Genomic DNA, 71,907 nt, shown 5'->3' on the forward strand with positions numbered 1-71,907 from the left:
CATGGATGCAGGGTGTCCCCATCTCTGTGGGTCACGGGGCCTGGCACGGGATCAGAATGGATACCCTCTATCTATATAGCTACGTATGTCCACGCGGGCAGAGGTTCTGCAGCCTTAAGAAGACGAAGCCACCTCTCTGCATCTCCCAGCAAGGTGTCTGGTGATGGGTGCTTAAATTAACCTAGCAACAGCATCGATCCACCCCTGTGCAGTTTGGGGGAGAGGGTCCCAGAGCTGTGCTGGCTGCTGTGGAGCCATTGGCACCAAGGAAGGGAGCAGTCAGAGAAGGACGGACTGTGGCTTCCCCACAGGCAAAGCTGAGGCCGGCAGTGGTGCTCTGGGCAGGCAGCAGAGCCGTGCTTACAGCCTGCGAGTGCCTGGAAGAGCAAAGCAGCATTTTCCCTCTTTTCTCTAAGAAAACATCCCACTGACCAAGCCTGGTCAGAAGAGAAATTGCCCAGCTCCACCAGAATTCCCACTTCTCTACAGAAAATAGATTTTTTTGGCCAATTTTAAATAATAATTTAAAAAAAAAAAATCATCCTGGCAGGTTAGCCCCTGCTTTTTGACAAACCAGCTCCATCCCCATCCCTGCAAAGAGGTGTTGCAGGCAGGTGTTTGCTCCCCAGGGTGGCATCATCCAGGAGCAGGATGCAGCAGAGGGGCTGGGTGCCCCTCTCCCACCCCCCATACCCCCAGCCTGGCATCGGGGTGACCACCTGGTCTCCCTGAAAAGCCTTTCCAGCTTCCATGAGAGCTCTTGCTCCTCTCCTGCGGCAAGCAGAGCTCAGAGCCGGGCTCAGCAGAGGGAGCCACAGACTGTGTGTCCCCGGGCAGCGGCCGCAGAGGCTGGGACCCAGCCCGGCCCCTTTCCCCTCTCCCCGCATCACTGACCTTGAGCATCACCCAGCCGCAGCCTGGCCACTTCCAAAGCCCCTGCCAGATCCCCCTCCTGCTGCTGCTGCCTCCCTACAAAAACCTTTCCCCTCACAGGACCCCAGCCTGGTGGGGCTGGAAGGGACCTCTGGAGCTCACCCAGCCCAACCCCCTGCTCAAGCAGGGTCTCCTAGAGCGGGCTGCACAGCCCAGGCGGGTTTGGATGTCTCCAGAGAAGGAGACCCCACCGCCTCTCTGGGCGGCCCGGCCCAGCGCTCCGGCACCCTCACGGTAAAGACGTTTTTCCTCACATTCAGGTGGAACTCCCCGTGTTGCAGCGTGTGCCCGTTGCCCCTTGTCCTGTCACTGGGCACCACTGAGAAGAGCCTGGCTCCGTCCCTAAGATATTTGTAGGCATTGATGAGATCCCCTCTCAGTCTTCTCAAGGTTCAACAGGTCCTTCTCATTCTCTCTTCCAGCTGCACCCATTTCCCTCCCAGTTTATCTCCCCAGGTGACGAGCAATGGAGATAAGCCCAGACCTGAGGGGCACCCGCTCGCAGCTATGCTGATTTGGGTCCTGGTAGGAAGCATTTACACAGTGCTGAGGGCTGTCACCCTACACAACTTTAAAAACAAACAGAGATCCTAAATGTACCCTGGGAGTATATTATGAAGGGGAAACCAATGGGAATGATGTTTACGTATTCCAATAACCTATCTATAAGCCACACAACCTGCAATAATGCTGGCTAGAGTGGAAAATGCATGCAAAGGATGAGCCCTTGCTCTCTGCAGGAGATAAAAATAATAGGTAAAAACAAATTTACCATTTGTTTTACCTTCAAGATACCCCCCTTGGCTAATCTGCTCATAACAATGTTGCTAATGTTGGATGCTGATAACGTTAATTATACAGGAAAAAAATTTTGCTTTCTTCCTATGCATCAATGCGCTACAGCATGTCCTGGCTGGAGTGGCGGCCGTCACCTCCTCCACCCACCCCCACAGCTCTCCATCAGCTTGGTGCACGGCTGCTGCAGGTGTTACAGGACAAGGGAGCTAAAGAAATGCTGTATGGTGAGATACAGCTTCTCCGGGGGAACAGCAGGATGCCGAGAGGGTGTATGAGCACTGATGGCCAGGGCAGGACGGAGTGGAGCCATGAACATCCCCCATAGCACCCGGTAAGGGGTTCCCCAGGTCACACGTGAAGGTTGGGTGGTGGGCACCCACCCCAGCAATGCTCCTTTGGTGGCATTCATCCATCTCAGGGAAAAGAAGTACCACTGTTGTTTGCCTTAGCACTTCTAGAATAGTTTACAGGCCTGTGTAGCTCAGCCACCCGCTCTTAGGTGGATTTTTAACCTTTGCTTTACTGTTGCAATCTCAGTATGGAGCAGCAAAGCAAACAGGTAACGTGGCACCGTCCACTCTGCCCGAACTGCCCCTGCAAAGCTCCAACACCAAAACAACAATGCAAAGTTGTTCAAAAAAGATCAATTCCTCAGGATTGTGTTTTTGGGGTTATTTTAGCAACATTTCTTCGAATACTTGTGATACATTTCCTGTCCCTTTTAACAGCCCAGCCCAAGACTTTTTAATTAAAAAGAGCTTTAATGTTGTATATCCTCCCACCTACTGAATCACAACTGCAACTTTAAACACAACTGGAAGGCAAAGCTTTTCATAAAGGTTATTTCCCCAAGTTCAGCAGAAGGTCTCAGCCAAAGCTCAAAGGGCACGGCTGACGGGGGGCTCTTTCCCAACACCCACAGCTCACTCGAGAGCGCAGGGGCAGAAACCAGAGGCCAGGTAATGAGCAATTTGAGCTCGTTAAGCAACTAAGAGCTGCTGGAAGGTTACGATGGCTGCATAAAGCCTCCAGGATGATTAGAGCCCTTGACTGCAGCCGCTGAAGTCAGTCAGAAGGTGGACTTTTGGCTGGAAAAAGCCTATTTTGAGTAAATGCCCAAAGGCAGGCATGAGCTCCAGTCACAAGCAATGCAGGTGGGCAGGAGATATCTGCCCAGGGTTTCCAGAAGCATTCCCACCTCCAGCAAGCTCCCAGACCAGGGCCAGCTGGGACATGCTGGCAGGGCAAGCAACCCACCAGCCAGGTCTCAGTAGGGAATTCAATCCACAGCATAAAAGGAACCAAGGCCACTTCTTCACACCACGAGATAAACAGGACTAACCACCTCTCAGGGCTCCTAGCTGAGAAAAGTTGCACGAACCAAAGGATAAACCTGCACCTAGAGGTAGAACACAAGGAGAGGACCACAGAACCTGTGCCAAGGACTCTGGATGGGCATAGCACAGGGCCTTGTTGACCGGTCACTCTGCAGCACATGTGCAGGAGATGATGGGAGACACCCAAAAGTAAACCACAGTGATAGGAAAAATGCAAAGAAGCTGCTTATACAGGGGACTCTTGAGGAAAAAAAACCTGAGAAGCAACACATACCACCAGAGGGTATCAGAAATGAATAGAGCACGTGATGAAGCACGTGGGAATCATGGTAGGCTGTGGATGGTAGGATGTCACCTTAATAACAGATTTTGGTTCTTTCACAATTTGATTTTTGCTTTCTTCTGGTTTTCCGTTTTGAGCTGTAAACACTTTCAAGCTGTAAACACTTTCAAGCTGAATATTTTTTCAGTCCAATGAAAGCAGATTTTCCCATGATCACAAAGCCAGGGAAGTTCCTTCCCAATCCCACACCTCAAAAAAAAAAAAAAAAAGCAGGGAATGGCACATTTCTTGCAGAAATGCCTGTTTTGACAAACAGGCCATTTTCCACCACAATCACCAGTTTTAATATACAACCGTGAGAAAGACAGAAGTAACTCAGCTTCATGACAAAGACTATTCTTGACAATGCTCCTGGGGCTTCCCAGGAGGGTTATTTCCCAATAGGATGGACCATTTGGAAAAAAAAACGCATGAAGGGCTGGAGGGGACTTTCATTCATTATTCCTTCTCCACTGCAGACTGCCACAGCGTTCACCCACAAAGCCACACTGTACCAGCGGATTCCCCATCGCCGCCTGCAGCCCAAAAACTTCTCTGGTTGCTTGGTTTATCATGTGCTTCAGCATAGCGAAGTAGGTAAGAGATTAAAGAAGCTGTGCTGGATTTGGCTGTGATAGAGTTAATTTTCATATAGGCGTTTAACGTTATCTTTTTTCTCTCCTTTTCTCATCCGGGCAGCAGAAAAGCCAGGGCCAACACAGGCTGATGAGGGCTCCTGCCAGAGGTTGGCAGCTTGCAGGTGGTCACACTCACCTGTTGGTGCAGTTATAGAATCATAGACTGGGTTGGGTTGGAAGGGACCTTAAAGATCACCTAGTTCCAACCCCCAGCCACGGGCAGGGACACCTTCCACCAGACCAGGTTGCTCCAAGCTCCATCCAGCCTGGCCCCGAGCACTTGGAAGTCACAGCTCCAACCACAGCACAGACACCGCCTGCCCCTTCAAACCGCCTGGCAACACTGGAGAGCAAACATTAAGTGTAAAAGGGCTACAAAGGGACTTCCCCAGCACACACAGGCAGAGCCTGCTTTGCTTCTGGTGACTCGGGGTGATGAGACCCAACAGGGTGGCTGAATGCTGTCCCTGGGTGTACAAGCACAGCCACACACAGCCCACACAGCCCCTCTTCCCTCTACACTACCTGTCGGCTACAATGCTCCCCAGGAGTCTGGGATCTGTAGAGTTTAATTTTTTTCCCTGAATCTCAGCAATACCTGCATCCTGCGAGGCCAGCAGAGAGGCTGGACGGCAGCAGGAGCCTTGAAGACAGCCTCGCTCCCTGAAAGAGCAGTGCAGCTTCTGCCAGCACAGGCTGAGCTCATTGCTATGCGTGGTACACCGTGGGGAGACCCAACCAAGACTTCAGCTTTGAGGTCTCTTGTTGCACCTGCATCACACCTGCTGTTAGGATATATCTGTTCAGGCAATTTGAACATTTGGCCACAAACCAGGTATTTCCTCAGTGAAGTGTGATGAGGCATCCAGAAGTGCCCAAGAGGGCTACAAGCCCACGCGAGGCTCGATAAATTCAGCAGCCACTCCACAGCAGTCACTGCCTCCCACCTTCCCTGCCCCAACAGATTTGCCAATGATTCCTCTGGCAACAAGGTAAGTAGTGACAGAAGAAGGTGACACCGTACCTCATGGGTTTTTTGCTGCCCAGTCAAACAACTCATCTGGGGACAACAGCAATCCAACATCTCATCATAGGCTTGGAGCACCTGCTAGCATAGAAACAACCCCCACCCAAGGAGACGGAGCTTGTGCCACCTCCTTGTGCGATGCCATCACCTACAAGTCACCAAGGATGCTACCATTCCAAAGGATAATACTGTGCTTTAATATTTTAGAGACAATGGACTTTTGTGGTACAACAGCAGGCTGTACGTACTATACATATATACACACTGGGTGTAGTTAAAGCTCATGTATTTGAACAATACTAATGTTCAAAAAAATGCACCAAGTCTTACAACGACAAAAAAAAAGGCGAACAAAATCCAAGGCCACAAGTATAGAGAGGTATGTTTTAAGGACTACAGGTCGCATGGAAATAAAAAAAAACAGTGGTGGTGCAATGTGAACTTTATCCTGAACAGAGATAAGTGGTTAAAACACAACCTTTTCATTACCTCAGGAGCAAGACAGTCTTTTACAGAGACTTTTTACTTTCCAAACTAAATAGGCAAAGAGAAACAAATGTACTAGTGCAGTCACCAAATTCTCCTTCCAGTTGTTGAGCTAAAAAGAGAAAGAGTTTTACTCTTTTTTTTTTTTTCAGGCAAGAAAGATTTAAGGCTTTTCAGCTGGATATTTGAAACATATACTGAACTGAAAAGGTCTGCTCTCAATCATTTAAGGAAAACAAATGCCATAGAGTTAGTGTATTTTATAAATGTGTACCACACAGCTTGTTTACACTAGCAGACAAACACTGCTATAGCACCTAAACTCTACAGAATCCAGAACGGAGGATAAAAGATTTTTCCAATAATGCTGTTAAGGTCAAGGTAAAATGAGTATTATTAAACACATGAGGTGGTTGTTCTTGGAAGTCCTTTAGGCCCAATGGAAATTTGCCAGAACTTAATTTTCATTTCATTTCCAACATGGGTTGAGGCAAGAGACAGGAATGTTGGTAAGATCCAGCTTGCCAGACCAGGAACTGCCTTTTAGGTTAGCATACAGAACATCTTGGATTCATATTCGCCAAAGCAGATACGACTGTGGGAACATGCATTGTGGGCATCTGACACCCTGGCTGACATTTTATTTTTTAAGTTTTGCCTCCTGTGCTTAGTTTGAGAAGGGTGGTTTTCATTTGTATCTCATGTTTTCCCAATTAAGAGTTACAAAACACCCATTAAAATTGTAACAAAGTATAAGAAGTTCAGTCAAGTCCAGCCGACTGAAACTTTTTGTACCAATACTGCCACATACAGAGGTTGCTACATAAACAGAAAAATGTGGTTTAATTAATTTTGATGGCCCTGGAAATGCTTTTCTCAATTGCTCTTATGAAATAAGTTGTTGTCATTTCAGGTTACTTTGCCCTGAAACGACCTGCCATCAGGCAGGAGGGGTACAATGTGCTGTGTTCAGGATTTCAGTGCTCACCCCTTTGGTCCAAAATTTATGAGACAAGTCTTTAAATGCTTGAAGAGAAGTCTTCCATTTTCAGATTATGACTAGTTTTAGCTTCTCTGTCTAACCCATGGAAATCCAAGGGAAGCTCAAAATAATAAATACCATTAAAAACCTCTTTGGATATTTTAGCACTTTGCAGACAGAATCTGGGGTTTTTCTCCTCCCCCCGTAAGTTTGCTTAAAAATAGCAAGAAATTGACAGTGAAAGTGGTCAGACATTCTGAGGCACAGCAAAAAAGGTGCATAAACCCCTTTACATTGAGATAAAACAGTGTCCCAAATAATTTAGAAGCTAATTCCTTGCATGTTAGGAGGCTAGGAAAAATGTGTTTTAAATTTCTCAAACAAAAAAAACCCACCCACAATCAAAAAAAGGAGCATTAATACTAGCAAGAATATAAAACACCACCAGAGGTAACATCTCAAAGAGGTATAACATATATATCTAGATACTTAAACAGCCACTGTAGGACTTGTAATAAAATACAGTCAGAGAGAATTCAGGACCATCCTTTTCAGCAGCAGTACAGTATCTGCAGCGTAAGTGGTCCTACAAAGGATCCACAGACTTGCAGGTGTTTCTTGTGCTGCTCCATATTTATTCTAATAAACATAATTATTTCCATAAATATCCATTTCACTCCCAAGCCCCACTTCTCTCTCAACACCAGCATATTCTGCATTGTGGGTTGAAAAACATTTCCAAAACCCTACTTGTAGCTTGTAATCCTGTGACATCAGCATCATTGGAAATCCAGGAGGAGCCTACCTCATCATTACATTTTTCATTTGCCATCAGAAGTCTCTTACTTCACAAAGACTATGACAACAATTCACAACAATTTAGTTTAAAAGTGAGATGTAGGAACAAGTAAGAACAGACAGCGACACTGGACAGAACAATCTCCAGAGTGCATTTAGAGAATAACACAGTTTCAGCTCCTGATGAGTGTCAAGAATTCTTCACGGGTCTTTGGATCTTCCCGGAATACCCCCAACATTGTGCTGGTTACTGTTTTACTGTTCATTTTCTGTACCCCACGCATTACCATACACATATGCCTAGAAGAAATGGGAGGGGAATCAGTAAGTCAGGCATACTCAAAAGAAAAAAGTAATCCCACAAGGAGAGACCTTTCTTACACGGTCATGTTAAATTCTGGGGAAATAACAAAACCTCCATATCCAGAATGCACAACTATCAGCAGTACCTCAGCTGTCCTCTACAGAAAATAAAGTCAAATTCCCAGCCCCTGAGCACTGTCTTCTCTCCTGTGATCCTAGGAAAATCCCACCTTTCCAATGTGCACTCTGATCACAGGGACATGCCTGTTGCTAGTCCCAAGCTTTGCTCTACTTGAGCAAGTAGAAGGTGCCCTGAGGCACAGACCCAGCGCAACTGGGACGGCTGACCGCACAGCCAGTTGCCACATCTCTGCAGCGGTTCAGGTATGTCCTCAACTTTCACATGGCTCCAACCCCCAGGCCATTTCGCTTCACACTCTGCCTCAAACAAGCATGACAGCCACCACAGCCAAAGAGGCAACACACAACAGCTCTGTAGCACACAGCTGGAGTTACACCCAGCCTATACACTACCTCAGAACAGCTCAGAGTAACTTACGTAGCTTCAATAACCACTCCAACTCCAGCAGGCTGTAAGGCTTCTGTGATAGCTATTGCAATTTGTTTGGTAAGGCGCTCCTGGACTGAAAGAACAACAGAGTTCAGTCAGGATTAAATCTGACTAGCATCAATGCACCACCACTATCTGGATAGCGATATATTACATCCTCACTTCCAAGTGTGCCTGTTCCCCACCACCCACACAAGTACTGCTCTTCCTAAGTAAATTTTATTAGTACCAAATCACATCTTATGTTTTGTACCCTGGAACAGACCTTTTATTTACTTGTTTATATTGGGAGTCACTTTGCATTACCCCTTTGCAGGAATTGCATTACCATGATTTGTTGTAACAGCTCTTACATTTCCTATTATGCAGTTACATTTTCTTCCTTCTCTATTTTCTTTCAGTTTTTATGTATTTGTTCACTGGCTTTACTGCTGCATTATTCATTCCCTACACACAGTTTCTCTTTTTAAGGAAAGGAAATGGAGATTAAAAAAAAAAAAATGAGCAAATTTAGAGACTCTATTGTCCTGCAAAGCTTTACTTCCTGCAGCTCTAGCACCCTGTCTTCACCAATCTGACACCTAAAGGTCGCCAAGATTTTTGTCGCCAAGAACAGGCGAAATTTAACTGCAGGACAATGAGAGCAGACTGAGCCAAACCCAAGGCTTCAGGTCGTGCAACTTCCTCCACTTCTCAGGGGCTGCAGGCAGGCAGCTCTCGCTTTGTTTCTTCAGATAAGAAATCTTGAAGGTATCTCTCAAATTATCTGCAGGAGACTTCATCTCCAGCAGCATCCAACTGGTTTAGTTATTCCTGGCAGCTGTATCTTGTAGCACATTTATCCTCCGAATCCGTTACTGCCTACATCTATTTTCATAGGCTGATGTTACCCTTCACTTGTAAGGCAGAGGCTAAGTAAGATGACAGACGAGAAACATCTCTTCAAGAAGAGTGGTTTTCTTCACACTAAACTTTGCATAGCTACAGTCCACCCACAATTAATTATCAGTACCCTGAGCTGGCTAGCAAAGAAGTGCATGCAACAAACCCAGAAATTCATCTGTTCACCTTGTAATCTTCTACTGTATATTTCCACGATCCTAAAGGAGAAAGAAAAAAAGACAATGCTTAGTTATTCCCATCTGACCATTGTCTGATCTTCACCATTGACTCGACACTATCAAATATGCTGGTGTTAAGGGTGTCATTTGATCACCCTGTACTGATCTGCAGCCTTCCTGGAAATCCATGCAACATCACGCTGCTCCTCTGCCCCTGGCTGGCAGTGCTCAAAGAATTCCCCTACCACATCACTGCGTTTAGGGACCGGTTTCCCCTACCTGCAAGCCCAGAGACTATTTCAGGGGCAAACCCAGCAATTCTCCCTAAAGCTGCTTCTGTGGGCTGTTACTTCTGAATTACTTGTACCACCACCCACCTGCATCCCATGGTTGCAAGGGAATCCATGCCCAAAGACTCCCTGAAAACTAATCCTCAAACAGAGGTCAGACTACCTCCTTTTGCTTCAACCTAAACCAAATGCTGTTTAAGGACAGTTCAGATACTGAGATTCCCAGAAGGTTACTGAAATTGAGCAAGAGATGTTTTGAATTCTTGCATTTTAACCACAAATCCAACTAAGAACAATGAGACTGAATTGTCTTTATTTAAAACAGACACCCTCCACCCATATATCACACCATCCTTCACATTTCAATGCGGGGATCACCTTAATGCTCTCCTCAAATATTACTTCAAATTTAAGCCACTTGTGGGGCAACGCAAGTGATACTACCATCATTTATCACCATAATACTATAATCCACACGTTTAAGAAAAGTCTTACAACTGCTCTGACTCAATCGGTTATTCATGCCAACCTCAAATGCTTAATTACACGTCAAGTGGTCACGTAAAGAAGCTGCTATAGAAAGCTTCAATATCCGTCTGGTCAGACTAGACAAAAAACAGACACCGGCTGGCAGCCTGAGGCATTAGTTACAAGGAACATTTCTAACAACGAGACTTGTCTGCTGTTTCGGGAAGAGAATTATATGCAGAAAGTGCCCTTCAGAAATGAAATGGTTGTGTTACAGCTATTCTAAACAAAGCAACATAATTTTTAGATTAAATATATAGATTGGAAACAAGCTGATGCTGAGGTACTGCTACACCGGTGTTGCACATAAGTAGTCCTATAAGGATGTTTACATAAACACAGTTATTTGCCTTATCATTTTCGAGCCTGAGCTTGAAGTCCAAAGAAAGATCTTTGTTTACAGAATACAGGTCATCCACAACTACAGAAACTCACCACATTAGACTAATCCTATTATGAAAGATTAGGCCTACAGTACCAACAGCCTCATAAATCTTTGTTTGAACACTGGTTGCATTATATAGGGCACAAAAGGGAAGCACTATTTGGCCCACCAATCTCTTTATAGTAAGCACTCAAAAGCGAGTGAGAATCCAGAACATTTTGTTACACACGAATCTAAGCTTTTCATTATTGCAATATATGGGAGTTTTACCCTGACTTGAAAAAAGAGGCAAGATACAGCCTTTCAAGCACAACACAGGAAACCTTGCATATATTCATGCATATTCCTACATGGAGAATAAAGAGTAGGGAAACTGTACACTTTTAGCACCATGTTGCCACTTGCATTAAAAAAAAAAAAAAATATCACTGGATAGTTTTGAGCTCCTTTTTACATCTGCAATTCAGAGGTAACTAGAAACCAGAGCAAACACAAATCAACTGATGAGTATTTCCAATGTGATGCTCAATTCTGCATTCAAGCCCTGCAGAAATGAAAGCAAGTGCTAAAGACAGTCTCTTCAGGAAGGATGTTCGCCTTCAGAAATCCAACTTACGAAAAACAAAACAAACCACACCACTTAAAAAGATCCAGCCACACCAGCCAACACAAGACAAGCCCCTGAACTGCCACACAGACATCCCCAAGCATAAGCAGCTACAGAAGGCAGTGTCTTTCACCCAGCAACTGCAGTGCTGGCATCTCAGAACCTCATCCTACAATTTCAAGCAGTTAGGTGCAGCCACAGAAAACACGTAGGAAAAGTTAAACGTTGAACTGCCTGTTTCAGCCTTCTAATCAGAGCAAAGTCCACTCCTATAAGCACTGCTAAAAGACATGAAGATGGCCTCCCTGTAATATGAGGTTAACGTTAATAAAGATGTGACCTCCAAGGGCCCTTCCACTTCCAAATGAAATTCACTGTTGTGCAAGCAGAGCACAGAACAGAGCTGACTTTAAAAGCATTGTAGTGCTGTATCCTACACATTTCTTACCTGCTAAGAAAACCCAGCAGGCATGCAGATTTACAAGGCTAATTCTCATTCGTATTATTGGAACTACAGCAAGATTAACAGACATATCAGGGAAAGCGTAAGAAAAACCTATGTGGTCTTTCTGTACTGCAGCCAATTTTTCAGATTCATTTCTCAAGAGAGACCCTTCCCAATAAGCCATAAGCTGCTTATTGAAGGGATCTACCATCCCCTTCCTCACCAGAACTAGAAAGCGTCACTTCCTAACAAGATTCAGTGCAACAACTGATCCAAGAGCACTTGGTGAGGAAAAAGCTGTTTTACATAACAAATGGATTTCTCAAGTGTATCATAATTGCTTTGTTTCTTAGGCTGAACCTTATCTATAAAATCTGCCCCACAGCTCTCAGCAGGTCTCAAGCGAAAGAAAGAAATGCCAAATTTATCTGAAGAGTCAGCTCACAGATGAAAGCTTTAGATTCTGTTTCTCTCCATAGACTGTGTTCATCTACAGTTTGGAAGTTGCAGATTTTTGTTCTTGTCGGTCAAAATACACACAAGTGAGAAACAGCTAGAGATCCCCGTGGGTTTTTGTGGCCAGCCTGCCATAGACCATGCCTCTTGCTTCAGTGCTCCCTGGAGACACTAATGCTTTGAATGAACATACAGAAGCGTTACAGCTCTACTACAGTGAACTGGTGTCAGTTCATACAGAGCTCTAAGACTTATCTGTCCTCTCCACAGAAAGCATAATGCCAAGGATTGGTCTAAATCCAAATCTAGGACACAAAGTGGACTGAGCTTTAGAGGGGGACCAGATTAGAAAGATTAGCACAGTTAGCACAGCTTGGAATCCTTTTTACAAATTAGTATCACTTTCATTACGTTAACACTTACCTAGCAAGCTTGCTGAGGCCAAGTACTTGTTTGTTAGGAAGATAGCCAATATGTACCTAGACAGAGGAGAACAAACCATTAACAGAATCAAACCCACACTTCCAAATGCATATGAAACTCATGCATAGAGAATGAGATGTGCGTTTGCCCCAGAACTAAGTCTGGAACAGTCCAGAAGTCTTAGCATGTGGGAGGAACATGCCACCATGCAAGCCTGAAAAATTGTGGAGCTAAGAGACTGTAAACGCCTGGTGAGGTCAGTGTCCTGGTGAAGAACAGGTAAGTTTTCTGAGGGGGAGAAAAATCACAACTCTTCAAGTCAAGGCTTATGTTCCAAGTCTCAGGAATGCTACAGAGTACTACTACATTTGGGTACAAAAAGCAGTCTATTACTCAGCACAGCACTATTTGTCTAAAATAAACACGCTTTTCCTTCACGACCTAAAATGGATTTAGGGAGTAGGAAGGAGAAGGGACAGTACTTCCAGGGAAAGTTCTGATGGCAAGAAGTACTTAGCCACTAAAATCAGGCTGCACTTATTGATTTTTTTTTTCTGCTTTGGTAATACCATAGATCACTGTATGATTAAGTCAACTTCCATCCTGCTCGAATATGGATTTGTTAGTGAACACATATTTGCACTAAGTTGGAGTAATTCTTTAGTAGAAAAGTGCTCAGATACGAAGGTGGGGGAAAGGCATTCAGCTTCTTGTTTCAGAAAGCAACACAGGCTACCGAACTCAAGTGGGTTTACAGTTATAATATGTTATAAACCAGCATCTGTGTCACTGTACCGGAGACTTGAAAAATTAGCCAAGATACAGTAGGGGAGTGTCAGTGTAGGATTCTGTCTTAGCACTTTGCCTAGAGGCCCCCTCTCAGAATCCTGTATTGCTGTACCTGCAGTTAGAGGTACCACAGTACACCTAATTATTGGCTAACTTGCTCATTCCTATCACTTCTGTTGGGTAATCAACCCCACTGACACTTTTCAGACACAAAACATTTCAAAGTGAGAGATATAACTTAGAAATAAGCGTTGAATCCTGTTCCCCACAGAGTACTTTTGCAAATTTCTTTATTTCATTTAAGATAGTACTGCAAATACAAGACCTACTGGTCAGTATTTGCAGCCTGTTTGATATACCCAACAGAAGAATGGTTAGTCTGAGAATATTTAGAGGCATACCAAGTCATTTACCAGACCATTATACGAGCAGGACCAATTCGGTGTTTGCGAGGAGATTTCTCCAAACCACACAGGCTAAACAGCTAGATGTAAAAAGAATGCATACATTGCCACAGGAGTAATGAAGAGAATATAAACAGTACATGTAACCAAGAATAACAGGCAAAATAGAAAGCTTGCACAGAAAAGTTACCTTGTCTTCCAATATAAAATACTAACAGTAAGAAAAGAAAGCAGATGAAATTGAGTTGACTCAAGTAAATAAACAGCTAGTTTCTGTTTGGATATTTTATTTTGAGGAGACAGTTTACTTGGAACATACGTGGTACTGATCAAGTTTTACAGACAACAAAATCACTTGCTACTCTCTGGCCTGTGAATACTTTACAGTAGAACAGATGGGTCAGAATAAGCTCCATCCTTCTATGCTGGTAGGGGAGCAAAGAGGCTGAGATGTGCCGAAAGGACTACCCACTCTGAACTCTTCACCATATTTACAGTGGTTAACTTGAGAATTTTTATTTTCTTTTCAAAGTTGTTGAAATTGTGATGCCAACACCCTCCGAAACACCAGCCCCTTTCATGGGAGTCCCAACGTAAGCAGCCCCCTGCTAGTCAGTTCTGACCACCCTCTCCCTGACAGGGTTTGCTTATTTCAGACAGGGCCATTAATCAAAAGTTTGTTCCACTCACGGGGGGTTCCCGAGATGAATGTGCACTAGATAGCTCCGAGCCAGAAGCTAAATCCATGACAGAGCCGGCGTGCAGGGTGAGCTGGTTTAATATCAAGATGTCTGCCCTCAAGGCTTGCTGCTGCTTCACAAAGAAGAGCTTTGATATGAAATGTCAGAAACCATTAGATTACTTAGACTACGAAAGGTTTAGTGTTGTATTTTAGGAGCTTAAATCCAAACAAAACTCACATTAAGGAGGTCTTCCTTATTTGTATTCTGAAAATTAACTTCTAGAATCACAGCCGTAAGCAGCAAATACTTATAGCTTTAAAAGCTTTGTTGCTACTGCTACAAAGTCTTTTACATGTACTTTAGGTCTTTTATCGTGTATTCCCACATTTGTTTTGTGAAGAAGAGTTACCTTTCCAACAAATGGAACGAGGTGATGCTCACACAATGAGAACATGTCTATGTCCTTCACAATTACCATCTCATCATGGTCTTCATCAAAGATGGCGTCATTCAAAACATCTGAAATTAAACATTTGCATTAAAAAAAATAATAAATGCACAAGCATGGGAGGTTCTTCCAGCCAGTATTTGAGAAAGTTTATAGCAAGAGCATAGCCCTCTCAGAACTACAGAGTTTAGGGTTAAGATATGGGAGGCAAGTAAGGAATAACACAACAAGTATGCTTTGGTTTGCATACAATCATACAGTTGCCACAATACTATGTCAGACTACCTACGTGCTACACCAGGAGTCAGCCTAGAACATTTTATCTAAATAATAGTTCGAGCCCAGGTTAGAATGAGTCTAGTCTTTGCAGAATTAACATGACGTCTTAAGAACAGTTAAAAGTACAGCTGATAAAGCAAGTGCTGAGGAGGAGAGCACATCTCATAGTGGGCTTCCATTAGCATTTCCACATACCACAAGTGAAGCTGAGCCTGAGGTTTTAGAAAAGCTAAGCAGTCACAGTGGTTTCTTCAAACACTTCAGCGCCAGCCTCACTATCCTCAAGAAGGCTTTGCACACAAATAAGATACTGTTATTTCACCCTGAAGCACACCAGCCAGCAGCTGTTCAGGTGTGTACAAAAGTTGAAGAGACAGCTCTGTATCCACAGATCAAGGAGAGATTTGCTGTCCTGAACTGAAAGCAGGTATGTATATGCATACTCTGGTCTAACTCTGCACCTCAGAGTTAACAGAGGGTTGAGGTGAAGAAACCCTCAAAGATAGAAGGAAGAGACAGCTCAGTAAGAAAAGGAACATGGATTGTGACACTTTGCTATCCTCAGAGCTCAGCAGAACAGATCCTCAGTCGATTTTCCAGATTTAGCGGTCCCCCAATGAGTGCCCAAGCAATCCTGGCATAGTTTACAGCAGATCACTATAGTCTCCATCCAGATTGCAGGCAGCTGGACCATGCCCGGAGAGGTTAAATGTAGAACAATCTCAAATTAAGAGACCAAAGCTTCTGAAGGACAAGAGAGAAGAGCTGTATAACAGGGTAGGGGAAGAGAACAGCAAGAGAGAACTAGCTCTACACAGAAAGCCTGATAATCAAAACATGGAACTCCGCAAAAAAAGTTAACTTGAAGCCACAATGACTTCCAGTTACTTTCAGGAACCGGAGTCACATACACCATAGCTAGAAGGGGAACAAGGGTGTTGAGGCACTGCCCTGCTTCATCCACTGTGGAGCTTAGCACCTGCAGTGGTGATTACACAAATCTAATAGTTGTGTCTGCTCTTCTTGCCTTTATGCCTTCCCCTGACATGCACGTACACCTAATGGCCACCATCTGTTGTCGATAACGTATCATCATCATGGAGCATTTTAATTTCCTGCTTGCTATCAGCACTACACAGGTAACCCTGGAAACTGTGTGCAAGATGTTCTGCCTGCGACGCATGTTCTTTCCTGAGAATAGCTGGCAACCTGCAAGACAGCAAGGCTGAACCCCAGAGGCTTTTGATCAGGTCAGAGAGCAGGAGCAGGGGCCATGAAAGAGGCCAGGAAACAACTCTGTAAAGGCACGTGATTTTGTTCCTTGTATTTTAGAGTCTAGTTTACACCAAACACTGCTGGAGAGGATTTTGATTACATGGGAAGCATCACACAGTTGTATAACTACAGATCCAGTCAGGAATAGCCAGAGCAGGCTCAGAGGCGAGGGAAGGGGAGACAGAGCAGCCACCTGGGTCCATAGCTCCCTCTCGGTGCACTCTGCAGACTCTGTGCCATTTCTTCAGCGGAAAGGCAAACAGTGGTTTCACAAAACCTGCTACTATGCCCAGTGTTATTAAAGCAGAATCCAAACAGATCCACGAAGCATCTCCAGAGTGACTATTGCTGTTATTAGACCACCAGCTTGGCTCACGCCAGCCTTGCCAGGAGCGTATCAGAGCCCGATGTTAGATATAGATTTACGTCAGCACACTCGCAAAGCAGACTGCTCAGAACAGTCAAAAACAGCCATATTCTCATTAAGAGTCACGGCAACATGCGACACGGCGTAAGGCCAAAGCTACAACAAAAGATGCTTCAGCCACAAAGTCTCATATACATGTACATATATATGCACATACACACTTGTAAATCCATAAAATATATACTAACAGACCCTTAGAAACTTCATCTAAGGAACCTAATTATTTGGAATGCTAAAGAGCCACACTGTATTGTGCAGACGGACGTTAAGCCCTATTTTAAAGTTGGGAGAAAAAGAAGGTTAAGTGACCTGTGAAGGCACAGGCAACTTCAGGAATAATAAAATTATTTTTATATTTATTTAGAATATTTAATATTCAGGAATAATAAAATTATCCTTCTTGCATATCTCCTCTTAGCCTAGAGCCCAGCATCACAGGAGTCTGGGCAATGCCCCTCACAGCCAAGAGAGCTTTAGAGGTGTGTGAGCAAATAGACCCATGCATCAAGAATACAACCACAGCTGTGGGATTGCTTCCCACTTCTCATTTATACAGGTCCTGCCAATTTTGCACCTTAGATTTATTTACTATCAGCAGCAACTTGCAGCCAGATCACAGATGATACCTGCTCAGCCGCATAACCTCTGCAGCTGTGCCTGTAGCAAGGTGTGCTGATTTTAAGTCAGCACCAGTTACTCCTTGAGAAGGAAGGCCAGAGCCCATAAAGGAAGAAACCAGATTAGTGTTAGCCCCTCCAGTAACCCCTTCACAAGTGCCAAATGATACAGGGGGATAAAGGTAAAACAAAACATGAGATTGAAGGGTGCTACCCAAGTAAATGGCCACAGTGTTGAGAGCCCCAGTCACCCCATCATGCTCCAGTCCCACTTGCTCTGCTGAAAATAGGCATAGCTTGAAGCCTGCCTATCCCTACACCTCCCGCTTTGAAATCCAAGCGTTATGCTGACAAAACAGTTAGGTAAAAGTAGCTGTAAGATGCTGTGCTATGTCCCACTGCAGCAATTGTTTTCGGTAATTACACAGGAGGGACTTGTTTGGCAAAGACTCAAACACTTTGTGCAGGGAGGCAGTACCATTTTATCTAACTTTGTCTGCCTTCCATTATTATTCTTTTTCAGTCATTCAGTTTGCAACGGCATCAAATAGGGCTCCAACAAGTCCAGCCTGCATCCTGGAGACACAGCGGAGCTGGGAGGACAGAAGGGGAAACGGGGCCTCCGACTAACCAGGCCAGAGGCAAAGCAGGCGAAAAACTCATGCCTCTTTTCCTGTTCTTTCATCCTACCCGCTAGGGCATGCTGCCTGCTTTGCTAGCTTAATTTCAGTTTCCTCATTTGGAGGCCCCAAAACTTTTACTCTTGCCACCCAGGGCAAGGTCTAGAAGTCATGTTGTCCCTGCCCAGGCACGTCCCAGTTCACAGAGCAACATGGCTGTTACACTGGCTGTATCTCTCAGCTGTAAATTCCTCACCTGCCCTTCTAATACAACAGCATCTTTTCCATTCCCTCCTGTGACACCAAGATCTTCAAAGCAAAGGCATAGAAGTCAACAGGGCTTTCAGAGGGAAAGAGAGCTAGAAGTAGTAAATATTACTAGCTTGGTTTCCTGACAAAGGCAGGCCCCTTCAGCTCAGATGGGCTCCTCCTCAACAGGCTACTTTTTCTTAATACAAAAAAGAAATTCTTCCTCTCAAAGGAGGTAACACTTTTACTCCCTCCAAGTACCATCTACATGCTAGTAGAACAGGACTAGCATCTCCTCCACTAGCAAGATGGGCATATTCATTACATCACCCCTTGGCCTGCCAGAGCCATACCTCCCCTCACTCTGCTTTTATTAGGCACAGCTGTGCCCAAGTGCTGCCACCCAGCCCTGTCTATATGCTAAAGGAGACTGCAAATAACACCATTTTCATTCTCCGCTACCCCAGAAAAGTCAAGAGAATTTACTGCTTAAGTCCTTAAGCCTAGACACATCACGTTAATGAAAACCTAAGATTTGAATTAAAATACATGGCTGAGGAGGAAAGGAACAAGAACAAACATTTCATGTACAACTGGGGTGCTCTCCAGATTATTCCAGCGGATTTTTCCTTCAGCCCAGGGTTCAAGTCCTGCTGTAGAAGCTTCAGTGGGCTCTAAAACTGAACAGTCGCTTCCCACGGCAAGTTAACTCCTGAAAGAACAGAATTAAATTTTCCCCCCTTTATCTTCAGAAAGAGTTGATAAAAGCAAAAATCAGAATTAGATGTAGACAAAATGAGAAAGACCTTTCAGGATTTTGCGTCAGAGCTAAGCAAAAAGACCTGTTGCTATAGAAACTATTTGCATGGCTTTAATGTGACACAAGAAAGCAAAAGCACCTCTGGCAACCAAAGAAGCTAAAGCCCACCCAGCATATGGTGAAGGGAATGAAGGGTGGCAGCACTGTGCAGAGCAGCAATGCATCAGCTTCACAGCACTTCAGATGTCCCATTTTTAGTATGCCTGGGACAAAGGAGACTGAAGTGATATAGATTGTTCTCACTATGAGTTAAAGTACTTCCCCATGGTGCTAATTTACCTCACTGCTCCACTTCAGAGAGCAATCAGACTGAGGATTCCTCAGTGTCAACAGGGTGACAGCAGCCTCAGAGATTCCACAATACTGTTCCTTGAGCTCATCCATCCTGGTAGAGACAATGCATATCCTGCCACCCATTACAGAGCTCCAGACCATCTTCATGACAGCCCATCTCTCTCCATAGTGACCCATAAGTCCCAGCAGACAGCCGAGGCCATTGCAGCATGGGTTCAGGCCAAGGAAGGAGGCAGACATCCTATCAGGGTGGCAGGGCAAGTCACACCACACTGATACCCATTAGTTTGAACAAACTGAAGTACGGGTTAAGGTCAGGTACTTCCCAGGAACACAGAGTTACACCAAAACCAACGGCAGGGGAGCTTGCATGAGCCAGGAACAGGTAATGGTTTGGCAGCTACTCCAGAACAGCACTGCCACAAGCCAGAGATGAAAGGCCAACCCTTCACTAAGGCAGAATCAACTGGGATATGCTGGCAGATACCTTTAACCGTCTTTCTAAAGAAGTTCCTCTGAAGACAGAGGTAACTGATAGCAGGAGACATGACCTAACAACTGAACGCGTGGCAGGGAAACCACGAGACTACAGGGTCAGAATTAAATCTGGAAGGAAATTTCTGTAAAAACCTTTCAGTTGCTACTGGGTAAGCAGTAAGAATCAAAACCAATTTTTTTTATTTATTTATCCATGTGATGACACCATGTGTAACTGCAGTTAGAGAAAATATTCCGGACAAGAAACAAGAAAATGATTGCAGCCTTACAGTATTAAAAAGGTACCAGGAATTTATTATTTATATAGAGAAGAGAATCAGGCTATAAAAACACTCAATCATACAGAGTTTGTACTGCTGCAGAAAAGTTAATTGCTTCAGGTTGCTAAGTCCAGGTACACCATTTGCTTCAAGAACTCTTGAAGTGCTCTAGAAAGAGACACAGCCTAAGATACCAGATTATTATTTAAATGGGCAATAGATTTCAAAAGCTGCAGGGAAAATTAAACATGCACTATGTGGCTTCCTTGCCACAACGTACCTTCCTAACAGGAAACAAGAGAAATACCAGGCACAGAAGAATTTACAAGTTTGGCTAATATTTCAGATTTCACCACTGCCACACCAAAGCACTGAAAACAGACATTCAACTTCAGATAGGAACAGTTGTTTCCAAAGCAAAGCTTAATTCCTCAGTTACCTGAGGAGAGGTGAACCAGAGGTGTAATTTAAGGCACTTTCCATAGAAGCAAAGATGGAAGGAAAGTATTATTGCTATTCAACTAACTCTGGCCATCATTTGTACAGATCCATTTAGTTTCCTGTAAGACACTTTTCATGCTGCAGTGAGACTCGAGTCTATTCATAAAAGATCAGTTATTGAAGACTCTCAGATGAAGCTAAGATTAGGTTCTAGAAGTTGTCCTCTGCCAGGAGGTTTATTAATGTGAGGGAAAACACGGTTATGGAGATGCTCATTAAAATGCATCAGGATTGCAATAACCATTTCAATGCCTTATGTCATAGAAGGTGCTGAAAGTCCCCTCCTCCACCCTTCTTTCTGAAATTGAAACAAAGGAAAAAAAAATCAGAAGATGAAACAACACTTTGGAAAAGCAACATGAAAAGAGCAGAAGCCTTTGATATTCAAGATCCAAGAGGTTAAGATATTTAATAAATTCCCAGCAAAACCCCAAACTAACTCAGTGTTACCTGAACATTAGTGGGCAGGGGAGATCATCCTGGGAAGTCCTACAGTCCTGCTTCCCAGCAGAAATTTCACTGCACCAAGTACCTGTTTCAGCATGGTAGGCTTCACTCGTGGGGATACAGGTTGAAAAAAGAAAACCCCAAGAACCTGACTCTGAACAACCCTGTATCTCCCACTCACGGGTTCACAAGAAACAAGCCACAGCCCTACCACAATAATGGTGATGCTTAAGTTAATAGGTTAGGCTGTTGCATCTACAAGAAGCAAGAGAACCAGCAGTACCCTGTTTCCAGGAAAGAATGGAGTAACTCACCAGCTCTTGGCAAAGTGCAGTGCTGCTGATCGAACAGCCTTGTTTAAGGCACTGCCTCTCTATTTTTACATAGCAATGCTTAACACCTCTCATCCACAGCAAAGTAAGTAGGACTGGAAAAAAATATGAGGTTACACCACCACTGTCACCTGTCAAAATACCAAATCCACACAGACAAGAAGATGAAGAAAAAGAGTACTAAGGTTGCATTTTTTTTTTCACCTTTCACCGTAGGAAGAGCAACATACACAGTTCAGCAGGTGTTAATCTACAGTACGAGACCTAACTAGTTATTGGCAAAATAAAAGCTGCATCGTAGAGTCACTTAGCTTCCAGGCAAATAAAGCATACATGCAGCCTTTCAAACAGCAAATTTATCTCCTGCTCTTATTTCTAATTTTCATTTCCGTATTAAACATGGTGAAAGGACATCTGAACCTGCCAATATGTTTGAAAGTTAACACACCTACCATGAATTCTCCCAGCCTTTGTTCATCTAACAGCTACCACCATTACCAGCAAGTACACCGTTTAGTGAACATGCTGTTCCACTTAAGAGTGCTTATGTATGATAAAAACAAGTTAACTTCCTACTGCAAATGCAGGCAGCTTGTTCAGCCCTGTGCCCAGTGTTTCCTACAGGATTACACAACCTGAACCAACTCCTTTATGATTTACCTTTTGAAGCTAGCGTCCTTGGCATCCACTGTAACTGACACAGTTTCTGTAACTTACCCATTAGCTCTGCTTAGCAGGTGATTCTGAAGTCTTCAGCTTCAGTTACAAGTTAAAAAATCGCAGATGGTACTATTTCCGTTTTTTCACTTGTTTACTTGTGCTTTGTAGTATTTATGTATAGATTCACAGACAGCACCTCCGAGTATGACATCAAGCCTTTTAAGGACAGACAGATCTCTCAAGATTTAGTCTTTTGTGGCAAGCAATTGCCTGAACCAACTATAAGCATGCTAAAGGCAACTGGCTATCAACAGTCCTGCTGCGAACCTGTATTACCCAAGGGGACAGGGTACCATTTCGTAATATAATTTACTCCCAGAAGTATGAAGCTGATAGATCTGACCCTGGAAAAGAAAACACGTTCTTGGATGCTCATGCAGAAGCACTGCACAAAACTGAACAGTAAAACCCTGCTCTGCCATCCTTACAACAGAAATCTCTTAATGTATTGTAACAGCTGTTAGCCTGCACAGCTGCCCAAGTGTGAACTGCTAGCATTTTTTAATCTGGTCCCCAGGTGGATTTTATTTGAAGTCACTGGAGGCATTCTTGCTACTCCAATGTAAGTTTGATGACTAGTACTATAGAAGTAAGACAAATACATTTTGTTAAAGACAGTGGTTGGGACCTTCAGTAAAGCCAAGATTAATGAGAGGAGGCATAATCTAGAAAGAACAGAAGGAGCCAGATTTAGACATTTAGCAGGTAAACTCTACTAATGGCTCTGAAATACAATACTGACCAGCTGCAGAACACAGATAGCAAAGATGATTAACAGGTAAAGCAGGAACACTTACTTCCCACAATCAAAAACAAGCTCAGAAATACATACACAGTGGAAGCTGGAAAGCAGAATCACCTGCTACTCGCATAAATCTGAATGGAGAGAAGGGACAGAATTTAGATGTCACCTTCCCTACAACACTACAAAGTCAAGCCATGGAAAGTACAAAAATACAACCACAATCAGGTGTCATGGAAGCAAAGTGACAACACCCAGGAAAGAAGATCAAATGTCCAGCATATTTAACCATGTCCCAAATGTGTTATGTTCTCAGAGATGTGGTAACTAAAAAGATCACAGAATGGTTCAGGTTGGAAGGGACCTTTACAGGCCATCTAGTCCCAACACCCCTGCAGTGAGCAGGGACATCTGCAACTTGATCAGGTTGCTCAGAGCCCCATCCAACCTGACCTTGAATGTTTCCAGGGATGGGTCATCTACCATCTCTCCAGGCAACCTGTGCCAGTGTCTCACCACACTCAGTGTAAAAAATTTCTTCCCAATATCTAATCTATACCTGCCCTCCTTCAGTTTAAAGCCTTTCCTCCTTGTCCTGTCACTACAGACCCTACTAAAAAGTCTGTCTCCACCTTTCTTGTAAGCCCCTTTAAGTATTGAAAGGCTACGATAACATTTGCCCAGAGCCTTCTCTTCTCCAGGCCAGACAACTGCAATTCCCTCAGCCCATCTCCACAGCAGAGGGGCTCCAGCCCTCTGAGCAACTCCGTGGCCTCCTCTGGACTCGCTCCAGCAGGTCCTTGTGTTTCCTCTGCTGAGGACCCCAGACCTGGATGCAGTGCTGCAGGTGGGGTCTCCGAGTGGAATCCCTTCCCTTGACCTGCTCGTCACACCACTTTTGATGCAGCCCAGGATGTAGTTGGCTTTCTGGGCTGGCAAGCACACATTGCTGAGTCACGTCCAGCTTTTCATCCACCAACACCCCCAGGTCCTTCTCAACAAGGCTGCTCAATCCTTTCATCCCCCAGACCGTACTGATACCAGGGGTTGCTTTGACCCAGTGTGCAGAAGCTTGCACTTGGCCTCGTTGAACTTCATGAGCTTCACATGGGCCCACTTCTTGAGCCTGTCCAGGACCCTCTGGATGGCATCCCATCCTTCAGGCATGTCAACTGCACCACTCATCTCTGTGTCATCCACAAGCTTGCTGAGGGTGTTTGTTCTTTAAGTGTGAATTATCAATCAAGGCTCCAAAAGAAAAACAATACCCATCAGCTGACCCTGCGGAACCACCCATCAGCTCAGCAGCTTCCAAAAGCTTTACAGGTTCCTTAAGCCAAACTCCCCCACACTCACACCACTTGGTCTTCTCCAACGCCGCCACAGAGAACAGATTGCTGCAGGGCAGGTAAGACCATCATCCCTCACTGTACCCAAAAGCTTCCAGCAACCTGACTGCACTCAAAAGTATTTAGTGACAGGTAAATACAAGGCATCACTCAAACCACTAACCTCTGAGGGCAGTGGGCAGCATTCCAGGTAGTCAGGTAGCTTAGTTGTGCTACCAACCACGGAACCCCCACATTTTCACAGTAAGTGAGGCTCAAGTCAAGCACATTAAACACTGAAGACCTCCTGCCACTAGTGTATTTGCAAGTTTACACCCTCCAACCTTCGCTATATTTCATAATTCAGGATTTATATATTATATCATTTTTGTGTTTGTGTATGGCATTTTAATATTCCATCAAAAATGAACTGCTTTTCTCCTGCCTACCCAAGGCAGATACTCAAGCACACAAACCCAGAAGGCTGATTTTAAAGCCTGCAACTGTACTAACACTCACTACCTTGGCTCATCTTTGCCACTCTTTTCTGGTTGTACAGCCTGGCAACACTTCCACATACTAGCACAGGTTGTGAGCTTAACTAGGGCCAGCTGAGAACAAGTGCTTATTGCCACACACACTGCTTCCAGCTTTGTGTTTCTACAGTCACCACCACAGCGCTTTTAGTTAAGAAACCTTTTATGAAAAAATGGGACTTACAGCTATTGTAACTATCTGTTGTCCTCTGCCTGTTGAGGGGTAAACTTGAACACCCCAACATACACCATGTAAATCACTGCTTCGACCTCTGCCTATCCAGACAGTTCCACATAAGGAGCTGAATAAGCTGCAAAATAAAACTGCAAAAACAAGAGGTGAAGGCTGCTTTTTGTTGAGGTGGGGGGGGGTTTAGTTTTTTTGTAAAATTATTTCTTTTACAAGATAATTTATTCCTGTCTAGTTCACAGCCTGGCTAGGCAGGCAGTTGTACTAGTATAACCAAGTTAACAGCACAAGGGGAACTACAGCAGAGACAAGTAGCAGAAGCCACAGTCCCACCGCTAGCCTTGTTCCCAAAGCCTTTAGGTTTCAAGATGGATTGAAAACTCTCCCCAGAAGTTATTTCCATACCAACTTTCCCAGCCAATTCCTCATCCACTAGTTGTTTTCCTAGCTGCTGCAGACCTGCCCTTCAGCTACAGCTCTGTCTTCTGTTTGGCTAGTAAGAGTGGGAAGCCTGGAAGCTGGGCATTGTACAGGCAGCAGTGAGCAGGTAGAAAGTAAAAGGATTCCGCACCTGGCACAGGAAAGAATGTTAGTATCACAGCTTCGTTCTATTTCTCAGAAAGAAAACAAAAAAAGCAGCCCAATAGTACAGCAGCTAGCAGTGATGCTTTCTACTCTTGAATATAATTGGTATGGATATTCAGGAAGGGACAATCCAGAACTACTCTGCTTAATCCCAGAGAATCCACATTGAAGCAGAAAAAAACTATTAAAAAAACCTTAAGGGAACATGCCGCTCCACACCAAAACTGGCAGCAAGATGAGAGAGGACTAAGAGGGGCAGCAGCCTCATCCAGGTTCAGCACAGAAATCTGTGTTCAGGAACTATCACTAAAAGAAAATCCTTCTGCTAGAGACTGGCAGGATGACTGAGAGACATCCTGTGTTTTACAGCAGTAGAGACACATGCAATCCCCAAGTAAGTTATTCCCAGTAGACAAAGGCTAATTCTGTGAGACCCTGATGAAACCAACTCAAACACAGCATGCAGCGGGACTAAAAGAAGAGAGGTACAAGAACGGCCATTGCAGCCCAGAGCCCATTTCCAGATCTGAACCCGAAAACCTAGTTTGATCTGAAAGGCAAAAGAAATGCCACTCCTCTAGGGAGAAGCTAGGACACAATGCTGGCACACAACTATGAGCTGGTCACGAATAAGTTAATGCTGGAAGTTACACTCAATCTGATTTCAGAAGAGCCAACAGCTGGGAAGTGAAACAGAAACTAAACACAAAGCCAACCTTGAAGCTGAAGCACAGTGCATTCCGAAGAGGCTCTGATGCGTATGCAGGAGCTCCCTGATGCCAGCCATCGGCACAGTTCAGCCTCTTCATTCAACCGCAACACACCAGCGCGGTTCTGGGGCAGGCTCAACACACCAGCGCTGTACTCCGGAGAGCGGAACATGATCGGCTCCTTCTGAGTCACATTTGAAGATCTTGGCCGACAGCATTTGCATCCCTCATGCACTGACAGGAACTTGCCTTTTACTGGGGAATTCCTCAGCTTACCAAGCCCTTTTTTACTGTTTGTACTGGGTACAGCCTTTAGTGGAAAGGCTAAGAGGAAAAATGGATGGAAAACCTAAATTTTCAAGTAGGATTCACCCTGCACTGGAAGGGAAAACTCCGGAGTTGCTGGCGGTGAGAACAAATCCCACCCAGTCCCTCCCCTCCTGCCCGCAGCCAGCAAGGGGAGAAGACCCGAGGCGCCCCCCCGCACCCACTCTGGCTCCTGGGGCCCTGAGGCGCGGCAGGGGTCTCCCTAACCTCCTCATCTCGCTTCCCCAAGTTTCATTCCTACCTTTGAAGAAGCTCACCCCAACAAAAGCACCGGCGGGGCAGGCCCTTGGCCGGGCACACGCAACCGGCCCGGCGCCGCTCACGGCCCGCGGGGGCTGAGGGAGCCGCGCACCGCCCCGGGGGGAAGCGACGCCGCCGCCCCAGCCGGGAGCGCTGAAGTTTATGACAGAATGCGAACGCTACCGGCGCGGACTTGAAACAAAAAGAAATGGGGGGAAGGAGGGTGCGAAGAGACCCCAGGTGCCGCCAGGCCACCCCGCTGGGGACTCACTGGCGGGGGGCACCGGAGGGGCGGCGCGGCGGCAGGGCAGGGGCGGTGGCCGTTTAAGCTAGCAGCGAAGCCCCCCCGGCCCGGAGCCCCCCCGGGCAGCGCTCCCTACCCGAGATGGTCTCCTGGTAGCCCTTGGTGAAGAACTGCATGGCGGTGGCGGCCCTCCAGGGCGTCTTCAGCAGCCCCTGCCGCTCGGGGTCCTCGCCCAGCGAGCGCAGGATGGTGGTGTAGGCGGCCGCCAGGCTGGGCAGGCTCAGCTCGTTGTCCTCCTCGCTGCGGGGCCGCTCGCCCCGCCAGCCGTTCCCGCTGCCGCCGGGGGGGACGCGCGGCGTCTCGGCGCCCGCGGAGGGCGGCGGCCTCTCGGGCCGCGCGTACCCGTTACAGCTCCGCGCCGCCTCCATCGGGCGCCGGCAGGGCCCGGCCGGGCCGCCGCCGTGCGGGCAGCACGCTGTGCCGGAGCCCGTCGCCCTCCGCCCCGCCCCCTCACCCCTCAGCCCGCCGCCTCTGCGCTCCCGCCCGCTGCCCCGGCCGCCCGCTTTATACCGCCCGCGCCGCTCCCATTGGCCGCCGCCGCCGCGACGTCACCCACCCTGTCACGAGCCGGCCGGTCTCAGCCGGAGCGCGGGTGCGGAGCGGGGGGTGCGGGGTGCGGGTGCGCAGTGCGAGAGCGGGGTGCGGAGGGGGGGGTGAAAGGTGCGGAGTGCGGATGCGGAGTGAGGGGTGCGGGATGAAAGGTGCGGAGTAGGGGAGCGGGGTGCGGATGCGGGTGAGCGGTGCAGAGTGCCGGATGAGGGGTGCGGAGTGCGGGTGCGGCGTGCAGAGTGCCGGCCCCGGGCCGCCGCGGGGCTCCCCCTGCCCGCCCTCCGGTGCGGGGCGCGGCAGTGGAGAGCCCCGGGGCAGCGGCGGGGCAGCTGCGGCAGGGGATGGGCGTGGGGAGGGTCCCGCCGGCGTGCGCGGCAGTGCCCTGGGCAGCAGTCCCGACACCGTTCTCCATGTTCTCCTCCTCCTCCTCTCAGGCTTGGGGAGCCGGCCGTTTTGTCCCGGGGTGCTGCTGGCGCATCCCACTGGGTCCCCCCCGCCTCTGGCTGCATCCTTCGGGGCGATGCTGGGTGCGACGTACCCCATCGCGACAGTCCCTACCGCTTCGGCTCAGTGCCCAGGGCCAGGCTGGATGGGGCTGGGAGCAACCTGGGCTGGTGGGAGGTGTCCCTGCCCGTGGCAGTTGGGCTGGAACTGGATGGTCTTTAAGGTCCCTCCCAAACCAAACCATTCCATGATTCTCCGAGACCTCAGGGCTGGGTTTCAGTCCCTTCAAACCTATGAGCTCTGCAGACACCTTCCTGCCACAGGGCTCATGCACCCTGGTGTTTTCATATTCCCACCTGCAACACTGGAAACGCACCGTCTCTGATGACCTGAAACCAAATATTTTGGGGGTTCCCTGGGGATCTGGCTGGGATATCGCCCTGACAGTGGTTTGAGCATCCCGCATCCTCCAGGCAATTGGGGGGCAAATACAGCAGACATCAACAGCTCATTTTTGCCAACAGCCCTTTCTGCCCCGGCCCCATGTAGGGTTCAGGTGTTAACAAAGAAAGAAATGCTGGGTTGGGTGGTTTGGAAGGGAGATCCCCTCCAACCAAAGCTCTGCCAGGATTTTATGAGAGAGAAACTGAGTCCTAAGGTTCTGCTGAGCACAGGGTGTGCACTCCACCACCCCAACCCCAAAAGCCATCATTTCCTGGGTTGCCACCAAAATAAATGGCTGAGATGCTACGGGACACAGCAAAGTCTTCTCTTTTCACACCCGATCCATCCGTAAGGCAACAAGGGAGAAATTCTCCCGCCTTGTGCCTAAGGAATGGTAAATCACTGGGATAAGGAGGGGAAGGAACTGTCGGAAGAATGAGGCGCAGAGCATGACTCACTGGCTTTCTTCTGTCCCCTGTTGGCACAAGAGCTACATTTAACCAAGACAGGGGGTGGGGGTAGAAAAATTAAAAAAAAAAAAAAACCACCACAAACCAAAAAAACCGGCAGCAATAACAAACTCCACATTTATCATTTGCTTTCTGGTCACAGGTTTTACCAGCAGAGAGGCAGGATGACTCAGGTGAAATCAAGGGGCCGGCGCTGGCCCGCAGCCAGCCAGGCTTTACTGCCATGTTACTGCCCAGGGCTCCGATCCACCACAGAAACTGCTGTGCTGGAGCATCTGAAGTTCTGAACTCCACCCCCGCTCCTCCCCAGTCACCCACTGGGTGCAGCCGGGGACCTCACATGATGTCACAGCCCTCTGCGGATGTCCAAATGCTCCACAGAAACTAGATGGGTTGTCTTACTAGAAATGTGCTGAAAAAAAATATGCAATGGGAGTCAGCAGAATGACTACCGCTTTCATTCGGATCTGGAGCAAGCTGACACTGTTCAAAGGGTTGAGTAGCATTTCTCAGAAACTATAAACCGCTGGGACCTAATAGTCCATATGAGAAAGGGGTTAGTAAAGGGCATCTAAGTGTTTTGGCACTCCTAAGTCTTTACTACCTTTATTTTCTTGGAAAAGAAGACCATATGCTCTCTCCAGAGTCCTCCCCAGGCTTTATAACAGTCTGAAGTCAGAAGTTGTTGGAGTTGGTTGTAGTTTTTCTCCTGTTTACGGGGAGATGAGGGCAGTTGCTGGTGTGAGCACTGAAAACCACTTTGGGTACGTTTGAGCAGCGGTTGCACACACGGGAGCCAATGCTGGCCGTTCTGCTAACAACATTTGCAAGCATGGGATTATTAGGTTTGGGTAATTTAGGTATGTGCCAGGCCATGATTTCCAGCCGTGGTGAAGTCCTCTCCCTCTAAAACACAAGCCCACATCAGACGGGTAAGCAGAAGCACTAATGCTTGGCCCTTTTTTCTTTACAGTATCTTGCAATAAGATTTTATTGCTAGTACCCTGTTAATTACACCCCATGTTCTCATTGAGCCTTCCTGAAGAAATTTTTCTTGCTGTTTCCAAATATATCCAAAAAATGTGAAACGCAGGCTGTAAACCAGAAGAGCAGCAGACAGTACTGCGCAATGTTGTTAAAAGATACTCTGGATTTCCTAGAGGGAATGTGCCCTCTTTCTCTTTCCTGTGCTCACTCAGAGCTTGGAGGTTATTTTTGCTGTTCGAAGACTGATGAAAGATTCTTAAAAAGCAACAAAACAGGGAGAGCAAAAAGCCCTGAGGCTGTAACTTAAATTATTTGCAAATCTAGAATAAGGTTTAAAGCAGGTAGAAGCTCAGCACACCTGCTGGTGGGTACCTGGGGGGGCCCTGCAAGAGCAAAGGGATGCTGCTGTGCACCAGGGTGGTGCATGGCCTATGGTAAAGCCCATCAGAGACCGCCTTCATCTTCAGAAGTAGGGAAAATATAAAATAGGGATGGGACGGAATGGGTTTGTATTCAGGCTCCGACTCCTTGACCCATTTTAGTCAGTTGAGCTTCCTTGCTGTTTCAATGGCATTGAGTGGGACCCGGCAGGAAAAGTCTGGAGCATCATTCCCTGCATGCCTGAGATGCTCCTCAGGGTTTGAAGAGCAGGCTGTCAAAGGAAATCTCTCCACACCAAGCTGGCTAAGGGTGAAGAGACCCTGGGCATTCCTCACTGGGTCAGATGAGGCCATCTAAAAGGTATTTCAAGAGCAATTTATACTCCAAAAGCTGCCAAAAGGCTGAGAAGTCACGCACAAAAGACAACTATTTTTCCTCTGTTGACTATAAAGCGGGAGCATTTAGGACTGGGCTCGGAGCTTAAGGTTAGAAGTGATAAATTCCACCTTCTCAGAGCGTCTGTGTCAACTCAGTGTATCATTAACAGCTCAAGCAGGAGAAGAGCGATGCAGATCGATCCTGCTATTAACATCAAGCCAGAGCGTGGCCCGAACATGATCCTCAAATAATAGCTGAGCCCACAGCAGCGATGGATGGCAACGTCGCAGCCTGCTGACATCCTTCCTGAGCCCTGAAAATACAGCTTGAGACCTATCAGCCCCTGGAATCACAGTGTATTAGCATAAAGAGTGAATCACAAGCAGTTTAATTCTGTTACCCAGAATAACAAGCAAAATTGATTACAGGCTCCTAAAATACTAATCTCTTAGAGGGATTTGTCACTCTGTAAGGACAGAGGATCCCCAAGGTCTGAGGGGTCTCCTGCAGATGCAATCTGCATTTTAACTTCCCTGGTGAGGTCTCACATTTTAGAGGTGAAACTAGAAGTGAAGGCAGCTGGTTTGCCCTGCCCAGGGTTTCCTTTTGTGCCTTCACAGAGCAAGGACACAGGATTTCGAGAACACCAATGGACTCCTCCAGCCTTTGCTCCCCAAAAATCCTGAAAATTTTCAGAGGGATGGCCCAGCCAGGCTGTAGGAAGTAAATTCATATTTGCACTTTTAGGAATGTGAAAACAGATGTATAACACAAGTCCCCAGGCTCCCATGGACCCGTACTGTGTTTCCGAGGGGAGCTATCTGACAGTGACCAGGGCGATCTCTAGGTGCCTCCACTCCTAAACCAAGAGCAGCTCTTGATTCACGCCCTGGGCAGCCGGGAATAGCAGCCGTGTCCCTGCATCACTCCCCTTGGTCGCCTCTCACCTTTATTACCCCGAGGTCGATAATGCGATTTGTAGGCTGGACTGTTCCCTGGCAACACACTGCTTCAAACTCTTCCTGCAAAATTTCTCTGCCATTCATGTCCAATCGAGTTCAACATCAAGTGGCTCTTTTTGCAGCCTGAGTAGGTATTTGTGTATTGCCTGCCTTTAAGTAAATGCGTTCCTATTAAACATGTACTGCAGCATTCAGCCGAGTACATGTAGTGCATCAACTGAGAGGAGGGAGGAGCAGCCAGGTCTGCTGTTCTTCATCAAAAAGCTCTGCTGCATGAGACACCCGGCCCCCTCACAGGCAGTTCTCACCGCTGTTGTCTTCTCCTTGAACTAGCCAGCCAGGACTACCAAGCTGAGTCACTCCACAACCAACACAGTTACATTCTTTGGAAAGACATTGAGGTGCGTTTCATAGCCAGATGTTTGAGAGGGGAAAGCTCATCCGAACATGTCACAGCACTCTCAAAACTATCAAGCTGCAACAAGGCTTCTACCACCCCATACCAGGTTAACTTCAGTAAGTAGTTCCCCACACCTCGTCCCAGCACAGTCACCAATCCCCCACAAGCTTTCAAAAGTTCATCTACTGTCCATGCTGTTTCTTCATCCTCTTCAGGCCAGTCCACCCTGCTTCTTGCCTCTGCTGCATCCTTCTCCTTGTCTCTTCTATCTCCAGGGCACTCTCTCTTCTGCTTCTTCTATGTCTCTCCTCATTCACTGCTCCTCTTCCCTACCCCTTAGAGCTATTTAACTACTCAGCAGGAACCAGCCACAGCTGCACATCATCCACCTCAGCCAGCCCACCGCCCCTGAAGCAAGCCCACAGCTGTATATTATCAATGTTAATTAACCTGCCTTCATTCCTCTACATGAACATAGGCTCTCCTTTGCCCAGCTCTACCCCAAGCTTCATAGCTGGTTGAGTTTTTTTGACCTTCCCACCATTCATCATTTGTATCAACTTTTTTTAACCATCTACAAGGTAAGAAACTTGCTCGGCTGGAGCAGCCAAGCTGTGCCAGCTGCATGCACTGTCAGGGCAGGTGACAACTGCAGAGGCCAGGGGCAGGGTGCAACTTGCACCAGCTTTGTAAAGCAAATCTCCATTTGAGTCTGATGGCATCACCCCTGCAGCAGCCAAGGGAGAAGTTAAAACCAACAGTTAGTTAGTTTTCTTATGAGGAAACAGAATTCCAAACAAGCCACAGGAACTTTGCTTTAGATGGATGAAAATCCTGAGGGAGGGACACAGCAGAAGCCCTGAGGAACCAACAGCTCCCCAGCCAACATCAGTGGCGCTAACCCCAGGAAGGACCAGGTTTGCTGTGGGAACTGGAGATACAGGACACCCTCAGGAGCCAAGAGGAGAAATCTTTCTTCCCTGACAGAGATAAGCATCTTACCTAGCGTTGTATTGCCACAAACCATTTGCTGTCGCACTCCAGTACCAAGTACTTGCAACAAAGTTGTCGCATGTTGTGCTGCAAACAGATCTAATGTGATCCCTACCTATGCTGAAAACCACAAAAAAAGTTCCAGCTCCTGCTATGAAAGGCAGCAATTGGCCTTACACCGATTTGAAAACAGCTACTGCTCTGTGCTGTGTACCATGTGAACTGGCATCCTCGCCAGAGGCTGCTCATCGTGGGATTTAAAGCACAGCCAAAGAAAGCTCTCCAAATCCAAAATAATGGAAGTTGACGTGGATTCATGACATGCAAAGGGCAGAGAGGTTTCTCTGTCAGGATTTGGCATTACACACCATTAAAAAAAATAATAGAAGTCGGGTGTGCAAAAGACTCATTCGGGAGCCCAGCCACAGTGTCACCTGCCTGTTGGCTGCTGGCCCCGCGTGTCTAAGCCCGGCAGCAGTAAGCATCTCGGGTAGAAAATGAAATGCCATGGGAAGAGTGCTTTCCTCCCCTGGCGTACCTGCCATCCTCCTCTGAGCTCATGCCCTGTCGTACTGCAGCGCGATGCTCCCACAGCAGATGAGGCTTTTCACGTTGGTTTTATGGACTGGGCTGTGTTGTGGTGTTGGTTTCTTTTGTAGCAAAATTATGTTATGGAGCAAGTGCTGGGAAAGCCAAAGAAAACATTTTTTATGAGCTGAGCAAATATTTTGTTTATTTGTAGTACAAATGTTCTTTCTCTGAATAAATGCTGAGCTTCCTGCAGGTCCAGTGCCTTCCTCTGAAGTCCAACAGGTTAGCAATGCTCCAGCACACCTAGTAGGTAATTTATAGATCTTTCTAGAACATAAAGGGCTTGAAACACTCTGTCAGCTACGGAACAAGTGCAGGGGGTGTTTGCTACTTTGGATTATACACACACACACACCCCCCCCGAAAAGCTGACAGACTGAACCCACCAGAGTGGAACTATTTTTGGGTAGTAGCTGCAGCATTCCAGCAAGGAGCAGCTCTAAGTTAGACATGGAGCAACAACAGTAACTGAACAAAATGCCACACACACAAATATTCAGCAATACTCTCTTTTGCAAATTCCATCACCTGCTGTTTTCATTACACCACTTCTTTAACATGACTTTCTTCTTAAGTAAAAATGCATGAGAGAGGGATTTATTTTTCTAAGGTCAAATAATGCAACACAACAGGAGAGGACGGCAGGCACAAAGACAGAGCAAGAAAGAGAAGGTGCTTTGTGTTTCTGGGGTTTGAAGAGGAATGGCAGTAATTAGGCGGGGGAGTTGGGGTTGGGGTTAGGCACAGCAAAGCTTTTCGGCGCCACAACGTGGGGACAGAAAACAGCAGAGCCCTGGCAGTCGGTCAGTAGCTGGAGCCTTTCAAATCTCATCCAAAGATCAGCTGTTCCCACAGGGCAATCCCCCCTCGCTGGATTTCTGAGCATGGTCAGAGTAATCGACATCAGGCAGGTTCTTTGACACAGTTTCCAGGTTGGCTTTTCTAAAAGACCTGGTTTTCCAACAGAAAGGTGGCAAATTCTGGACAAAAAAGCCTTTCTGAAGACTCCAGTGGAATTCTATTAAATTATTCAGGGCGCATCTTTAAAAACAAACAAACAAAAAAAACCAACCAAAAAAACCCAAAACCCAGCTAGTAGAGATTTAACTGTTTTTACTTGAAAACCCATTCCATGTTTTCTGCTCATTTTTGGTTTGGCATTTCACTTCCACCTGAATTGAAAGTTATAGATAGCACTGTCCTGCCAGTGCTTTTCGCTGGATGAGCGCGCCCCGTGCCCAGCTGGCTCAGTACAGCTCCACAGAAGGCTCCAGGTGATGGAGCATCTATTTGTAGCTCTGCCCAGAGCTGTGTAATAGAGCAAAACCCATCTTTGATGAAAGAAACATAAGAGCAGCCTAGTGGGAGATGATCCTCCCAGCATAAAAGCAGCCAGGTACTTGCTTCCATGATCTTAATGGCCCCTGTTGGTTGGTTATTTCATTGCCATAGGCAGCAGCAGCTGCCGTAATTAAAAATCACTGCTGCAATCACCATTGCAGCCACTGACACAGCTGTGCGATTTCACAGCTCCAATGCAAAATTTCAAGTCTGATGTCAGAAACAGTTTTGCCACTTCTAGCCAGCCAGGGGAGCAGCAGCGAGACCCAGACCGGGAGCCCAAGGCTGTGGACATTGGGCCTGATGAAGGCCACAAATATCCATGAAAAATTAAGCAGGAGGAAAGCAAACAGGAACAAGCCACACACAGGATGATACCAAACATCCCCAGGGATTTCCATGAAACCAGCCACTAAATGCAGGAGCCTCCCTTTAAACAGACCTTTGCCGTGTTTGTTCAGAAGAGCTACACGACTGCAAAGCCCAGCGCTCACGGAAGGAACCAGGAAACATCCCAAATAAGCTACAGGAGCCAAAAGGACTTTGGCTGCATTGCAGGACCAGCTGTTTGCAGCAGTGGATGCCCACCCGCCTCTGCCGTAGGACGGGAACCATACCGGATTTGTGCCTGCAGTTTGAAGCAAAGCACAGCCTGCACAGCAGGAACGGTGTGCCAACATGGCCCCAACATCGGGAAGCACAACTAGCTTCTACATAAATATCTTGCTCTAGAAATTTTATGCAGCTTTTAGATAGAAGCCCTGAAGAGTCACTCAAAGAGCTCGTTACTGCAGGTGACTTGACTTCTTGTATTGGGCCTGCAGAAAGGGCGCCTGGCGGGCAGCTCAGGGGAATATGGATTATGTGTATGTAGTTGAAAAGGAAGAGCATCCACTCACACCCAGCTCATCTCTCAGCACCATGGCCACGATGCTCCAGTCATCACCAGAACCACCTAGCCTAGCAGAGAGAAAACATTATGCAGCTGACCAAGCCCATGGTGTTTTTTCTATCAGGATGTTTTTCTTACCAATCCAATTCCATTTTTCTCCAGCACACCCGAATGTGGAAATATGCTTTACTGCCTAAAAATGAATTCCAGTCTCTGATACAATCATTTCTTTCCAATACAGAAAAATCACTACAGTATGCCACTATTCTCCTGAACATCCTGCATGATGTCAATAAAAAAAATTATTACTTATATTCATTATTACTTGCTGTCTACTATCAGCATGAAACAAATAATACCTGCAAGAAAAGAACCATGGATGAGAAAAAACATTCAAAGTGACAGGTCCTCAGGTTCTTCTCCATTTGTATTTACCACCCCTGGCTGACATATGACCCCCAGTTTTTGTTTGAGGTTTTGGTGGTGGTGGTGTGGGATTTGTTTTCTTTTCTTCACACAGTGAAAACAAGAGCTCTTTTCTCCAAAACGACCTGCAACAATTGCTCAACAAAGTCTAGCGGAATGCCTTTTGGACTGAGATGTAGTAGCTTTTATAGAAATCTCACTGAATATTCAGTCTACAAAATTCAATTTTAAGAATACATTTTAAATGAAGAGTCATTGGCCTTTTCAGTAATAATACAAAGAGGAATAAAAAAGGCAAACAATGAAAGGATGTGCAAACCCTCCCCACTCCCCCCCAAAAAAGAGAACTCTTCAGTCTCAGTTGTTATGCTAAAGAGTTAAAATATTTTGCCTTTTCTTAAAAAAAGAATTCAAAATTTGTTTCAAATACATTTATTAGACATACTGCCTTTTCTCCAGAGAAGGGTAAATACAACTGCCTTATGACTTGTAGGTAAAAGTCAGTTTAATTACAAAAAACGGCAAAGGAGACCACCCTTAAACAAAGAAACATTCACATTTTATTTAAAAAAAATATTACATGAAACAATACAGATATTTTCAAGTTCTGAGCACTTTCTGGACCCTGCTGAGGCACAGACTGGGAAAGTACATTTGCACAGCCTGGAAGGACTCATTTTTGCACACCTGACCTTCCTAATTCAGCTTCTGCCCTGGTTTTCTCTCCCTGCCTGTATCAGGCTGATCTCTGCCCTCATCACAGCCACAAGTGTTGAAAATGCAGCTGAACACCAGCAACATGTTAAGCTATCCTCCCCTCGCCCCCACTTCCTTGAGCACCTTTCTCTTACAAGTGTTTGCAGCCGGCAGGAGGAAAGGCATAGAAGCCATTACTTCGCCTCTTTAAAACCACAGAACAGCTCTGGGACGTAGTTCATCCTCCTCAGAATAATTAATCTGTATTTAGCATCAAATATTACAAGTATGAGGCACACAGCTACACAACACTGTGTGGAACTGTGCTTCTAGGTAACAGGGTTCCTCGGTATTAGTTTTGCTATCAAGCTTCATACTAGTAATTTGCAGAAGATTGGGGAAAGTGGATTCAACATTTCCCTCAAGAACTGATAATGAAATACTTTCTAAAAGACTATTTGGAGCAAGGCACTTTTTTTCTTTTGCTAGTGCTCTGAGCACAGTAGCAAATTTCTCGATACAGAGCTACCTAATATTTTCAGAAAACAGACACTGAGAAGGTACCACATTGTTTAGCTCTGCTTGAATGCAAAAGCTGACAATCTGACATTGGTAGATCGATCTAAAGGCTTTGTTTTTTTAGATATATTTGAGTCCTCCAATTTCTGTTCCTGGTCCTTTTTCATTTCATCTTCATCAGTTGTGGGACGCTTTCGCTTTTTATCTTCTGCCAAATCACTAACTGATCCTCTTTTTGCCTTCTCAGTCCACACCTTTGAAGAAAGCACATAATTAAACAGAAAACTACAGATTAGGCCACAAAACTCACCACTTCATTTCATACACCTTATTTCTCTGATTCTAGGGAGGCACTGAAATAATTCCTGTTAAGAACTTACAAGGATCAAGGTAGAAACAATTTCCTCGCTTACCTTCTTTCTAACAACATTCTCCTTCAAAACTATACTTCTATATATTTCAGCCTGTATATGAAATTGAAGCTCTTAATTGTATTTCTGGACAAATAAGAAACACAAAAAAAATCTTAGAACAAATTTAAGTCTCAATGAATTCAGTTTGGCTACATCACTTTTAACTCCTTCCCTTCTCTTTTGTTATTTCTTCATTGGTTACATTTTTCTCACATGCCTCACTTCAGAAAAGCTGCTTTCTGCTATTACTTATTATTCAGACAGTTATATTTTCATAAAGTGTATGTTGTAGAGCCTGGCCCAACTCAAAATCGAAGCCCATGAAGATGGAGAACAGTGGAATTTAAAGAAAAAAAATTCCTAATCGAAAATAACCAAGGGTTACCATTCTTTCCTCTGACGACAGTATTCTAAATCGACTCATGCCTTCTTTTATTACTTCTGCTTCATTCAGATCAGGATTATCTGTCAAAATGTTTGCTCTGTTCTCTTCTAGCCACATCTGGAATCCTGTCTTTGGCCTAAAACAAGCACACAGAGATTGTCTGTTTAAGAAGGTCATAGGAAAACCATATCCCCCAAACCAACATTTCTAAACACCACCTAACTGGATTTTTTTGTTCTTGAAATAAAAAGACATATATAGTCAGCGGTCAGCTCTCTTCTGCTGCAGTATGCTCAGAGAAGATGCTGACAAGGCAAGACTAAGTCAGGCATTTTTATTAAAACTGATATATATGGAGATTAACATTTCAGTTTTAGAATGACAAAGCATAATGGTTTTCTTCCTTTCTGACAGGGTCCCATCACCCTGAAAATACAGCATGTATTAGCATATTTCAGCTAATCCTTTTCACAGTTCTCCTTGCCACTTGTTTTAGAACACTATCTGTAAATGTTAATGAAAAGAACGCTAGTCCAAATGAATAATAATTACCTTCATCTTCCTCAGTTAAAAGAAGTCTAAATGTAACACTATTATAATAATGCAAGTTTCATAAGGACTTGGATTGTTAGAAAATACATCTACTCCAGAGGAACAAGACAGATGAGAGTCTTAGCTGGGAAGAGATGTGCTCCTAAGGTCATATAAGTTTTTTGTTGTTTTTTTTTTTTTTAAAAACACACTAAAATAAAGCTTTTACACTTTCACATAAAACCCTTAGCTTTCAGGCTTCCTTTGAGATTTGCTAGAGATGTTTAAACTTCAAGTGTTTCCTACACCTGGAACTGGCACAGCAGCATGGTTTCATTTATCATTCAAAGGTCATTATTATCAAATGCATAACAGGTATCAAAGCAAAAATCATTGCTTAGAGCCCCAAAAATCACATTTTGCATTGTTCATTTATTATTCACTTATACATTTGACTCAGTCTGATGCAAAACTTCTACTTTGAATAACACTGCCACGTACACTGGGAAAGATTTAACGGACAGAATGCTTTTCCCTGTGTTTGTAATGAGGCAATCTGGAAATTCAACCAATGCATTTTATGCAGGTTTGCTTGATAATATGTGTGGTATAAGTAGCAGTCTACTAGATTTCTGAAGTGGGTTCACAGATGTGACAACTTGCAAGCTAACACTTCAATGTTGATGTTCTGCTACTTTGGCCAGTCCAATGTTGTCAGAAATGAAGTAGGTTTTGGACTTGTTATTCTATCAAAACTGAAATACAGCACTGAGATGCAAGCGTCTGCTCACCTTCCATTCTCAGTGTTCTGCTGTGCAGTGACTTTGACTTGATGGGACTCGTTTCCTGTTTTTTCTTCTCTTTCTTCCACTGTTTTTTCACTAGATGTAGGTGTACGAGCTTGGAAGAAGGAAGCTGCTAAAGCCTATAGAAATTAAGGTGGTTTTTTTTAAAAAAAAAAAAACAAACAAAAACATAAGAACACCTCACTCTCAGACACCATGCACCCTAAAAAACCCCAAGCCTTTCCTAAAGACATAATAATCACTTGCATTAATACAGCATCTAATCCATTCAATTTCAGCATAGCAGATGTTTTGTTAACACTACTTAAAGTAAAAGCACACAATTTAGTGCAGAATGTAGTTTCCACAACTGGTTTTCTTTTTTTTTTGTTGCTCTTTTATGTACCTTTATAGTTTTGGCGGTATGTTTAAATGCATTTTGCCATCTAAGATGCTTTACTCAATCATCAGGGTTTCATACTTGACAAAAGCTTGTAAAATTCAATTTACTGTTCTTTGCTCACCGAAACAATGTAAAGAGACCAGAAATATTACCTGCTTGGACTTAGGTTTGGGAATCAGAGGCTTTATAACTGGAGGGTTCTGCTTGTTTACAGCTCGACTGCTAGACAAAGAAGTTTTCTTTGGGTATTTACTCATAGTGTCTAGAACATTTGCTGAGGGGACCACTGGGTCCTTTCTGTTAGGTGACACCTAGGAAAACAAATAAATAAACACTTCATTTCTTTTGCGTCATGTTCTCCTCTCCTCTGTCCCTCCAAGATATCAGTCATAGTTATAATGTAAACTTCAGCTATAGTAATCTGTCGTAATTTTAAGAACACCGCGATCAAACCAGCTGCAAAATTCTTACCTTAAAGGGATTCACTCGTCCTTGGCTGCTTGACACAATTACAGCTATTTAATAGGAAATAAAAAAAAACCACAAACGTAAAAATGCATGCATGTGTACACACACACTCCCATAAATCTATGAAGCAATGTGCACATTTTAGATGAGTAGATGAAACATTAGCCTAATTTCCAAAGAACAAGGCTAATGCTCATTGTGCGTGTTTCATTGAAGAGGACAACTACATCAAAGGCATCAAGTATTCCACCCCAAAGAAGAGAAGTTCCCACCAGGCTTGAAAGTGGTCGGACAAAGAGAAAGCACTTAAATAGCCCTGTGAAGGTTATACTGTACATGCTCAGCTACTATTAGTCATCAGAAATGCCACACAGAACCAACAGCTTAAAATACAAATCTACAGGAAGACACAGCACTTCCTCCACTCCCAAATCCGTTTCCACTCCTATTATTCTTGCTAGAGGGCTGGCAGGAGGGAAGAAGCAAGAAGCAGTAAGAGGTCGCATTCTGCCCCTGCCTGCTCAAACTCACAGTTCGAAGACAGTTACCCACTCTGCCTTGTAAGTGCAACCAGTAAATGTGCCTGCAGTTAGTAAAACAAATCAACTGATGATTTGTCTCATTTCTCTCCTCTCCTAAAGAATGCCTTCATGACGCAGCCAGGCAGACAGCCAATTCATCATTTGGCACAGCTAAGGCAATCAGAACAGTGTTATGCCACATCATAAAGGTAATGAAGACATCAGCAGGAATAGGGAACCTCTTAAAAACATCCAAACAACAGTCAGTGCAAGCTACCACTTGACAACAGTGTTATGCACCAGTTTTTAGTAATAACAGGAGAACAGAGCATAAAAACAGGAGCAGATGTCATGAAGCACAAAGTTCTCCTCCTGGAATAAACAGAGATTTACTCACCAGACTTCGGAGTAGTCACCTCTGCTGAAGTGACACCTTTGGAGAAAGGATTTGGCCCTTCAGAAAAAAGAAAGGGGTACATATTTAAGTGCATAAAATCTAACAGCATAACTTATTTAAAAACAAAACCCCAAAGAGACAAGTAAGTTATAGTAAAGCAATCTATATTTTAAAGCATGTGTTTTCATTTTCAAATTGTACATAATTTTACAAAACCATCTGTTCTCTACCTAGACTTAACTTGAGTTGTATACTTATTCCTTAAAGTGTGCCCAGCAAATTACTTGTCTATCCATTCAACTCCTGCAAGATCTGAGCTGAAAAAGTAACCATTTCATAAGGTAACCCAGTCCATTATAAATAGTAACAGACAACAGGAAAAACTCCCCAAGGGTCCCTCAAACAGTTACTAAGTACAACGCATAAGCAAACTGCAACAGAGCAGATGACACACATTAAACTTGTATCTCTGCAGCAAATGCAGGCACAACCTGGAATATGAACCCCCTCTCTCAGGTAGGCACTGCCACTCATCTCCCACAGGGAATTCCAGGTAACAGGAAGCTCAGAGGCAGGATTACTGCATGTCACTCCATTATTCCTGTGCATTTGTTCATGTCAACACCAAGACAGACAGATCAGAAACTACCATACCTGTTCTAACTAGGTAACAGAAAACCTAGTCCCTGCTACAGCTGCAGTTTCAAAATTCAGTGAAATAAATAGGATTATTTACCTAAATGGCTTCTAAACCAAACCTCCTGTAGCTCACTTGCCATGCCTTGTGACAGGTGCGGCGCCTGTCTTGCCTAAATTTTAAGTCAATGGAACAAAACCAAAACCAGAGACAGAAAACCCTTTGTCTGCATAGCCAAGTTATCCAAACGACAAGTTATCTGAGAGTTTTCCAGAATTCCTTATTAAGTCTGTGAAAGAGACATCTAGATAGCTTCCAGCCTATTCTAAGAACACATTTTTCTTACTCTGTTCCTGTACTTCTGGTGTTTCTTCTGCTTCCTCATAGGCACCAGTTTCCCCAGCATCTTCCATTTCTTGGTCCTGCTGAACATTTCTGACTGGCAGCTGACTCCACTCTGTGGCAGAGCTCCTGTAACTAAATGGAAGGAATTCATCAGAAAGTGGTCAACACATTGAGAAAGAAAACTGGAACAATGGAAAGCTAACTTACCTAATTTAGGAAATAAGAACAACAACATTTGTCATCTATTTGCATTATACCCCTGATTAAACTGCGATGATTACAAAAAGAAAATTAAGATTAATTAACCACTTCACTCTGAAACACCAACTGCAGTCACCTGAAGTGGTACTGATGTAGTTTTAAGACAGACTGCACACGGCTATGAAACCGCCTGAAATTCACACTCAGCTAAAAGTATCTGCACTGGCCTTCCAACAGCTCCACACACAAAAGCCAGCACCTGAACAGAAGCAGCAGCCTTCAGAGCGCATTGCTATTGTTGCCAGAACACTTTGCTGCAAATACAAACGCAAGCATAAAACAACTCCTGTAATTTCCATTTAAACCTCCAACATCATAAGTGATGCTAGATTACTTTTCTGCATACATGAATACACACACAGGTGGTATCATGGATACGTATTTTCAGTCTGGGCAGCAAGTTTTAATGTTTAATCTGATTATTTGCTAAATTCCCAGTATAGTAGCATCTACATTTCTTGCATTCTCCTCCTAATCTTTGCTGATCACTAAAATCTGTGTATACGTAAACAAAAGGTTAATTTCTTTCAACCAGAACATCAGTATTCGATTACTCTGGCATCAAGAACAATATAGCCATTGTGATGAATTTTAACCCTCAGAGTGGCCGAAGTTGCAGCCACAGGATTACAGCTTTCGTGTGTGATCCAGAAGAACAAGTTAGAGCATTTAGAAATGAGTTTTGAATGTGCCATTTCATACAGAAGAATAAGGGAAAGGCTAGAGAAGTTCAGGGACTTATCACTTCCTCTTGCTTAAAGAAGTTCCAAACTTCATACAGGAAATTGTTATAGGAAGACATTTCTGCACTATCAGACTGGTGGCTGGCATCTATTTTCTTTATAGCTGTACCACCTAGAGGCCAAGTGAGAACACAGCTCTTCTGCATGGTCTATATTAAAAAAAATACACAAAACCAAAACCAAACAAAAAGCAGCATAAAAAACCCCAAAACACCATCAAACACCCCACACACACACATCTTTTGCCTCATCATGCTTTACAAAGCAGATGCAAGTAGGAGAGGAAAGTTAGATAGCACAGATACAGAGGAGAAAAAACGCAAAGCAAACCTGTAATATTTTCTTAGCTTTGAAGAGCTGGGATTAGTTAGGAGGGAGTAAGACTAAATAGGATACACTGTGATGGGACACTGAAAGAGAGGAGGGCTGGAGAAAGATAAAAGGATTTTTAGATGGTTTTGGAATGAAGTGAGATAGAGACTGAGACAAAGAGGAAAAAAAACAGGCCAGAGTCAGAGTCAAATAACCTAACCAGCACAAGGGGCAGGGGGGCATGACATGAAAAAAATTCCAATCAGAGCAACTTGGTTTGACTGGAGTTTGCTTTGGCTCGGTAGCCATTAAACACAGATATACAGTAAGCAAAAAGTGGAGATATTTCCCTTTGTGTTTGTATCCTGGTATGTAAGTGTCTCACAGGATATCAGCAGGGATGTACTATTTTATATGTACAATTTATAAGCAGAGCAACACAGACTGTCACCTCATAACAAATACAAATTACAAACTGTGGTCCAGAAAAGTGCATCAACTGGACCAAAATATTAATAGATCTGTAAAAATGTTCCCAGTTTTTTAATCATAGAAGTTTGTGTTACCCAGCATTCAAGTGCTTTCGGAAATCCTCTTCATCTTCTGGTGCTGTTGCCAACTCACTCACTTTTTCTGCAGCCATTTCATTAAGTCGCTGAGCTAAATTTAGTTTTCGAGAGCGAGAAGCATACTTGATAGCTAAATTCACAACGTTTTGTGTCATGAGGTCAGCAAGTTCCACACAACGAAATTCACGCTCCAGCTTACAAGAAAGCTGAAAGAAAAGAAGCCTTGGGATTTACACACTTCAGTTACATGGCTTTCTCCAGACTCTAGGACCTAAATATTATGGTCTTGGTGGAGTGAATGAATAAAGACAAGCCACCAACAAGCACAAGCTTCATAGCAAGAGAAAAACTTTTTTTTTCTTCCTTCTTCCTCCCACCCTTTATACTGATAAGCAATATTAACTGCAGTCCACTTCATCATAGTCTGTGAACTAGCCAGATTGCCAGTCACTACCCAGACTTCTAATATGAGGAATCACTTCAAAATTTACATCAAAATAATGTCTCAGAAATTCTTTCTAGTTTTTGTTTATTTGTACTTACGGCAAAGAGCTTCATTAGAAGTTCCTGCTGTTCTTTCACTGACTGACTTTTAGCATTTTCATCAATTTCATAGCCGTTTTTCAATAAGTAATCCACATGGTTAAGGAATACAACAGAACGCCAGTACTGTTCCTGAAAGAGGGAGAAAGATGTGCGCTGGAGATCAGAGGGGACAAGACAGCCCACAACATAATGCCCAACAATTTACAACATATTTTATCCACTTATTCTTAAATGTTTCTTCCATGTTACAATGAGGGTGAGGGGTAAACAATTCTCTTTAAAAGCCAATGCCTGCTGAGGAAAAAACAGACCACACTAATGACTGTTTGGATCAGTTTGTATACGGATGGTCACCATATATGTCAAATTCCATTTATATTACAGCTTTTTAGCAGGATGAGACCTACATGTTCACTAGTACGCTAGCAGGGCAGACAATTCTAGAACAAGTTGATTATTTTATCTTATAACTTCTGTCCCACAGCAAATTAGAAGTATTCCAGAATAACTCAGTGACTGCAGGAGTACACATTATCTGTGAGACAGGCAAACAGAAAATATAACTCTTGTTCAGCAAAATGCTGGTATGGCTCTTAGACCAGGTTAGCCTTGTTACAAAAAAATTATAAACCTACTCAAAACCAGTACGTTTACATCAGATGTACTGGAATAATCTGCTGCTTTACCTACACAGAAATACATATTCCCTCAAGCTAAAATTAATAGTTCTTGGCATTTTCCTCTTTTTTTTTGGGGGGTGGTGGTGGTGGTGGTGGGGAGGGTAGTGGGCAGGGCTGGAAGGCATACTCCATCAGATAAAGCACAAAGACTTGAACTGAATTCACGAGAATTAATTAAAAATTACAAAGTATTATTATTGAAATTTTTTATCTACACTTCAACCAAAAGAGAATTAATTTCAAACACCATTAAACCATCTCTAAGGTTGAGGTTAGAATTTTGTGTTCATTTCTATTTTGTGCAATACACCCGAACACCACAAGACTGAAATCTTTAAATCTATTAAAAAAACCCTGAAGAATACATACAGATATTCTTTTAGAAGTTCTCTGCAGGTACGTCTTGCTTCAGCCAGCCTCTACCTTAAGAAAATAAGCCAAGCCAGAAGGCCTGTGTTTTCAGAGTGATTACATGAATTTGAGTACTTAGTATATAATTCAAAAATAGATCTTCCAGAAACTTTGTTATGCCTAAAAAACAGGCACATTCAAGGTGGTCTTGATCTGGATCCCAAAATCTGGTGCTTACTAGAACATTAACCGCTACCCACAAAAAAAAAAAAAAAAATAAAAAAGGGTGAGAAAGACTTCATTGGTCAGAAACAGACTATGGAAATACGACCTTGCATCAGCTCTAGCAGCTTTATCTTGTATTCTTCTAGAAACAGTTGTGAACTGAACCAAATCAAACAAGCTACAGAAAACACTGAACCCAAATAACCTCCTTAACCACATTGTCTTACTCAGAGTTTGTACTATCCTCACAGTAGATATGATCAACAGGAATCTTGTATAAACCCTACTATGGGGACATCTGAGACTATCAGCTGTGGACTCAACACTATTCCATACCTCCATCTGTCCCTTTTCTGTCATAACTTGACAATAAGGAAGTTTAAAAGGTAATATTGCTACAGCAGGCCGTGGTAGCGTAGGAGGGAATCTGGCTCCTTTACAGGGAATACACCTGTGCAAGGAAACAAAACCCACATACAATCAAAACACAGTCACCAGTTGTTCTACATCTAAATCATGTCTCCTAAGCAGCAAGACACTTGAAGAGGATTTGTTCTTTAAAAAAGTAGCAATTAAATTACTGACTTAAATATAGCAATATCTAAGATTGTAAAAATAACCTTTTATAATGCATTGCAACCAAAAAAATATTTTAAAACCAGCAAAGCACATGCTGCTCGTGTTCACACTAGAAACTGCAAATGTGGCACATAACAGACACAGCTCTCCATCTCATGCAATACAGGACTTAATAGCTACTACAAAATGTAAATGCAATTTATTAAAATCAGAAACTACCGAACAACTTAAGACCACTGGAATAAGTGCAGTCATGTCTACCATTTTTTCTGATGAGGGGTTGTACACTTCATAAGGAGAGCGCTGTGCTCAGACACGCAGTGGGGCCAAAAAAAAAAGGGGGGAGGGAGGGGTGAAACAGATAAGCATATACTAAAAGAACAGGCTTATTGTTTCTTTATATTTAGACTAGCACTTTCTGGTAACAAACACTTAAGCAAAACATTGATTGGGGAAGAGCTGTATTTCCAGCAGCACCAATGCAGCATTGACAAAAATGTCTGGTTTTATAAGCTACTGTTTCAGACACTAGGGGGGAAAAAAAAAAAAAAAAAAAAAAAAAAAAAGGAAAAAACCCACCACGAACAGGAAGCGTTAGTGTTCTGGCTATCTGTATTAAGGCATAATGTGTTTCTACAACAACCCTCCCCCTTCTTATTTTTAATATGCTAGTGGCTTGGAATAAAATGCTCTTTGCAACTCAGAGTAGCACCCTCTTTCTAGGAGTAGAAGGAAAAAAAAACCCATGATGACAGGCTCACAATGTCACATGTACTGCACATTTTTGGTGAATTTTCTGGAGGCCAACATTATTTAATGATTTGGAGGAAGAAACAGACAGGAAATTGACATTTACCAGTGACATCAAATTATTTCCCTTATTACAAAAAAACCAGAGGATTAAAAAGGCTGTCACATAAATTTAAATAAAATGCCATCTCCCACCAGCCTCCACAATTGCATATGACTAGCAAAGTAGAAAAGTATAAATTTCAGTAAAACATGGGAGCTCCTGGATTCTGTCCTGTAGGAAAAGGACAGAGATCACTGAATAAAGAGGACTACAAAAAAAGCTCAGCAACTAAACAACCAGGAGGTGTGTTACCATAAAGAGAAACAGAACATCACTAGTATCACATTTTATACAATAATGGCTAACTCTCAGCTAAATATTTCAGCAATTTTACACACAAAATCCTTCTTCATGGCAACAGTTTAAATATTAAAATAATGACAGTTTTGATTTATCTGTGCCTAATGCTGAAGATCAGTTACAGGATTGCATTCTTCTCAAAGGGACAAAAGGGGAAAACATTGCAAAAAATAATAAAAAACTAACCAAACCCGACCACCCCAAACCCATCAACAGCAGAAGCAGATTCTTGACAGCAGCCATAACTTTTTAGTAGGTTTCTCTAGCAAAATGCAGTCTTATGAATGTGTCTGCATCTGAAACGTGTGATTTCATAATAAAGTGTTCATGCCTGTTAGCCACACCAAAAAGCCACAATTAGTCAGTTGAAAATTATAAAACTCATTAATGAGTTTATTCAAAACCAATTTAGTAATGAAACATCCATGCAGAATTACATTTATGAACTAGATCATTCACTGTGCATATTTACTTGCCACCTGTTTTAGTAAAAGTTGTTTCTAGCTTGTGTTAGTAGGAAGTCCTCTGTAATTTAAAACCAAGACAAGCAAAGTACTTCCTTGTGAAATATCTGACCTGAGTTGCTGGGGATTTTCATGGATCCCAACTACCCAATAATGATCAGATCTTCCTTTGCAATGCTCTCTCGTGTTACACACTGGAATCCAAGTATTCCCAACTCCTCGGTTCAACATCCGTACAATTCCCTCAGAATCCACATAACAAGGGGTACCTGTTTGTTACAAATGAAAACAATTATTCCGACAAGCAACTAATAACAACACGAGTAAGTCTGAACTGTTGGATACAGCTTGGAAACGACGGTTTTGAGCTCAAATAGGACATACTCTCACCCAAGCTGTACTACCTAGCTGGGAAAAACTAGTTTCCTTAGAAAGATGCGCCACCTTCTGACAGTCAGCACACCTGCTAGTCAACTGACAAGTTCAAATTTCAAACTTTTTATGAAGAAATCAAGTTCCTATTACTTCAGTAGATTCCCAAAGAAAATAAGCTATTTTACAATTACTTTTTCTGGCTATCATAAAACCCCCTCCCGAGCTACTAACTTTGATGAGGGAGATTTTGCCAAGATATTTGAACATGACTATTACAGTGTACTAGTGCAGCTTATTTCTTTTTGCAGTGCAGGGCAACCAATCAGGAAAAAAAGTTCTGATAATATCCAAGTGTATTCTATTCATAGTGGAAAAATTAAAAAAGTTTTAGTAAATATATTAAAAGAACAGAAAAGCAGACTTTTGCTTGCCATTGAGGAGACTGGGAAAAAAAAAGAAAAAGGTCTAGACCCCAAGATCACCATTATTAAAAGGACATTAATTAGCCACACTGTCCTCCAGAATTCCTCCTATAGCATCAAGATTTCTCAGTATCATTCATGCTGGTATTTCATACCTTCTGCGGAGAATCCAACCCACGTCAAATAGGATTTCTTTGTAAGAGAAAGAGGGTCTCCATGCAAAATTTGTTCTTTCTTTTTTCCTAGCTCCATCAGCTGTACTCCAAGGCACTGGTCCCCATCAAACCCAGTACCTAGGAAGAAGTTGTTCAACGACTGTGTTAGAAAACAGAAGAATTATCTTGTCTCTTGGCTAAATTTAAGTTTTGAATCAAAACCTAATTCTAATGCTATTCATGAATACCACTGTCAGACAAACAACTACTTGTCTTTTTGGACATACAAAGCATGCATTACAACTGCTTCCTTGATTTCCCATAGTAATTCATTCTGGCATATCTGAAATCCAGGTTTAATGTATTAATGTCATGTTATAAAATTCTCCCCTTCCCCACAGGTTAATCTAAGCATCCCAATATGAAGTGTAGGCTTTGCTGTCAAAAGTCCGAAATCTGTGGGTTGTGATGGATGTGCTTGTAAAAGCATCATCAAGAAGGTAAGAAAACATTTCTGGCAATTATGCACAAATTAACGAGTGTTTGGAGCCAGTAACAGATGAGGATTGAAAACATAACCCCAGTTCAAAAAAAGACAGAAGGGAGAAAACTACCTCTGTGATAAATAACCATCAACTGCTCTCCATGTCCCGCCATAGACACCACTGGACCTGGGAGACTGAAGATCTCTTTCTGAACTCCTCCAACTGTAAACACGCGAACTAGCAAGGCACTAGTAGCACAAGCAGCCCAGCCTTGACCTAGACAGACAGCCTCAATGTCTTCATCCTCTGGCATATCTACTGTCCACTCCTTGTTTGTATCCCATGAGCTAAAATGAATGCAGTGGAGCTTGCTAAAGCAGAGACAAAAGAACAATAGTCAAATATATCAACACGAAGAAAAACACAATACCTGAACATACACCAATATATATGACATGTTTCCCAGAGACCTGGAATCTGCAATGGTCACTGAAAGGAACTATAAATTAAAAGCAGTCATTTGCAGAGCTGTTACTCTTATTATCAAGAACTGAACAGCCAGCTCAGCCTCCCACACTGTAGATTCAGAGCCTCTCAAGCCCAAGGCAGAGACAGTTTAAAGGACTGAGGGGAGGTTTTTTAGATGGAAACAGGTAAGTGTCCTGCTTATTTAACATTAATAAAAACTGAAGGTGCTCAATACCCCTTGAATATCAGCTCTCATTACAAGTCTGTCATACTATGCTATCTTTTAAAAGGAAAAAAATAAATACATCAGGCACTTCAGTTCTGCCTTCTTAATAATTTAAAACTGCCCATGACCAATTCACAGACACCACAGCTTTTGAGCTATTACCCGCTTCCATTGAGAAAAAAAATTGAAATTTCAGAGTCAGAAAACCAATACATACAAATAATAATTTTAAAGGTAAAGGGTGCTTTTCAACTCATCACAATGCTTTACGTGTGAAAAGAAGAAGGTTCTTTCTTCAAGATATTTCCACAGAAACTGGCAATAAAATGTTGTTGCCATTGTTCTTCAATGCAAGAAGAAAGCCTGGCTGGCCCAGCTGCTTAAATCTTTCTGTGGTTTTCACAAACTTGTCTTCTTCACACTTAGAATCATTCAGGTATCTCCAAACATGTCTCCTTAGCAACAGCGTGAAAAGAAATAGCACAGACCTTATGGTTTATCTTTGATTTGAGCAGACTGAAAACCTATTGTTCATGTTTACAATTTCCTTTGAGCTAGCAATGCATGAAGTTTCCAGTGAGTATGTACACATATATATGTTTGAAAAAGGGATTAAAAAAAAATCCTCAGTAACCATAATACATCTTCCAATACTCTTCAAGTCTTCAGGTGGGTGGATGTGAAAATCCTCCTTGAAAGTGTTCTGATCCCATAAATAAAAAGCATGATCAAAAGCCAAAAACCTCAAAGTGACAGAAGCTGAAATATTTGAAACAAGTCTAATTGCATACTATGGGCTTTGCAGAGCAAGGCCATGACTCACCTTGCAAGCTCCTCTGTACTCTCACAAGCTAGTAAAATAGCTTCAGTAGAGAGGTCAGCCATCGTGTGATTCAGAGAGTTCGGCAGGTGTGTCGCATGGTGTATGGAGGTATCATGAAATTCTACATCTATAGCGTTGTCTTGCTCATCATTGTAACAGCGAATGATACCAACAGAATTCCACACCTATTAAAACCAAACACACAGAGACCCCCCAAATCAATCACACTGAGCTAAAACAGCCAGCTATAACATTGTCATCTGAAACAACAGTAGGTGGGAGGTTGAAGGAAGACTGAAGATGGGTGTAGCCAGGACTTACAGTTTCTGAAACAGCTGAATATAGGCAGAAACTAGTTTCATTCTCATTGCTTAGCCATCTTTCTCCTTACAAAATTAAGTGTGAATAACTTGCAGTTGGAAAGAAATAGTGGATGATTAACATACAAGTCTTTAACAGTAGTAAAACATCCACTAGTTCTGGCTAAAAAAGATTTGCTAGAATTCAATACCACAGGTATAAACCGCATAGCTTGCTTCTGTCTTAAAGCCAAGTATTTCTTTCTACATCAAAAGCAAACTGAAATGTAAACCATAATATTTTGCAGTCTTTGTATTAACACAAAGCTACTTTCCAGTATTTAGCTTCACACTGTGAAGTATTAAAAAAAAAAAAATCTTGGAATAGATTAAATTGAGACACAGCAAGAACTGGACAATATTCAAAATTAACTAAGCAACTAGATCTGCATAACCACACAGCAGCGAGACTTACCATGAAACGATGCGCGAGATGTGCAGGAGTGGAGCCAGACTGGAACGGCTTTTGCTGGGGGGTTGGCATTGGCCCATCATAGAAAGGCCGTTGTGTAGATGATGGTAAAGCTGAAAAGCCACCAGCCTGATCATCATCATCTTCCTTTTCAAGAAGACTGGAATTAGCTTTTATCATCCCAATGTCTAGGAGTTTAAAAAAAAAAATATGTATCTCACACACATTATTATGACAGAATATAGATACAAATTTTAACAGTCAAGACCTCTCTGGAAAAATAAGGCAGAACATATCTGAGTAGAGGATGCTAAGAGATCGTCCCAATAACAACACTAAAGAGTTCTGGAAAATTAATTCATTCTGTACCTAGTGAGTTATCATCATCAATTATTGCCCGTCTCAGAAGGCCTAAAGTTGGAATAAGGTCATCATTATCTTCATTAGCTCCAGCCTTTGGGGAAGACTGGGGTTCAATCATATCTCCATTTGAACAGTTGTCGTCTTCTCCATCAAAGAGATCATTGTAGTCCTTTGTCATTGCACCAGCAACCTAAAATCAGATTAAGAAACATCATAGAACTTCTTTTGGACATAGAATTCAAAAAATGAATTAACACACAAGAGGGACCTTTCAACACACACACGCGTGAATATTCAGTGTTATTTGGTAACCGACATCATAACGTTAATTTAAGAAATAATTGGTACTGGTCACCTTGTCATTTGGTTTCTTTCCATCACCGATATTTTCCAACAACCCCAGACTTCCTTCAGTATCTGCATAAGCAATTTGCTTGTGTTTGGGGTGCCACGCTAACCCACAAATTGTGTAATTTTTCTCATGTTGCATCCTGAAAAGAATATTTTAAAAAAATGCATTTTCAGTAAGCTTCTCAGTGCAGAAACCTCCCCAAGAGTTATTGTAAAAAGTAGTAATACATGTAACTTTTGTATGGAGAAAATCATTTAAGCTTTAAGCATATGATTTTGTTTGATTTTTAAAACAACAGCTTCCCGATACATGTAGAAAAGACAAAGTAATTCCCCAGCAGTCATCCATTCCAGAACCATCCAGTTATAAAAACAATATTCAGTTGTTTCTCCTGTACCAAACTGATGAGTTAATCCTCTATCTTTTCCACCCTTTATTCTCACAAAAAATCCTCCCATTAATTATTTACGGAATCTGACTTCAATTCTTAACAGAGGCGCTACAGTAACAATCATGTTTCTTACCCAAAATATTCAGACAGATTAATCATTCCTTCTCTTCTTCTCTACCTCACTTAATCATACTTTACTTTTTTTTTTCCTTTGTGAAAGAGATGCTTTAACTAACCAAAATAAAGTACAATTTGTCAGTTTGTCTGGTTTTGCCTACAGGTGAGGATGGCTGACTAATGTCTCTGCATTTCCCTCTTGCTCTAGAAAATACATCTTACTGCCAATGATCTTGGTTTGGGATGTGAGAAAAGTTTGTTTCCATCAAAACCATCCTTTAATCAATTATTAGATTAAAAAGTAATAAAATACATTTGCACACAGAAAACTATAGACTATGGAATTTGAACAAGATCCACATTCATGTCCTCTCCCTATTCTCTTTCTGAGAATGTAATGTTTCCAGACTGTTCTAGCTACGCAGAAAGGAAGATAGTGTATCACATGAATCAGAACATATTTCTATGCATACTGGACATGGTGGGGGAAGGCAAAACAATGCCACATTTCTACCTACCCCCAAGAGTTACACTCGTGTAAAAACTGCTTCCCTGTAAACACTGAAATGATATGGCAGCCCTTGAATTCCCTTCAGCATGTGAACTGCAGTACTAGTTCCACACTTCACTTGGGCTGCACAAGAGAAAAGCCCTCTGCTTGCTTCCTCTGCTCAAACCTAGACTGAGCAGTGGCCCTGCCTCCCAGCATCACCCAGATCCAACACAGTCCTTCTGACCCATGTGCTTCGGCTCCCTCTCTGTGGGCATACTCCCAACCCCACCACCAGCTGGGAGACCATCTATGAAGCCAGGTAAACCATACTCTTCAACCTGAGACTTCATATGCAGTCTTCCAGGGTGCCTTTTGTCAGCAAAACCTTAGCAGAAAATTCACAGATTTGCCCTGTAAATCTCATTAAGGTTTTTCAAAAGGCAGCGTTCTGCATTTGCAAAAATAACTTTTACAGAAAAGATTAAAAAAATCCTATTTCAGGAAAAAACATGTACTTGGGGATTTATGGAACAACACTGAATACCTCTCTATGCACTCCTGGGTTTCCACATTCCACACCAGTATGTTCCCATCCACACTTGCAGCTGCCAGATACTGCCCACAAGGAGACCAGGCCACAACATTCAAGGACTTAGGATGGGGGTGGGAGGGGAGGGAAAAAGGAAAACATTACCACCAATGCACACACAGCATTCATATTGTAGAGCTTAAAACAGATATTCTGGAATAAAAAAGTAATAATAATGATCTTTAACAAATCATATCTAGCGCCCCGTACTACAGCTAGCTTTAGTTAGTTCTCTGCAAGAACCACTCTTTAAAGAGAGCGCACTTTTTTTTTGAGAAAATCCATGTTCTGTCGTTAAACACTGCCATGAGGTTGAATAAAACCTTATTCTAGACATGCAGACAGTAGCATAGGGTATTTTACAAACTCAACAGTAAAATAGCTTTATTTTGAACTTAATACATTTCCATAAATTAAAATCCAAGACTGCATTCTGTATCTTCACAACACTAGGAAAGTGATCCTCTCTAACCCAAAGGTTGCTGAGTATATAATGAGGTCAAAGTAAAGAAGATGGCACAGTTAGGGCTACTAAGTAGCTAAATTTCAGTTTAATAAAATAGAGAGTGAACAAAACCTATATATTTAGAGCAATTTGTGAAAACAGATGTTCCTCAGCTGCAGTTAGTGACTCACCAGTAGACCCTAAAGATCTAGTGGGTTACCATAAATGAAAGAGGGGAACCAGAGCCACATAAAGATGTTTGACTCTCATCTAGTATCTCTTGCCTTGTTTTCCAACATGAAGTAGCAGGATCAGAAATGAAATAGAAAATGCGAGCAATCGTTAACCAAGCTGCGGGGGGGCGCAGCTGTAGTGGTAGGGAGGAGTATACTGTCCAGAAGATAACTTCTGACAGAGTAACGTTTAAACTAACATATAATTATAGAAGATTTAGCAAGCACCTGGCTAATATAACTACCTGTGTGATGGATTTATGTGATAGATCGAGTTGACTATCCCAGGTTCCTCTTCTGTATAGTTTAACAACTTTATCTACAGGAATTGCCAGCAACTGTTTAAAGGAAACAAGAATGAGACAATTTAGAACAAGTTACCTTTCAAACAGAACAAATAGTACAGCTCCTTCATTCAGAAGTATTACAGTTGTGACTGCCGCAGCATTGTAATGGTCCTCTAGCATCCTAGCAATGCCAATTGAGAAAGTAAAGAAAGCTGAAGTAACTCGAATTACAAGGTACATTAATGCTTTCCACATGCAACATAGCAGAGCATGCCTGTTTTTATTTTAATCTTCATTTCTTTCTGGCAGAAACCCGAAGATAACGACAGCTGCACTATAAGGTTAGAAGTTCTTATTTATGGAACAGCTAACACACATATAAAAATAGTTAATGCTCTGAGCGCAAGGCTTACATTCTCCTTTTCCCTTCATCTCCAAACCTCTTATGATCAGGACACAGCTTCTCAATAAATCTAATTTGAATATCTGATTCCTGAAATAGCTCATTTCACCTTTCACAAAACCACATAATTGTTACTGCCTGTTTATATTTTAGGATTTGGATTTCTTTTAAAGACTTAAGGAACAATTTGCTTTGTAAGAGAAGCAAAACAACTACTTAAATTTCAAACAGGGGCATGTGTGTAAAGAATTAGGCTAAAAATTTAAAGTATTTGATTTTATGCAATATGGATATTGAAACAATTTGTACTGCAGGCGACATTCCCTTTTCCACAGAAACGTTATACATGTTATCATAGTGGCCAGGTATTTTGAAGGGTGGACACAGGAAGACAGACACAAAGGCCAAGTCTGGGAAACAAGATTATTCAGGTACGATCTGTGAAAAACACTGGAAAATACTCTTTAGAACCTGTATGCTGGAATGTCAATAAAGGATTAATAGGTTCTGCCACGTTATCACAGGCAAGAACAGAAGCCATAAAAAATGGCCAATATACACTCAATTCCCTGTCATTTACTTCAAGTATAGCAGGGCATGCCTCATGTCATATAGGTTTGTATTTATCTGCTCCTTCTTCCTCTCCCCTTCGCATCATCAGATGCTGCAGAGGTGTTCTAGGTTACACGCTAGAGACATCTATACAGCTATACTAACTCCCCAACCCATTTGGTTAGTGATTCACACACAGTACTATTGCAGCAGTACATGCACACTAGACTTTAGTATGTGTCACCACCACCTTGAGTTGCAACAACCAGCTTTGCTCTTCAGGTGAAAAAAGAAGGGAAAAACTTCCTAAGGAAATATTTACAGAGCAAGATCACTAATAGGGCAAAGTTTACTTAAATTGGAAAAGGACTGAACTCCTTTGATGCTCTGTTGTGAGCAATTTTATCTCCCTCATGTACAATGTTCCTTCCTATTCAGCAAAACATGACTGTTTAATGTTGGTTTGGGCTGACAGCTGAACTACTGCCAAACAGAGTCTGGAGCGTAAACAAGTAACCATTTCCAGGTTTTTATTTGTCCTAAAAACAAACTTCACCCCAAATATTTTCTTTAGTGCCAGGAGCTGCAATTTGGGCTTGCCCAGATCGAATTCTACTGCTGGACTCCCAAAGAGAAAAGAAGGATTAAGATGTGGCTAAAATAATGTCACTTACCTTCCCACTGCCAGGTTGCCAGCCAAGCCTGCATATTGATTTAGCACTTATCACATCATTACATTTCTGCAGCAGTGGCCAGCTTGTCGTGCATGTCTAAAAGCAAAATATCAAAAAAATGAGTTTTCTAGCTCTGTGAAAATCTACTGTACAGTACAAATTCTTAAAGGAAAGTGTGGAAAAAAACTACAAAGGCTAAAAGATATATCATTTTTGGAACTGCAATAATCTCTTTCATCCAAATACAACACTGCCTTAAAAAACAAACTGAAAATATCTTGCCAACATAAAACTGAATCTATTTTAATGACAATACAACTACTTCTAACAGAAATAAGATCACAGAACTGATCTGTTTTTAATCAAGTACAGAACAAATGAGCTCTCATGTTTTTTGGTTAGAGAGAAATCTGGCCAAAATATATCTGACAAACCCAGATCAACTACAGCAAGGTGACACACATTAGCCTGAATCTCCCCACAGCAGTATAAAGAATGAAAGGATATATTCTCAAATTACATCACAGGTACACATATCATACTGCCACCACCTTAGGACACTGTTAATGTAATTTCCCCAAAAGGCACTGACTGTCAATCTGGAACACCAGATTTCACATTAGAAGCATGTTTTTTAAAAAAGTAGCAATCCACAAGCGCAGGGATACATTTTCAACTATACTTACAAGAATAATTCCACATGGATTCTTAATCCAGTCAATGGCATTTAGCAAAAATAATCCCACATACACATGCAGAATTGCCTTACTAAAGCCTTCACCTGAAACCCTTTTCAAGTTCCTTAAGAGTTCCAAAGCGGAGACTAAATCTGATCCTCTCACTAAACCTGATTTCATAAAGGCCATGAACTATTTCAGCCAAATATTGCCAAGATGAGCCTTAAGACTGCATTTCTAACAAATTACGTTCTTCAAACTGTGATTTACGTGGTCCTCCTGAGAAATTGTTTGTTTGTTGCAAGCGTCACAAAAAAGAGGAATAGCAAGCCCTTTGTCAATAGCTTGAAATCCATTCAAATCTAAAAGTCTGAAATACAATGAGTTGAACCTCGACTTCTTCAAGAACTAAGTACTTATGCCATAAATAGAGAGCAGGAGACACAGAAGCAACATTGTGTCCAAAGTCCCCTATCAAAGCAAAACGTTATCACTGGGCATCGTTCTCAGGGATCCTGGAGCATGAAATATTATCTCTTCCTCATCTCAGGTCAAAGTAATGGTGTTCCTAACAAGACTAACCACCCAGATCTCTTACAAAAGAAAATACTGCGTAGTACCTCAGAGTGTTATTCCACCTTCACCACTCAACAAATAATTTTCAGGATTGTGGATTTTTCCGCAGGAAGATCAGTAAAAACAAATAAAACCAAAATGCACCTAGATAGTTGCTTAACAGAATAAAAATCCTTCCTTAACCCTGAAAGCAGTGAGCTGAAATTGTGAAATAAGGAATCTGATGTCATTTGCTATCTTTACACAGAAATGTTGTTTCTGAATGGGCTGAGGACAAAATACACAATGTTGGCCAGTGAAGAAAGATGAACAGAAGAAATCAGGGATTGCACAGAACATAGCTACCCAGGCAACATTTCATAATCACGCTTTGGAATTTCTCCCAGAAGTAGATAAAAGTATTCTGCAAAGGGTAGTTAGATTTCTTCCCCAAAAAGAAAACCCTGTTCCAGCAGGGTTATTTCAGTCCAGCTCTTCTTGCTGTGTGTGAAATCCTGGATTTCTTATAAAACACTTAACTTAGAAAGCAGGCCTTTTACCTGATCTGCGATCTTCCATACTCTGACAGAACCATCACAGCTCGCTGATGCCTATGTAAGAGATTTTTGTAAACAAGTCAGTAATTAAAGACAGAGAAATTAATGCTACAAAATTTAAAAAATCCCAATAACAATGCTAGACACATATAACTAATTTTAAAAACAAAGCCTCCCTTGTATAAACCATTTTAAACTATAAACTTAATAACACTGTCATCTTGATAACCTTACTTGACTCCAAGCTACTGTAATTACAAATCCTCATACTTCAACTGAGCTGCTTATTTGCAAGAGAGGCTCAAAATTATTATTTTAGTAAGCTATCTTTACACCTCTAAAATCAGATCAGTATTAGATTCCAGAAGAACGTAGACAGTAATTGAGTACTAAAGTGAAGACTGTGTTCTCCTGGGTAGCAGCAAGTTGTGACACACTCCATCATCAGTAAGACCAGCTGAAACAAAGTAGACCCAAGTGCCCAGTCACTAGGTTTTTTGTTGTTTTGTTGTTGTTTTTTTCTTGTAAAAAGTATGTATTCATTTTCTTCCCCAAGAAAAAGGAGATTCAAAGCAGAAAGTAATTGAGAAAGTGTTTTTACCAGATAAACATCCCTGGGGTCAAAAGACAGGCTTAAAACGGGAGCATCGTGTCCTCGGAAAGTTTTCTGCTTGCTGCTATCGGTCACCTCCACAACTTTGACCATAAAATCACTGCAGATCACAATGGCACAGACACAAAAGTATTCACATTGCTATTAATTAACAATGACAAACTATGTGTTTATGGCAATAAAAATTGGGCACTAACTATCTTTTGCAGAAGTTTGGCTCTCAACACTGTATGATCTAAGGGAAAATGAGAGTCTTGAGGCCTACTACAACAGGAGCAAGGCCACACTATTTTTTTATCAGGACCTAATTTTTGTTCATGTCAAAGTTCATAAAACATGGCTGCTCTTTGGAGATTATATTACGCACACATAGACCATATACCTGTTTAATATAGTATTCTATATGACGTAATGAAAACCTCTGCTTAGATACCAGAGAGCTGACTTAAGAACTATCTGTTGAATGGGACCGATATTCATTACTATAATTATATGGTCTTGTGGTTTAAAAAAAGATAGAGCAAGTAGTTTATTCTGTGATATTTTTAACAGGATTTTTAAGAGCATTTAGTGTATCAGATACATTAACAGATTTCTTACAACTTTATTCCCTCCTCCAAAATTACAGACATTACTGCAGTTTAACTCAAAATATCAATGCTAAACTTCTAAGCCAAACAGCTCCCCAGACAATCTTTCACTACCACTCCCTCCCATATTTCATTGCAAGTCCCTCAGAGAGAAATTTAATTTTAGGACCTAATTCTGTAGGGTTAACCATTACTTTAACTGGTCAGAAACACAGCCTCAGTTTTGTCATCTAATGCTAACCCAACAGTTATAAAAGGCAGTCTATAAGCTATATTGTGAGACAACTACAATTACGTTAGGACTCTTAAACAATGCAATACAACTTTAAAGAAAAGAGAAACCAGGTGATACGATCTTTTTTGCTTATTTAAGAAGCCACACAACTATTTTTCAAATAGTTGATGTGAACTTTGGCAGCCAGTTGAATTGTTAAGCTCTCATATAAAACTGAAGTTTACAGACTTCATGCAAAAAATGGATAGACCTGAGACAACTGAAAGCAATTCTTTTTAGCTGCATTCCTTCATATCATGGCTGCCACTTTCTCCTCCAATGTTACAGAAGACCTCATCGAGGGGTGGCGTCACAGCCTTCTGAGCCCTTTTTTCTAATAGGACAGCCCTGGCCAGGCTGTAGAAGTACTGGGTTTTTGTAAAAGGTTTAGAAACAGTAAAGTTTGCTGTCTGCCTAATCTCTCCAATCAAAGTCAGGTCCTGGGGCAGAGCTGTTCTCTCAGAAACAAGTCCTGGCAAAGGGCCCAAACTCATGATTCCTGTCAGATTTAGAGATTACAGTGGTTACTGCCCCAGCTTCCAGCCTCCCAGTTTTGGTGTGGCTGGTATGTCTGCTCCACAGCTGCCAGAGTTCACAGTCCAGCATTTTCATCCATCCATAAACTTTCTAGTTCAATCCACACTTAGAAGAATCAGGAACCAGATGCAATGCTCTGCCATCTCTACTGTGGAGGACAAATTCCAGTAGAGGCAAGCACACAGCCCGAGTTAGCTACAGCTGCCCAAAGAGTTCACCAAATCCAGTCAAGAATCACCTGAGCCTTAAAAAACCCTGAGATTAAAAAAATATTGCCCACTTGCTCTTTTGCCATCTTTGTTAAAGGACTAGCACATATTATGTAAAAACAAACATGCTGCCCTAAGAAATTAAATGCGTATTTTAGTTAATTTCCCTCAGGCGAGTCTTGCAACTGTCATCTGTTATCATTTGGCAGAACGGTGATGATACTTGTGCCAGAGAATGAGTCAAAGCTCACACATATTAGAACCCATCTAACTTTTGCATGTGTGTATACTCTGCAGCACCATGATCCTGAACAGTCAGAACGTTATCTTTAGCACACAGTAACAAAATCCTTGATGCAATGAGATCCATATGGGTGAACATTTATGTTTATGCATTACAGGACTAAAAGCTGAAAAGATTCACGGCTCCTAAAGAAATGGGATTATTTCACAACACCTGATTTCCATTTAAAATTATTTGGTGGATCAAACACCTCTCAGAGCATTGTTTCCTAAAGTCCTTTTCATTGCTTTCTTCCCCTCCAACCCAGAAGGCATTCTGCAATACTTGAAAACCCTCAGAGGTATGTGGATTAATGACCCCATTGGTAAAAGTCAGCATGATTTTGAACAACAGCAATGGTTTCCCTTGTCACGCACAGATTACCTGGATCCAGCAGCAATTTTTGTACCATCACTATTAAAGATGACGTGGTTTGCGTTCATGGTGAAACGAGTAAGGATACCATCTGGAGCTCCTTCAGGAAATGTGTGTATCTGAACAGTATTGTTCGATACTGCTGTGATCAGTTTTCCATTCTAAAAAGAAAATCCATCATAAAATTTGTTAGTTTTAATACATTTATGCCCATGGAGCCAAAAAAATTGCTCTAATGTTCCAAATATTTGGGCAGATTAACTTTAGCAGCTCCAAAGGAGGTCTGACAGCCAGACTAGTAGGGAAAATGCTCTTTAACTTTTATTTCTTCCTCCAAAATACAGACAAGCACAGCAACTTTAAAACTTTATCACTTTAACCAAATTATTAAAAACTAGAAAAATTGTGCTCTTACTTGCAATCTTGCAGAAACACACTGCTAGATTTAATACAACTCCAGTTGCTTCAGCAGATTTAAAACTCATTATGCTAACTCTATGGCAATTTTACTGCATCAAGACGTTCCCTATTTGTATCTTTCCTAAAATAATGAATGCTCTAAGTCACTAACAAATTTGAAAGAGAACTGTCTGATCTTCTGGTGGATAAAAAAATTCACTCCTCTTACATAGGCAAGAAAGCTCTTGCAACAGAAAGAATCTTGCATCCTATTTCGATCAATACGCTGCAGTATCAGGAGAGGGCACCCTTGGACTGATCTCAGTTAAATGCCACCAGGGAGAAGTTCATGAACTATAGCTTAGTTCTTTTCAGAAAACAGAAGGCAGATGTCTACTAAAATTGAATCCAGATTAAAAGAAGTGTAAATAAATATCCCATACTTGGAAAAGTAATATCACTTCAAGTGGCAATACTATTCCTCAGTTGTACGTAGCAGTAAGTTTTTTAAATATATTAAAAAATATGCCTTTTTTCCTTGAGGGTTTTACTGTTTGGGTTGCAGGGTATGCAGGTGTTGCTTTTTAAGTTGCCTAAAGTTACAGTAAAAATCCTGAGGATAAACAAAGCAGCAGCTAGCTAAATAACCTAACTGAATAAAAGGTGAGATTTATTACCTAGATTACACTGACATTTCAGATCAGTTTCTCATGAGTTTTCAGTAAAGAAGAATAATTTTTGAAATAAGATTTCCTGAAGTCTCACACAGTGTTCTTAATCTCACTGTTTAAAAAAAAAAAAAAAAAATCTCTCAAAACTAAAAGCACTTTACAATCAACTTAAGAGCACAGGATTTTTCCTACTGGTGTCAAAAACTAAAACGAGGATTTCCCTTGTCTATTCATTAATAGTTTTAGCAATTTCTGGCTCTGCCACTGATTTGCTAAGAGAACTCATTCAAGTCACCTTGCTTGGTTTGTGAAAGGATAAGTAATACAATGAAAATCAACAGCAGAATACCCTAAGAATCAATGATGAAAATAGATCATACAGGTATTGAGGAACAGATATATGAAGTATATTAAGAGGAATATAAGAAAGAGGTTTCACTTAAGGCAGCAGTCCTGAATAAGGCTTCAAAATATTATTATTTTTAAAATCCAATACATGTATGTTAATTCTCATTTATTTCCTCTCCCATACTGCTCTCCAAAATCGCAAGTAGTTGAAAAACAGTTTTAAAATGTTCCTTTATCACTGCAAAGTTAACTACATCTGAAGAACTGATGTAGACTTCTGGAATTCTTTTTTTCTACAATTACCACAAAGACAACATTTTAGACCATCTATTACTAATGTAAGATAACAATAATGGTACATAAAGGAAATACTGTGAGAATCCTCAAGCTAAATGCATGAACATGCACAGTAAAAAAAAATTATTTTGTTATACAAATTCATATAGGTAACTTATCTGCCCTGTTATTACAAATAATGACTTCTGCAAGATATAGTAAAAGGAACTGCTCGAGCATGAAAACAAACAGAGCAGGTTATGCTTCAAACACCAGTCAGTCAGACTACAAAACTGCCTCTAATCAGCATTCTCACAAACTCTTACAACTTATGTAAGCAAGAATCCTGTTCTCTTCTGACTTTTAGGACAGTGGGTCAGCGGCATCTTTGGGCTAAATGAAGACTTTGAGAGCAAAATATCGATCAACTACAAAAACGTATTACCAAAGCATCACCAGACACAGACTTTGAGAGCAATTTTTGATTAACATAGATTAGGATTTTCTTAAAACAGGCGCACATAAAACAGCCTCATGGCTCTTTTTCCTAATTCTTGATGATCATCACATCTTACTCTTGGAAACATTCTGCAACTCACGTTGTGAGAAAACACTGAAACAGCCTAAAAAGTTCACTGTATAATTAGCTTAATCTGCTGGATTTGTTCCTCAGAAAGGAGATCAAAGTCAGAAATGAGTATAACTGAATTTGAAGGAAGTGGGGGGGAGGAATATTACAGAAGCATAGTGCAAGGATTAATTCCCCTACAATCCTGTACGGGATAAAATGAATTGTGAGAAGTATTCTTGATTTATATAAAATATTTAATTTAGTTATAATATTAAAAAATCTGTAGACACTTTTAATTATTTAAATTTCCATGTATTTCAGAAAATTATGTTTTCAATACTACTTCAACGTTTTCACTTAGACACAAAGGTAGAGTATGTTCATATGCTCAAATTTAAATACCTGCTGTTCATTAAACAGCATTCAACTTACTTTTTCCATACATTAATCTGAAGACAAATATCGACATATTCCACATACAGACTGAAGTGTGCTACATACAGTATTATTCTTGCCTTTTTCTGCATATTATCCCACTATATGTTTAACATTGCCCACATAAGCAGCATTCCTAAGCTTGAAAATCCAGCATCTGTACAGTCACGTTGTATATCACCACCAGCACGACACAACTTTGAGGAGTTCTGTTAATGACAATACCTTTAGAGCGCATGAATAGGCCTTTTCTCCCACAGTAATGGACTTTGGATCATCATCATCCAGGTTTTCCCAAATCCTAACATCTCCATCGCTGCCACAAGTTACAATGCAGCTGTAGAAAAACACAGGATTTGTTAGCATTCAGGAATGGAAATGACAGGCACTGTGCCTTTCCATCCCAAAACGAACATGTTACTCAAGTGTTAAGTGCTGGGTTTTTTTTTAAATTGAAACACAATACATGCTATGCAATGCAGCAAATAAACATAACTGATGTAGGTGAGTAACCTACAAAACATGGGGAAAAAAAGTAATGTCTGGTAGAGTAACACAGTACCTTGAGTCTCTGATAAGTACCCAGGCCTGGCACTCATCTGAACTGACCCTTAGATATTACCGGTCAATCCATTTGATCCAGGACCTACAGTGAATTTTTCAAAGGACTTAATCAGCACCAATTTCTCTAAGAACGGGGCATTTAATTGCTTCTTAAGACTTTGAAAACTTACCTTCCAGCTGATTACAAGGTTGAGGGCAAAACTAAGAGTGTTAATACATACTTGACTGAAGTTTAAAAGGCTTAACATGTAGGACTGGGCGCACAGAACCCTTAAAAACAGTTAATACAGAATTCAAGTTTGCTGGAGTTAACGTTCACAATTTTAATGCAATAAACAATAACCTGAAGTCACAGAAGTTTAATTAATGACATCATCAAGCCTTGTATTTCTTTTTCTAAAGTTCTTTGCAGACCCAAAAAATTCTAATTATACAACAAAATGTTACCAAGCCAGTAGTGAAGCTGTGATGTTGCTGCTCTTAGTTCTATAAGGCCTGTACTTTGACAGCAACACAACATTGTGTTGTTATTGACTGTATTGATGCTGGAGAGTCCAGCGGTAGTGGACCAATGATACTTGGCAGAGGTGTCTGCATCCTTTTTCAAACATTTACATTGTAACAGTAAACAAAGCTTTTTGTGGTTTCGAGGGCTTGTTATTAGACTAACTCTTAGAAAGTAGTCTTTGTACCAAGGCTAACGAACTAAAGAAAGGAATAGGAGAAGACAGACTTAAACCATACTCAATATGTAAGACTTACCCCTTGAGCTCATTTTGAGGGGCTTGTTTTCTGGTTTATCAATGAAAAGGTAACGGCAAATATGTATTTTATATTTAAACATTGAAGTGCAAGAATAAGAAGAAAATATAACAAGCCAAATACTGGATTTCTTCAACTATATTTTTAATTTCGTAGTGTGTATGTTAACATACGTGCTCCCACACTGACTGCACTGATTACTGCTAGATTATACGAAGTCACTCTTATAAAAAGTGCACATGAATTTTTTATATATACACATACATACTATATATATATGCACTTATATGTATATATGCTTACGTTTAAGTTACATATCAATCACTCCAAAACATGTCATACAGCCAGTTTTCAACACAGGCAAAACCCAGTGGATCTCCCAGACCAAGCTAGCCCATGAATCCACCCCAGTACCTCCTGCCGCAGTGGCTGGTACGGAAAGTCCCGGGAAAGCAAGAGACGGGAACACCATCGCCCCACCAGGCTGGGCCTTACCCTGGTCCCCAGGAACGAGGCACTTACCTCCCAGTGTCATCGAAGCAGACGTCCGTGTGGCCCTCGGTGTGGCCGTACCGCATAGGCTTTTGTGTGGACGGCATCTTCGCTTTCACCTGTTTATGGTGGACAAGAGAGGAGATATAAGAGAAGCTTCGGAAAGAGCCTCAGAGGCAGGGCGAGGTCAGAGCTGCTGGGACCCTCACCCACACCACTGGCTGGGCTGGGCACACGGAGCTCAGCCACTGGCCTCCCCTGGCTCAGCCTAAGCGGATTATAGCCGGGCCGGGGCTGGACACAGAGCCGGCACCTCCTCACGTCGGAGGGCCTGCCCGTGGAAGCGAACGGCGGAAGCAAAAGGGGGAAAACAGGGGGTTAGCGGGGAGGCGGGGGTCTGTCCCTCAGGCAGGCAGGCCGAGCCGAGCCAAGCCGAGCCGAGCAAGGCCAGGCAACGCGGCGCAGCGCAGGCCCCCGCCGGGCCCTGGAAGGGACCCCCCTCCCCGTCAGAGGCCGCGGCCCCCCTGCTGCCCGCCGGGGCCAGGCCAGGCCAGGGCAGGCCGGGGCCGCGCTGCCTTCCCGCCCGCTCACCACGCCGCTCCCGCCGCCCGCTTCGAGCCTTCCCGCGCCCGGCCCCGGCGCCCAGCCCGCCCCCAGGGCCGGGCCTGCCCCGTCAGAGCCCGGGGCGGGGCTGCGCGCAGGCGGGGCTGGGGCCGGCCCCGGCCGGCCGGCAGAGCGAGGATGGCGGCGGCAGGGGCGGCCGGGGCCGCCTCGCAGTCGTTGCGCTCCGGCGGGTGAGGGGAGCTGGGGCTGCCGCCGCCTCACCCCGGCTGGCGCCTGCGGGAGCCCGCGCACCGGTGGCCCCGGAGGTGCCGGCGACCTTCCTCCTCCTCCCGCCGTCACCCCCGCGCCTCGTCTGCCGCGGGTCAGGCCGCCCTGCCCGGCTGAGGGAGCGGCTTCCCCGGGGAGGGCAGCGCCGCCGGCCGCTCCCTCCGGACGATAGTAAGTTGGGGTCGGGAGGAGCCGGGCCGGCGGGCGGCGGCTGAGGCGGTGTCAGGCGGGGTCTGCGCCCCTGCCCGGGGGCGGGCTGGGTCCCCCTGCCCCGCCGCTTCAGTGGAAACCTACGCGTGGGTGCGCGCCCGCTGTATGTCTGGCCTCGCGTATAACGTGCCTATACGTGCACCCTATATACCTGCGCGTGCCTGTTCGATGGCAGTCCCTCGGGAGGCAGAGGAACGGCGAGGGAAGCCCCCGCGGGGGGCAGTGCCCTTCGGCCCCCGCTACGGCACGGTGCTGCCCGGCGCCGGCTGCGGGGCCCGGCCCCTTGGAGATCGTTCTGGTAATTACGGAATTATTCGGTAATTACAGCCAGCCCGATGCGTGTGCTAGATAGAGTTGACAGCGGTTGTTAGTCAGGCAGGTAGAAACGGCGCTGCAAAAATCATTAAGCTTTCGTGTGCTGAAAAATAGGAAGAAAACACCGTGGTTTGTTTTTTGAAGGACAAAAAATGTTAGAGCTCGACGTACCTGAAATAAGGAGGAAAAAAAAAAACCAAACCAAAAAACCAAACCCTATTTATCTGTTTTGCCTTTATGCAGCTTTAATGATCTGGCCCAGTTTATTCCTGCTTCTAAGAAAAATTGCTTCCAGGCAAAACGCTTTTATGTTTGGTTTTGCTCTGCAGCAGGGATCGGTGGCTGGGGTGAGCAGAGCGATGTATTTATATGGGGAATGTGGTGGGGTTCTCTTAACAGTCACATTGTTGGTACTTTCATGAATGAGTAAGTGACAGGATTCCAAAGCAGTACACTTCTTTAAAAAAAAAATAAATAAAAGCCCAGATTTCATTATTAAACCTCCTGGAAGCTGTGTGGAGACATGTTTTCCATGGGTGTATCCTGACATGTTTCAGTAAATCGTGATTTCTGGTGAGGATAACGTGTTCTAGCAAAATGGTTCGAGCCGAACCGCTTATCAGCTGAGTGGGAAGACCAAGCTATTCTTACTGCAGCCTTGTTGCAAGCTGCTGCCTGGGATGGAGACAAATGCATGTCAACTGTATTTATTTTTCTTTATTATTTTAATTTGCAGAAACTGTCATACAAACTGCACCTAAAATTTTTTGACAATATAAAAGCTGTTTTAAGTTCAGTTCCGCATAACAGTTACATTCATTGCCTGGGGGTGCTGCCTGCTGGGATGATTCTTTGAACAGCATGGGAAAACTGGGGGGAGGTTTTTCAGGGAGTGGGGGGAATCCCATGGTCACTTGGCCAAGGGACTGCAGGCCCTGTGGCTTTGTCATGTCCAAAGTGGCATGGCGTCAAATGCAGTTATTCTGTCAATCCGATCGGGAACTCAACCTGCTGCTGACTCGATTAATAGGTGTAAGCGGCTGCGAGTGGAGCGGAAGGGCGGGAGCCAGGAATCGCGCTGCTCTCCTGTCCGTTTCAGGGTGGAGCACAAAGTGTTGGTCATGGACCATAACGCTTTTACTGATTTAGTCCTTGAGAGGCTGCTGCGGGCTGCCAAGCACTGCCTGTTGTCTCTCCTTCAGCACAGGAGCAGAGTTCCGTTAAAGCGATAGGCACTAGCAGCCCTCACCTTTGGCACCTGCTTGCAGATCACTTCCACGTCCGGGCTGTGAGTTAAATAGCTCCAGTGTTGGGGTTCTGTGGGCATGGCTGCATGCCCCCTTCCTCCTACGCTTCTGAGGGTATACAGACCCGGGCTGAATCAGGGATATTTCCAAGGAAGAGATATTGTAGGTTGCCATTGGTACCTTTAGATGGTCACTTTCTTTTGTGTCTATGTGATTATTGCTTTAATTTGCTGGAAATGTCTCTGGAGTCAAGCTTAGGTATTTTTGGACGGTATCATAAATCAAAATAACTATAGTCAAAACTGAAGAAAAATAATTTAGGATGGAGGAATTGAGACTTAATGTTATCCTTAATAGGTTGGGCTTTTTTCCAAAATAAGTCAGTAACAGCTCAACTTCAGTGGAAGGTCAAGTTTTAAAATGCGGTCTTGTGGCCAAAATCTAATTGGGTGAAATTAATGAAAACAGCATGTGACTGGTGAGATTTTATTTTAAATAACTTCTATGTAAGTTGAAAGAAAAAAGGACTCCAGTTTGTTGTGGCTTGCTCTTTTCTGTCAAGATTTTATCAGCTCTAGAAGAATATCAATTTCAATAACAATTCTAAAATTGATTTATTGTTCTTTGTGCGAGTCTCCTTTTCTTGTTTAATTGGAGGCATAATACAGCGATGTCTTGGCTTTTGTGTACTTGGACAGAAAACTTCCAAAGTACTTCCTCATGCAGTGTGGGAGCACCAGAGAGGTGGTAGGACCTCCGTCCTCAGAGGTTTTCAGGACGTGACCAGAGCATGCTGTGGCTCCCCTGAGCCCACACTGGCAGCAGTCCTGCTCCAGGCGGGAAGGAGGGCTGAAGACCCCCCACCATCTGCTTCTTCATTATACTAAAAGGGAAGCAGCTTGACCAAGAGGACTTGGAGGTACTGGTCTAGGGGCAAGGATCCAGCAGCTTAGGACCTAAACATCTAGTTTAAGCAATTCAGCATTTATTGAATAAATTAAAAAGGTCTGTCCAGTTACGTGTTTGATTCTGTTGAAGTTAGAGAGTATTTGCTGCTGATTTAATTAGGCATATGTGAGGCTGTAACTGTCTTATCACAGTTGTTGGTTGCAGCCCACCTCTGGCTAGGAGGTAATACTGTTGTTGTCTCCAAATAGCTACTAGGGATCGCTTTTCTTTTGGGCTTGAAGTCTTAGTGTTGAGGCATCAGTGCCTGAAAGAAAAAGCATCTTGTGCAGCCGTCTGCACCCCCCCTCTGAGAGACAGGTCTCTGAAGGAAGGAGCTGTGCACTTAACAAAAACAAAAACAAAAACCACCTAGCTCTCTGCTTGTCCTCAGGGACTGTAAGCTGTGACAGTGTTGGATAACCTTGAACTACAAGCTGGATCCCATGGCCTGAAGTGAACCCTGCTTATCCCTGCACGATGTTTTATCTTTTTGCTTAGGGGGAAGAGTTTCAAGCATAAGGGTTTTGTCAAATCTGCCTGCTTCTGAGATGCTTAAGCTATCCCCGTGTAGAAGGCGGCTTTTGTAAGCAGGAGGCTAATTACATCTACCAAAAGGACCTCAGAACTGATGTGTGTAAGCTGCACCATGCTGGATTCCTCCATTTAACCTTGCCCTGTAGGGAAAAGTACACTCTGTCATCCCTGTCTTTTATCCTTGCCCTGCTCTCCTGCTCTTTCAGTTGTGCTTCAGCCATTAATGGATGTGCAGTACACAGCGTTTCCCTTGGACATTTGCAGTGAAAGGAAGAGCTGGTTTATGGTTTAGGATAGCCTTAAGTGGTAATACAGCACTGAATGCCTTGCTGCCCTTTATGCCTTTTTCTTTCCAACACCTAAATTATTTTTGGTCCCCATTTTATTGATGGGGCTGTGAATCACAGACTCGGAAGGATATGAAGGCATGACCCCTTACTGTAATGGCAAGCAGTGGATTTGAGCACCTACTTACGCTGTGGCTGATGTGTGTTTCAGAAGGCAGCTTGCCCGTGAGCACGCGGATGTTTGTAACACATTCGGAAACCGAGATTTTGTCTTCTGAGTCACAAGCTGACCACTGAATCATCCTTTGCTCTTCATTCACAAGGTCAAGTTCAAACCTGGCTTTAGTAGGATGACATCCCTTTTTCTGCATTTATTCCATGCTTTTTTCACAGGTCTAGTGTTATGTCGGATTAGCAATTACTGCTCTGACGTGGCAGACTTGGCGCCTCGGTTCCAGCAGCCTTCAGACCCCAGGGAAACAGCTCTCTGTGTTGCTGGCTAATGGTGCATGTCTTACAGTATCACGTGCTGTTTCTCTAGTTTAAGTTTCAGGGTTCAGGTACCACTAATGATTCACAATAGAAGAAAGGTACAAAGTAGAAGGTGGCTTTACAGTTAACACAACAACAACCCAGAAATTACATAAAAGGTTAAACATATTTCAGTTGCAAGGCTGAAGTTAGGAGATAACAGGTCTTTTCAGCACTTTTGGTATTGTTTGTTTTGCAGTTTTTAATTAAAAGCCCATATTCTGCATATTCTTATTCATTATATGTGCTGGATGTGCAGAATAAGATAATTGAAGGTTTCAAAAGCAATTACAAACTGTCATATCCTAACTTTTAAGTACTTGACTTGGCAGCCTCAATGATATTTCTCTGTCCAATTAAAAATCCCATATAGAGAGAGTTAATGTATTTTACCACAGGGTGAATCTAGAATAACTTTTTGTCTTCGGATTATCACCAGCGTAAATGAGACTGCTTTTTCCCCACTTTTTTAATTGTGGAGAAAATTCAGTGCTCCAGTTGTTTTTGGCTGAAGATGAAAAATATCGATGTTACAAAAGCAATCAATGAATCTTGGTCTAAATAAAGGTGTATTGGGTCTCCTATACAAATGTTGCCTTTCTCCTATCTGCATTGCATCCTGCAATGTTTTCACTGAAAAGTGGTTTGCAACATACTGAGAGAAGAAAAGGAAATTTTTATTTTAATCTTTGATATGTAATTGCTGGAATATAGACCTTGTTCTGTGATTCCACTTGGTACCGGTGAGGTACTCTTCATCTAGATTGCTCTAATGCCAATTTTTTTTTCAACATATTTGCAATATTTAACCTATCTTACCCTCATTCTGCATTTCTGCATCTCCCTTCTTTCCCTCCCTTGTCTTTTCCCCCACAGCTCTCAGGTTTGTAGGTTGTTATAAGGGCTACAATGTCAAAAATTCCTGGGTGAAAGTTA

The 71,907-nt window shown here is 43.1% G+C and overlaps 3 protein-coding genes across 4 annotated transcripts in view; 1 reads left to right on the forward strand and 2 right to left on the reverse strand.

Moving 5' to 3' along the window:
• Positions 1-5,228: 5,228 nt before the first annotated feature.
• Positions 5,229-27,471, reverse strand: GCH1 (GTP cyclohydrolase 1). Its single transcript, XM_056346002.1, has 6 exons — positions 27,092-27,471; positions 14,676-14,785; positions 12,391-12,446; positions 9,264-9,295; positions 8,184-8,268; positions 5,229-7,621 (listed from the first exon to the last, which is right to left on the reverse strand). The coding sequence occupies exons 1-6, from the start codon at positions 27,381-27,383 to the stop codon at positions 7,495-7,497; spliced, it is 702 nt and encodes a 233-aa protein (XP_056201977.1). The 5' UTR covers positions 27,384-27,471; the 3' UTR covers positions 5,229-7,494.
• A 9,339-nt stretch (positions 27,472-36,810) lies between these two features.
• Positions 36,811-66,744, reverse strand: WDHD1 (WD repeat and HMG-box DNA binding protein 1). Its single transcript, XM_056346524.1, has 26 exons — positions 66,660-66,744; positions 66,099-66,187; positions 64,476-64,587; positions 61,560-61,711; positions 59,271-59,382; positions 58,673-58,723; positions 56,881-56,976; positions 55,210-55,302; positions 54,242-54,348; positions 52,700-52,835; positions 52,351-52,534; positions 51,985-52,169; positions 51,211-51,395; positions 49,823-50,064; positions 49,209-49,346; positions 48,369-48,525; positions 46,397-46,511; positions 44,802-44,933; positions 44,256-44,464; positions 42,375-42,505; positions 41,392-41,448; positions 40,477-40,520; positions 40,158-40,316; positions 39,609-39,742; positions 38,287-38,422; positions 36,811-37,742 (listed from the first exon to the last, which is right to left on the reverse strand). Exons 2-26 carry the CDS (start codon positions 66,173-66,175, stop codon positions 37,542-37,544), a joined length of 3,345 nt encoding a protein of 1,114 aa, XP_056202499.1. The 5' UTR covers positions 66,176-66,187; positions 66,660-66,744; the 3' UTR covers positions 36,811-37,541.
• Positions 66,745-66,803: 59 nt separating this feature from the next.
• The window catches only part of SOCS4 (suppressor of cytokine signaling 4), an 8,270-nt gene continuing 3,166 nt past the window's right edge, over positions 66,804-71,907 (forward strand). Inside the window, exon 1 of one of the 2 annotated variants that reach the window (XM_056346525.1) lies at positions 66,804-67,080. The gene's annotated coding sequence lies outside the window, so the exon portion shown is untranslated. The remainder of the gene's footprint in view (positions 67,081-71,907) is intronic. The other variant, XM_056346526.1, reaches the window with a different exon arrangement.

This window comes from Falco biarmicus, chromosome 7 (genome assembly GCF_023638135.1).
Source record: "Falco biarmicus isolate bFalBia1 chromosome 7, bFalBia1.pri, whole genome shotgun sequence".
Lineage (NCBI taxonomy): Eukaryota > Metazoa > Chordata > Aves > Falconiformes > Falconidae > Falco > Falco biarmicus.

Coding starts and splice junctions, on each gene's coding strand:
- GCH1 (XM_056346002.1), bottom strand. CDS start 27,383: ATGGAGGCGGCGCGGAGCTGTAACGGGTACGCGCGGCCCGAGAGGCCG. Junction 8,269..9,263: donor ATACAGTAGAAGATTACAAG/GTGAACAGATGA, acceptor TTGTTCTTTCAG/TCCAGGAGCGCCTTACCAAA. Junction 7,622..8,183: donor GGAGTGGTTATTGAAGCTAC/GTAAGTTACTCT, acceptor CATTTCTTCTAG/GCATATGTGTATGGTAATGC.
- WDHD1 (XM_056346524.1), bottom strand. CDS start 66,175: ATGCCGTCCACACAAAAGCCTATGCGGTACGGCCACACCGAGGGCCAC. Junction 54,349..55,209: donor CACATAAATCCATCACACAG/GTAGTTATATTA, acceptor CCCCATCCTAAG/TCCTTGAATGTTGTGGCCTG. Junction 44,465..44,801: donor TTCTAATGAAGCTCTTTGCC/GTAAGTACAAAT, acceptor CTTTTCTTTCAG/CTTTCTTGTAAGCTGGAGCG.